At 38.8% G+C, this 72089-nt stretch overlaps 1 protein-coding gene and 1 non-coding gene across 3 annotated transcripts; both read right to left on the minus strand.

Moving 5' to 3' along the window:
• Positions 1-6193: 6193 nt before the first annotated feature.
• Positions 6194-41550, minus strand: Crispld1 (cysteine rich secretory protein LCCL domain containing 1). Of its 2 annotated transcripts, XM_051165844.1 has the most exons (15): positions 41304-41550; positions 40160-40479; positions 23807-23925; positions 23403-23535; positions 22466-22581; positions 21740-21840; positions 19921-20061; positions 19375-19435; positions 19200-19266; positions 18873-19003; positions 16423-16466; positions 16266-16338; positions 11800-11875; positions 8495-8625; positions 6194-6255 (listed from the first exon to the last, which is right to left on the minus strand). In XM_051165844.1, exons 2-15 carry the CDS (start codon positions 40415-40417, stop codon positions 6204-6206), a joined length of 1503 nt encoding a protein of 500 aa, XP_051021801.1. In that variant the 5' UTR covers positions 40418-40479; positions 41304-41550; the 3' UTR covers positions 6194-6203. The 2 variants fall into 2 exon arrangements, with proteins under 2 accessions (XP_051021801.1, XP_051021808.1); XM_051165851.1 differs by lacking the exons at positions 22466-22581; positions 23807-23925; positions 40160-40479; positions 41304-41550 and having other exon boundaries at positions 23403-23470.
• A 24402-nt stretch (positions 41551-65952) lies between these two features.
• LOC127207659 (small nucleolar RNA SNORA48) lies at positions 65953-66096 on the minus strand. The gene has a single exon (XR_007832948.1). It is a non-coding gene; the product is annotated as a small nucleolar RNA SNORA48 (small nucleolar RNA).
• Positions 66097-72089: the final 5993 nt, after the last annotated feature.

Below are 72089 nucleotides of genomic sequence, written 5' to 3' on the forward strand. Positions count from 1 at the left end.
GTGGCTCATGACCATCTGTACTAGGATCTGATGCCCTCATCTGGCATGCAAGAGCACATGAAGATAGAACACTCATACATAAAATAAATAAATAAAATATTAAAAAAAGAATTTCTACAGTGATCAATATAGCCTGTAGAAGATTGGCTAATGCTCAGTGTTTCCTACTGATCAAAACTAGAGTGCTCTAGAAGGCTCTAGAAGGCTCTATTGTTCATTTACTGGTTTTCACTATAATGCTTCTACCCGTGCTGTTCTCATATGAGTCCTTTAAAAATTCTTATTTGATTTAACTTAAGGACTCAGCCTGTGCTTTCTCCCTTTGAATGTTATTTAAATCAATGCATACATTGGAATATGAACTCTTAATTTCTACATCTTTTCTGGACACTCTTTTTGAATTGAGCTTAAGTTTTACATTCATGTGAGTCCTTTACCTTTTATCTTTTTGCCTGTATTTACAAGAATAATTAATAACTAGTATGGTTTCAATTAGTAAAATTAATCACTGTCTTGGGTACTGTGATGGAGTGATGAGAAGAAAGAGAACTGATAGCTCAGCAATAATTGCTGAATGATTAACTGCCCCCACCTGCCTTTTTAAAATCCAATTCAGTTCTCAAAATACTGCACCAACCAAGGACAATACATGCAGTAAATATTGAATCCTTACTCAGATCTAGCCAACAGACAGGACACTATCCACAGTTGTGTGGAGAGTGGGGACTGACTCTGACATGAATGCTGGTGCCCCATATTTGACCACTTCCCCTTGGTGCGGAGGCCTGTAGCACTCAGAGAAAGAATAGGAAGGGTACCAATATGAGACTTGATAGGGTGTGATCATATGTTGGAGGGTGAGGTCCCCTTCTGTCACAGACCTAGGGGACAGAATAGGGTATAAGAGGGCTGGAGGGATGAACAGTGGGAGACAAGCAAGGGGATAAAATTTAGATGTAATCTCAAAAAATTAATAAAAAATCCAATTCAGTCTAATGCTATTTAATGCTAATGAATTAATGAAAATTGATGATCAGACTATTTCACTGTTCCATTTATTTGTCTTCTGAATATTGTGGTGTCAGAGTAAGACTTGCACCTACCTCATGTCACTTCTTTATATCAAACAAACAATAATGGTATTTATTTTTGTAAGAAAAACTATCTTAAACTCCAAATATGAAGTCTGGAAATTCACAAATGATAGAGCATTTCTTGGATTAAATGCTCATATTAGTAAGAAGAGTTGTGGTTTTCTAAACTATTTAACAAACTTTAAAGTATTTAACAAAGAAACAGTAAAGATTTTTAAAATTACATTATTGAATACAGGGTGCAAATCAAGGGTAAGGGAAAAAAGAAATAGAGAATGGGATAACAAAAACTAAGGACACATGAGAAAGCCTTATGAACCTTCACTGTATAAGCTAATTTACATATAAAAATTAATACATAATTTACATGTATATTTATTAAAGGAGTTTAAATGGAGGTATTCTGCATGTCTGAAGAACTCTGCTCCCAGAAGACACGAAAATCTCTGCAGCAGGCGTACATTGACATATTGTTCTGGCATGCCTCAGAGGCACCCAAAATAATTCAGGTTGTTGTTATTGTTCTTTGATTTCCACTATAAACTAGAAGATCCTTTACAGAAGACGCCACACATCTAGGTTTCAGGACACAGAAAAACCAATCTGGAACTGGCCATGAAACTCTCTCAGGACCAGCTAGCTCTCTCAGTGCTGGAAGTGCTATACAGGCTTCTCACTGGAGATAAAAGCATCAGTGGTCTTTCTCAGCACTAGACTTTTCATGATACAATACTGATTTGCCAAGCAAGATATGGCCAGTTATGCAACAGTGGTTAGAATTCCTATGGGACTAACCTGATTGATTTTTGGGACTCAGCGTAGTCCTGCAAACATGGTCATTGTGGCTAGGAAAATTATCAGCCCTATGGGCAAGCGTATTGATATTGATTTCCTATATGTCTTTGCTGTCAATCTGTTTTCCTCTAAATATTTGTGTTTACATTTGTAGATTTGTGCTGCTGTCAACCTTGGCTAGTGAAGCTTCCTATTGTGGAAGGTAGTAGTAACCGTTCCAACTACTGAGAGTAAGTGCCTGTGAATTCTAAGCAGTAGATGAAACCTTGTATATGAATCTCATGCCATATTCCCAAGACTTGGGGAACATTGGAGAAGATGGAAAGAGAAGAATGCAAGAACCAGGAAGCAGAGAGGAGTTCTGACCTCTGGATGTGACTTCCTATGGCACACATGAACTCACCACAGCTGTAGTTACCTGCACAGACCTTCATATGATCAAGTCTAAAATCCCAGCCGGCAGGGGAGAGAGGCTCTGGATTTCTCAGTCCTTTCTGAGAAGCCATTTTAGCTTGCGATGACTGATAATAGAGGGAAAACCACTTTTCTTTGTGGTGGGTGTGGAGGGATTGGTAGACTGTCTATGCCCCAGTGCATGACCCCATATCTAGGCATATATGGGAAGTATTAACTAGATTTTGTGGGTTATGTAAAATAAGCTATGAGATTGGGGAGTAGATGTGTTCAGGAGGTATCCTCAGAGCAGCTGGAGGAGAGACTGGGTTTGGCTACCACCAAAACACATTATGAACATATATGATAATTTCACAGGATAAAATAGTAAGAGAAAAAAAGCCATTGGTTTATGCAAATTGCCTAACCAAATTAGGAGAGTTATTTGCTTCTGTTTAAAATATATGGATTATTTTAACAGACTGAAAACTATAAAGTAAGTGACATGAGGTCTAGATAGGTTTTCAGGCACCGATAGTGATACTAATACTTGTCTGTTAATATTGACTTCTACTTTTATATCTGAATACAGAGCCCCAAGACTGTAATACTTTATCTTTGTGTTGGCTTCTATTATGATGGTGTGAGAAAACATTATTTATGTCTTCAGGAATAAAAAAAAGAACTAGTAATATTCATTCAACAATATTGGCCAGTCACTTGCAGAAAGTAATTTTAATCTGAAAATAAAATCAACCATATAATTACACTCCTTGTCAGAAAAAATGGATAGGAAATCTACCACCCTCAAAGAATTAATTCTTTGAAAAATATTTATTGCAATTTCTCATATATATGCTGGATATATCAACCATTCTTAAACCTCTCCCTTACATCTCCCCATTCCTCCCCAAATCTCTCAAGTTCATGTCTATTTATTTTGTTTTGTGACACACAGAGTAACCGGGCTGTCTCTGTGACAAACGGTTTGCAGCTATATACAGGCTCAGTAGTAGAGACACTAAACTCCTTTCTCCTAGAATCCATCAATGTCCAAATGTTCAGAGCTGTTTTGGTTCGTTTTTTATCAATTTGATACAAAGTAGAATCACCTGGGAGAAGGGAATCTCAGTTGAGTAATTACCTCCATCAAATCGGCTTGTACTTGGGACACTTTCTGAATTAACAATGGACATGGGAGAACCCAGCCCCCTATGTGTGGACTAGGAAGGAGCTTGCCTCCATAGCTGCGGCTTCAGGTTCTCACACTGGCTTTCCACAATAACCTATAAGCCATATACATGCTTTGGATGACCTATGGTGATTCCGGTGGTTGGATGAGACTGAATATTGTCACTTCCTAGTTCTGTACCCCATCTTCCAGCTCCTCAATGTTTCCTGCTTCATCTTCCCCAGTGTTTCCTGAGCCTTACAAGAACAGTATCAGTGACTTGCATAGGATTGGCCCTATATCTGTCCCTTATGCTCTGTATCTTGAGCAGCCAAAAAAACAAATTATGTTTAAAGAACCATACACAAAAGGAGGCGAATTTATAACAATATAGACAAATTAGAAGGTGTTAGAGTAGACAGAATTTAATGCATATGAGAAGACTTGCAAGACTTCACTTCTAGTGAGCCTTCCATTGAAGTATCAGTGAAATACCGGCCGTGAATAAATTACAGTGACAGACGTCTTTTGAAGGAGAATACTTTTAATATGTTTTCAATTTAGTAAGTTCACCAGCTGAAGAAGCAGCACAACAGGCGGGTGAACATTTATCCAAGGAAAATAAAGATGAGTATAATAAAAACTGACATATGTTTATTGCATATTGTGTGTTTAATGCTCTCTCTTGCCACATCATACATAATGCCTCGATTAAATCTCGGCACCATCACTGTATGACATTGTCTGCCTCATTTTATAGGTGAAGTGACTGCAGGACAAGAAGTTAAGTAGGCTTAACCCGAAGACACGCCTTACATAGAGCTTAACCCGAAGACACGCCTTACATAGAAAATAGACTATAGAGAAGTAAGTGCTTTTAAAGTGAGGTTGGCTTTCCTAGGCAATGGAAATTCAAAGAAGGGAACAAGTCTATTGAGGCTTGGGAGATGCACTGAGAAGGAATGGAGCAGGGTACTGGCATGAGGGTAGGAGGAGATACTGTACTAGTGTGGACCATCCATCCTTAGTGAAGCTGTAAACTAGGGGCCGAATCTAAGGAACCTTACTCTTGTCAAAAGTGATGGGCATTCTCCAGGGAAAACAGTGACAGGAACACAAATGAGAGCACACACACACACACACACACACAGAAAGAGAGAGAGAGAGAGAGAGAGAGAGAGAGAGAGAGAGAGAGAGAGAGAGAAGTTATAATTAAACACTTGTAAAAATGTAATCTAGTTTTATGTACAATGAAAACACTCAAGTATGAAAAATTAGCAATTTTTGGGAAAAAAATCCACAAAACTATGCTTTATAACTCGACTATTTTTCTAAAATTATTTCTGTGTTTATTTTTCATTTTCTTTTGTATTATCTAGTTGATTTCCCTGATCACGGCATGCAAATTATCTTCATTTTATCTGCTTCTAAACACCTACTTCTTTAAACATAGTTGAAGTACATTTTATCTATTCAGTTCTTTCATATTAATAATCATTACCTTATTGTCTAATATACTTTACTTCTCTGTTATAAAATTCATAGGGCTCCTCCTACTCTAATTTTCTTTTTATAATGTTTCTAAATGAATGACTATTTTCTACAAAACAAATACCTGCATGATTAGGTGCACTTTGTGAGTTTCTGCTAGTTAGCTCTTATTTATAATGATGTCAGTAGGTCGAATTTAGAAAAATAAGATCAACTTTGCTCATTTATTACACAACGATGCTAAACCAAAGCATGCATGTCGAAGTTAAAACAACCTTTGAAACTGCTTAATTTTAATATGCTTAAGGGAAACAAGTTGGCCAGGAGGGGAAAAGACAGTAATGGTAACATTTTACAGAATTTAGGCATCAAAGCACATTTTTTCACAGAAACAAATAATGTTACTATAGGAGCACAGTCAAGGAAGGTTTACACACAAAGCCATTTGCTATTATGAAAGCCAGTGGTAAAGAAAAAAAAAAACAAAAAATAATTGTAATTTATTAGGTTTCTTTTATTATACTTCCTGGCCTGCAGGAGTACTTGCCAGGACACAAAAGAAAAAATGTGAACTCAGGTCTAAGGATGCTAGCGGGCTCTGGCTGCCATCTTTTCAGGAGTGTTTTCACAGCGCCCCTGAACTTTCCCCACAGACTGTGAGGCTGCTACCTGGAAATTAAAGGATTGTTTTATACAAAAACCAAGTGCAACATCAGGACTTAATAATAGTCTGCACAACACATCTTAACAGAAGAGAAAAACTGCCCAGTCCAAAGGGTAATGCAGTTAGAGAATTAGAGTTGGTAGGAACATAGCACTGGACTCGTGAAAAAGTGACTTGAAAGTTTCTTTCAGTTTTGGGGTTGATTGCTTCTCAATGCACCAGACAGCTCTCTAAGCCCCATTCACATTGACTTTAGATTCACTTTATTAGTGGCATATACAAAGCACCATATAATATAATATATGAAATGTAGAACACCATGACTATGAAATTAACTGTAGAAATAACTGCTAAGAAAATATAGCAATATTTAACACAGGATTTCTAAAACCATTAAATGTTCTTTACTTTCCCCAAAGCTAATGTCCCGTGTTTTACTTATAGACTTTGTCTATCACGAGTGGCATGTGTCTGCGACTCTGGGAGTGGGCTGGCAATACTTGCTTCTTCTGTACAGTAATGTTACAGCTGTATACAAACTTCAGAAACGTGGCATTTGGAGCACTGTTTCCAATCCCCTTCCGAGTGTTCTCTGTCAGACCACAGCGAATACCCGGAATGCCTTTCCTCCTGCAGGGTTCTGTAAACTGCAAGAGCACAAAAAAGACAATGAGGTCATCTGTACTTATAATCCTCCCAATAAGTCATGCTCTCTGAGGACAAGGAAGTAAGTAGCTCCATGAATCCAGACGGCCCAACTGTCTCAGACTGCCATAATTTACTGTTCTGGGGAAGCGCCCGTGACAATGACAGAGTCCTCTAGCTATGCTTGCCTGCTACAGTGAAAGTTCACTAAGGAAACTTGAGAAGCCCACGAGGAAGGCTAGTAGCCTCTCTCTGGTTTCACGGCATCTGGGGCATGTTTTCATGGATTGCCCCGTAGGCTCCAGTACAGCAGAGACAGGCAGCTGCTCTTTCAACCTGCTGCAGCAACACTGATACCTCACTTGGCAATTTGCTAACCCCATTGACAGCTATTTACAACTTAGAAGCTGGGTGATACTCGAGCAGTGTGTAGAACCCTAGCTTATTATCATTTCCTAACTGTGTACACTAGGATACACATTGTATCACTGTCACATGGGCCAAGGCTTAGCATTGTCAGTTCCCAGAAACATGACAGTGAAATTTAATGTTCAAATTTGCAAAGACCTAAAAAACAAAAATTAATAGCACCCCCCCCTCTCTTTGTCTCTCTGTCTCTCTCTCTCTGTCTTTCTCTCTCCCTCCCTTCACCCCCCTCTCTCTTTTTCTCCACCCAATGTCATTTTGGGGGCTATTTTTATTTTAGAGCAGACAGTGAAAGCAATGCAGAAATATATATATTATTCTAAATACACAGCTTACTCGCATTTTACACATAATTTTGTTTTGTAATAATTAAGAAAAACTCAAAGGTTGACCCACTGAGTATTCCTAAGCAAAAAGTGACATTCCTCTCAATATCTATTCTCAATATAATAAGTAGGGAAAGAATTTAGAGGGAGAAAATGATGATAGTTCTATGACACACTCACATGCCGTGGCAGGTGTTCATATACGGAGTAGGGCAATTTGAAGCCACCTTTCCTTTTGCAGGGTACAGACCACAAGCCCCGGGAAGTGTATGTGTTTGGAGTGTTTTTTTGTGCACAGTGATATTCTGGACAAGCTTACAGCTCTGAACTTATGGATGCAATGATGTTAATCCGAGAGATTGTTACATGACCTTAGGCACGTCAATCACTTAGCCACCTAAAAGCTCAGTTAACACATATATAAATCAGGGTCCAGGCACTCAGCAGTGCTCAGCTGTTCCTGAAGACTTGCCCAGCGACGATAGTCCTGGATAGTCACAGTAATTAAAAACTTATTGCCTTACCCAGTTTTGCTAGGCTATCACGTGTCCTTAGAATAGTTTTAAACTAAATCTCAGAAGTGTAAGGTGTCTTGAACTTCATAACTCAGGGACTTACTTTATATGTTCTTCCTGCTAAGGAAGGTCATTAGCCAAAATGCAGAAGTCTCCCTCTCAGCCATGGCCTCCTCCCTCATATCACCCATGTGAAAACAGGCACTCAATGTCTGTGTTTTAACTTGTGATGGCAATCTGCACTTTCCATAGGACAGTCTTTGTGGTCTTCAAGAAGCTACTAGAAACCTGATGCCTCTCTGTTATCATTTTGAAATGGGATTCGGAAGTATCTTAAAACGTAGTCATCTGCACAAACAAATGAAACTTCACAATACCTTTGTCAATGATGTTGATGTTAAAAAATTCACAAAAAGTTCATTTCTTTTCATTTTTATCAGTAGTTTGTAAAGTGAGCAGATAAATTTCTCAAGTCATAAAAATCTGTCCCACTAATGAGCTGACCAGCATAAGATAGCCTGAAAGAGTTCATTTACATTACACTAAGTATCCGGCTTCAGATCCAAAGGAGAGTTTATTTCTAGGGAAAACAAGACTCGTTGTGTTGGTCAAATACTTTGTCAGATAACTGGATTAGAGAAATACTCAGTGCCTTGCACACCTAGAAAGAAGTAAACATAAATACTAATCTAGAAAATCTGAAAGAGGATGAAGGAAATTTCCTTTTTATAAGATCAGTTAACAAAAGAGTGGTTCTCTGGGTAATCCGATTTTCATGTTGTTTTTCCATAAGCCTGCAGGAGACAGCCACGTCTGGTACTACCATTCCTCTCATCCCAGAACGAACAGCAGTCATGCCAGGGATCAAAGCTAACACACTGTTCAGCCACTTAGACACCCTCTGTAAATTGGCAATGAATAAGACAGTGCGCAGACTAAAGCGTAAAATAACGCAATGTTTTGTTTGACTTTACCTTTCTGAGAAGATCCCATTCTGAAAAGAAGCAATGTACATCTTTCTTTTGTCCACAGGCATGACATCCACATAGCCACCATGATTTCGAACCACCCCAGCGTGGACCGCCGCTCGGCAGATACTAGACAGCTGCAGAAGTGAAGGCAATAGTCACCGTTAAGAAGAAATTTCCTGCTGGGCTTGCTTAGCTTATGCTTCTATAGTCTGAGGTCTCGGCATCTGAATGTGAGGGCAGTGAACAGCTGTTTCATGATGGTTCACACATAAAATGGTGTTTATAAAGCAACACGCCAAACCAATTCTCAGCATGTTTGAGTGCAGAGGCTGAAAGCGGCTGGCATAGTGAAACCTCTCCACCACCAACACTGGAAATACTTGTCCTGTCCTGGCAACAGAGGTCTATAACCAAAGGGGTACTGAGCAAACTAATTCCTTTTTGTTCTTCAAAACACTATTTACCACCATTCTTAAGTCTCAGCCTTTGTTAGTGCATATGGGAACATGTGTGACGAAACAGTCACATTACGGAGACTAATATTCAGATTTTACTTATACACGACTCAACCATACCTTGCACATATCTAAGGTCTATTTGCCAGAATGCAGGCATAATGAAATGGAGATTTTTGCTCCCTCATGAAAATAATGTATGCACAGCTATTTTACTGTGCCATGCTCACCCACTCAGCTGCCAAATCCAAACTAAGCAGGGATTCTACCAAAGAAAAGCTTTATTTAATATTTCAGATACAAATGTTCAATGTTTTAAGTCTTCCAAAAGCCAAATCCTTTCTGTTGGATCATGAAAGTCTTCCCCAGATCCCAGCACTGGCTACAATCAAAATGTTTTATGGAAATGAATCAATAGCTGGGCATCGAGCCAGGGTTGCACAGCAAGAACTTGCAGTATTTCATCCCCTCCCCGCCCCCCATCCTCTACAGCTCCCTGCAGCCTTTGCCCAGCTGCAGGGCCAGCTTTGGGTCCTTATCTCAGTTCACAATGGGGACAGTTTCATAAGGATTTTAAAGCTCACACAAGCATGTGTGTCTGGCTTGACCTTGCTTTATCACAGTGCTCTGAACTCTGTGCCATCAGTCAGTATTTATTAGCTCTGAGAGCCTGAAGGCCAGGGCATCTAATCCTTCTATTTTTGCTCCAGTACAAAATGCTGTCTGTCAAACACTGTGTGTCCTTCCCCTGAGGAGGAGGCATCTCACTTGGCAGGTTAAAGGCCAGACTGTGTTGGCCACTGTATCCAGGACAGATGCTGCTCATAATAGATGAAATTCTCCATACATTTCAGTATTCCTCTTATCTTATCAAAATAATCAGCATTTTCTCCTGAAGGCTGTGAAAATGCCTGCATAAGACATTCACTAACCCTGTAGGTGTTTTTAGAGTACTGTTTTGCTTGCAAGCACGCAGTTAGTAGGCTTTCTCAATTGAGTTCAGAGGTCATATTGTTTCCGATCCATACTTTAGAAGAATATATTATTGAAATGATATATTTCATCTGTGAATGTAGTGGAATTTTGAACAAAGGCAGAATTGATATGGTCTGTAATAGGCTACAAAGGAGATGTCCATAGTAGCAGATTACATCACACACATCTTGTTCTATAAGGAGAAAGAACAGTGAGAAGGGGGAGAGAAAGCAAGAGGAGGGAAGCTGGCTGACTGCACCTTATATTTCCACAGGTAATTTAGCTGGAGAGACAACACACCTTGTGGGAGCAAAGAAGACTGGCAGGCTTAGTCTACAGCTCTGCAGTTACTGCGTGGTGGGGACCCTTCACACTGCCAACCCCCACTTCAGCTAACAGCATATATTATCTACACGTTTCAGAAGGGGGCTCTTAAAATCATCTCTGGGCAGAGGTCTGACCACACCCTAACCTGCAAGAGGCGCCTTAAAGGTAGAGTAGTGGCGGGTATTTGAAAGAGAATGACTCTTTTTTTGTGTTCTGCATCCTCACTGAGAATAGGCTGGCAGACAAAAGAGAACCGAACTGCCCAGCTGCCACCTTCACAGAACAGCAACTAACTATAACAATGGTCACAGTGCCTGATAACATAGGCTAAAGAGAAAAGGGTCCGATGAAGGATGGCATCTTAGCTACTATGGACCTCCCAGAGCAAATGGTAGTAATTGAGGAAGTAAGGGCACAATAATGACAGAATATTTTCAAAAAAGATGCATTTCAGGTGCAAGACCATGAGCACAGCTGTGTGGATGAACAAACTCCTGACAGCAACTGAACATATAAGAATGAACCAAACCCAGAGCTGCAGGTTTAGGAAGGAATCAAAAGAGGAGCTGAACTGGGCAGGATGTGGACTTCACTGACTGAGATAAGAAAATGAAGGGAAAGTATATAATCCAGGCCTCCTTATGCAACCAAATTTCTAGGCTATTCCACTGAAAGCATACGACAAGAGGAGACATCCTACATTTGTTTGTGTAACTCCTTAAAGTCTACAATACCGCTTAAAATCTGAATTCATCGCATCATACAAAGACAGAATTTCTATCTCCATGTGATGCCCATATTCTTCCTCCTTCTGCTCCATTTGCCTTTTCCCCTCCCTTCCTCTCCCCTCTCTCTCTTTTCCTCCTGATTCCCCTTTTAGCTGCAGTTCTTCTCAGCCCAGAGCCCAGCAACGCTGTCCCTGGTGCCTGCTGCATCCACACTCACCTACATTTCTCACTAGATTCCATCCCGATCACCAGAACGCTCTTTCTAAAGCCCTGTTGATGAATACTGCAGAAGCCACCTGCAGTGCGTGCATCTATTCCGAAGCGGTCCACACTAGAGCTCCTGTTCTAAGCACCCTCAAGTCCCAGATTACAACATGGCAGTCAGTTCCCTTTTGTATGTATGTTAACACATTATCTGTTTGTGACCCTTTATTACTTGTCAAATGCCTACTTTGGAAGTGAGCATGTGGTGTATATATTTGGCAAATTTTTAAATATGCAGTTCACGTTTCAGACACAGAAGAACGAAAAGAAAGACCGAAGAGAAGCAAATTGCATTTTCCCTCCTAAGGATGCCTCCAGGCTCTCTGATAGTTTGATATGTGGGCAAGACATGCAGTAAAAATAATAAAAATGAATAATTTTACAACCATATTTTATATTAATATTCCTTTATAATTAGCTATTGTAAAATATATGTATACCACTTCAGAAAGCAGTTCAAACCTATGATTACCCTGTGTAGGGCAAAGATGCACATCTAAAGAAATACAAGCATTTATATACTTGATGATACTAGGAGCTGCATAATTAGGATACTTACATCCGAATAAATTCTAGATCCAATTACTCGAGCATAATGTGGATTTGCCTGCATACAGTTTCGGGGACAGTATACTCTGAAAAAAAAAAAGGCACATAAAGTAAGTGGTAAGCTCAGTGCTTCTTATAAATGAAACCTATATTGAAATGAAGTCAGCATCATAGGCCCTGATTACCTCAATCGCTCCTGAAACAGATCAACTGTATGAGCTAGCAGTCAGTCCAATGGCTCCGTTCACTTCCAAGTTATAACAAAGACATGGGTTGTTTGTTTGTTTATGTTTACTGAGAAGCCTTCTGACTTGGGAATTTATAGCAGAAACATAAACGAAGCCTCATGAATTTGGGTGTGGAACTCAGTGTTGGTAGGATTTACTAATCACGTGGCTTGGGAAATCAGAGTGACAGCCTGTCACTGTATTCTTCATAGCATGCTTCTCTTCTCTCATCCGTGACTTTGGTGCCTGATTGAGGGTCATGGCCTTAGTTTCATCTACAAGCAGTTCATTTCCCACTTTACATCCCCAGGTGGGGCATCTCTATTTCCACTCAGGACACCTACTGCTTTCTCAGCACTTCCTCTTACATCTAATAGATATATCAAATTCACCTGGCATGAAATAAAAATGTATCTTCCTTCAAGTTCTGTTCTTCTGTACATGTCCCATGACAACACAATGCAATTCCATTATCACAGCAACCTCAGCCAAAGCTTCCACAGTGCCTTGGTTTCTTACAACCACATTCAGGACGCTCTTCAATGAACTTTTAAACCCTGCTAAATATAGACATGACCAGCCACTGTGTGACTTATAGCAACAGTCTCTCCTCTAATCTTGCCTGATTTGGTCCTCCTCAATCAATTTGCACACATTTAAACTAAAAGTTTAAGTCCTTATATGCCATTTATACCCTCCAAATGTTCCAAAATCTTTCTACCTCATTGAAAATAAATGAGCATATCCTTACGACACGTTCTGCATAGTTGGTAAGTTTATTTTTTTTTACTGAAAATTAAAATTCATATTACATCTCAATTGCTATCCTATCCCGTGCATCCTCCCTCCCTCCCGCTTTCACCCCATTCTCCATCCCTAGGACTGTGACTGCGGGGGCCTCCTCCCCTTGAATATGATGCTAGACTATCAAGTCGCTTCAAGGGGACATGGCCAAATATGGGGCACCAGAGTTTGTGTGAAAGTCAGCCATCACTTTCCACTTAACTGTGGAGAATGTCTTGTCCCTTGGCTAGATCTGATGATGATGTATTGTCCTTGGTTGGTGCCATAGTTTGAGCAGAACCCCTGGGCCCAGATCCTCCCATCATAGTGTTCTTCTTGTAGGTTTCTAGGACCCTGTGGATCCTTCTATTTCCCCACCTCCAATATTTCTCTCACCTAGAGTTTCAGTACCCACTTTCCGGGTAAGTGAAGACTTTCATGGGACATGCCCCTAAAGCTAATGTCCAATTATAAAACCAGAGACACTAAATCGGTTAGAAGAAAAAGTGGGGAAGAGCCTGGAACACATTGGCATAGGAGACAACTTCCTGAACAGCCCAGGCCTTAAGGTCAACAATTAACAAATGGGACCTCATGGGGCCGAGAAACTTCTGTAAGGCAAATGACACTGTCAACAGACAAAGCAACAGCCTACAGACTGGGAAAAGATCTTCACCAACCCTACATCTGACAAAGGTCTAATATCCAAAACATATAAAGAACTCAAGAAATTAAACACCACCAAACCAAATACTCCAATTGAGAGATGGGGCTCAGAATTAAACAGAGAATTCTTAACAGAGGAATATCAAATGGCTGAGAAACAAAGAAATGCTCAATGTCTTTAATCATCAGAGAAATGCAAATCAAAACAACTCTGAGATTCCATCTTACATCCATCAGAATGGCTAAGATCAAAAATTCAAGTGACACCACATGCTGGAGAGGATGTGGAGAAAGAAGAGCACTCCCTCCTTGTTGGAGGGAATGCAGACTAGTGCAGCCACTTTGGAAATCACTCTGGCACTATCTCAGAAAACTGGGAATAGGACTTCCTCAAGACCCAGCTATTCCACTCATTGGAATATACCCAGAAGATGCTCCAGCATACAATAGGGACATATGCTCAACCACATTTATAGCAGCCTTATTCATAATAGCCAGAACATGGAAACAGCCTAAGTGTCCCTCAATAGAAGAATGGATAAAGAAACTGTGATACATTTACACTATGGAATACTACTCAGCTATTAAAAATAGGAATTTCCAAAATTTGTGGGGAAATGGATTGAACTAGAAATGATCATAATGAATGAGCTATCCCAGAAGCAGAGAGACTCAGTTGGTAAGTTTATATGTGGCTCCTCTTCTATCTTGTTTCCATGGACAAGTTAAGGGTGCTTAGTCCTACAAGACACAAAATGTGCTATGTCCTCATGCCCCGGGTCCTTTACGTTTTCTTCTCTTTGTACAGAGTTCTTCTTCTCCAGGTATCTGATTGGCTAGGATAATTTTTTAAATTTTCTATAAGCTTGTTTTTACAATGCAACATCCAGTCCATAGTAATTAAATCCATTCCTAGATTCCAAGAAACTATCAACTGATATTTTTAAGAAAAAAAAACCAGTTACTTCTTCTTAATTTATATTCTGTGTGTGTGTGTGTGTGTGTGTGTGTGTGCATGTGTGTGTGTGTCTATATGTGTATATTCCCTGCACCAACAAATAGCCACTTAAAAAATACAAACTAAAACTATGAAAATATCAATTTACATAGTATAGGAACTCTGAACATGGTAACATGATCACAGTTTTTTATAGTATTAATTTTAAAAAATCTAAGTTGAGTTCACCCTTACCAATTTAAATAGATCTTCCTCAGGTGTCACTTCTAGAATTTGTGTAACACCATACAACACGTTATACTGTGTATACTTGGTAAACTACGTGAGTCAGAATCACTTATTTGTAAATAATAAATGATAATTATTGCAGGGTCGATTATTACAAAAGAACCCACCTGGGGTTCTGAGACCTGGACTATGACTCCACTGACTAGAAATGATGTCACTGAATGTGACAGCTGCTGGGAATTCATCATCCTGCTATGGCTGCCAAACCAGCTCCCTTGCCCTAGACCTGCTGCGTGTGTAGCCTGCACCTTCTTCCTAACTGGTGTTTAGCCTGCAGAAGATGAGCAACAACAGTGACCACATGATCGATCTCCTCAATCAACCTGACATAAGACTGGATGGGACACTTTTTGCACTGTTTTTACTATTATTCCATACATTAGTAAGAAGGGGCGATCTATTGACTAGTCCTTGACTCATATTTGCCTGTGTGCTGTGAATAAAAATTCTTATAACTCACTTAGGCATTCAAGAGGTATTTAAAGTTCAAATTATTGACACATGGGGCATATAAGGTTTCCATTAATACTGGATAATAATTACTTATTATCTATTTAATAGTGATTTATTTCAACATTTACTTCTGGTTGTTCTGCCAGATATGGAATCCCCAAGGACATGAAAATACATCAAGTGCTTCTTCATATTCTCTTTTGAGGTAATTCCTTCTAAAAGATATAGGATAGCAATTCCTATGTGCAAGATCAACTGTTCACATCACATGTGAAAGCGAGAGACCTCCTACAGACAGAAAATGAAGAATCCTTTTCTAATCTTATTGGCATTATTTTCAGTGACCAGAGGCAATTGGGTTCCTCTAATTTAGGAACTGGATAAAAATGTTAAGTGTAAATTAGGTTGATTTCTGTTGAAAAAGAACTTGTTGTCGAATGGGTGTTATTGTCAGTCCCACATGCATATGTTGCAGTCCTAACCCAACACAAGTACTCTTTGGAGACAGGCATGACCTTTATGGAGGTAACTTAGCTAAATGAGGTCATAGGAAAAGAATCTTTATCCAACTGGATTATTGCCCCATCAAAAAAGGTAGACAGGAAAGAACTCTTCCTACTGTGTAAGGACACAGAGTATATGGCTATCAACAAGCTAGAAAGAGAGCCACATCAGTGACCTAGTCAGCAGCACCTTGATGTTGGACTTCTAATCTTCAGCAACGTGAGAAGGAAATGTCTGATGTTTATAGCACCCAGTATGGCATTTTATTATAATAGCTTATGTGAGCTAATACAAATTATTTGTAGCACATATGAGCACATGATAACATGAGTTAATTCTGATACCATGGAAAGGACAACACTTCTAGAAGGTACAGTAGGGGTACATGGGCACACGCAGTGTGTGATGTCTTGTTGCTTCCGCTGAGAAGCAATTCTAGACCATAAGCAATTCTAAACCATAAAAGAATCAGAATTTCAGATAAAAACAGATATTACAAGACCAAAGTCACAGACACTGAATAACTCTGTAGCAGCCTGCGCACAAATGCAAATACCTATTTTTACTGGAAGGATAAGAAACTGTGACAAGCTTTACCTTGGGCAATGAGAAGCCGGTTTATGGAAAGGACAGAGCTCCTCCACTGTAGTTTCACATGTCACAGCTTGAACTGAGAATGAAGGCAGGAAACAAGTGAATTCAGTTGCAAATATACCATGGGAGGTAAGAAAACAAGTAAGGACTGAGCACTAACCTGTTACTTTAGAGACTGTGAAAGAATTAGCGGAATGATATTTGCTGTGGACAAAAAAGAGATGTCAACCATTTGCTGATGGAAATTAGCAACAATGTAACTCCTGGTGCTTCCCAGGGCTTTATTGTCTTTTCAAACAATTTTATTAAAGTGTCTGGACAAATAGTTTAAGTACACATCATCTATTTAATAATGAACCTATACACTAATGCTAAACTCATTAAACAGAACCAGTTTAAGCCTTTACAGTAGTCAGTATAAGACAAAAAATTACAAAATAACCACTGTCTTAAAGGGGGTGTGGTTATTCAATTATTCACTTTTGTTAAAGGGTCTGCAGTAAATGAATGAACCTCTTCTTGTTGTGTGAATCATCCCGAAAAAGGTAGAACATAAGATTAGGTATATTATTAGATATTAAATTTTTAACTTGTTTACATATACACAGGCTTTGAGAAAATAAACTGTTATTGAGTTATGGCTCATTTGCAATTAATATTTCAATACATTTCACCCTTTAAATTCCTTGCTTAGTATAAAGATGTAAAAGCTTAAATTTTTTTGTTTCTACCAGTTTCAAATTCAATGTTTAATATTCTTTATTTACATTATGGTCCTACAAATTAAGAAGTTTTTTCTTCACACAATGTGGAAACTACAACATGTATCACACTTTGTGTTTCAGTAGTATTTCTATACTGGACAATCAAAAGTGAAGCTTAAGATAGAATCACTGTTCCTTAATACATCTTTTACCAGTATCTGCCTAACTAATGGTTATTATTTATTAATGATGATTCATAAATTTTTCTAAGTGAATAAACTAATAGCATTGTACTAAAAAGAGATGTTGCTACTGACTAAAACCACACAGTTGCACACATAGAAATCAGGACACCAATATGGAAGGGACATTCCAAAAAAGTGACTTTTTTATAATTACAAATTCTATTTTTTGTTGACTTTTTCAAGAACAGATCTCACTATGGGCGCTGGGAATCCTGGAACTCACTGTGCAGACCTGGCTGGGCTTGCACTCAGAGAGATTCACTAACTTCTGCTCCCCAAGTTCTGGGATTAAGGAAGTGCACCCCTACACAGAGCAATGAATTCCAATTCAATCAGTGAAACTTCATGCAACTGAACACTGACGAGGGAAGAGTATATACTAAAACTCCTAAGAAGAGCTTTCTCTGTGACGATCCATGTGGTCTTTCACTTAGAAGGAAAAAGGTGCTACAGAAAGATGTTTCAAAAGACTATACCTCTCTTCTCTGAAGCGCATATGAAAGTTCCCAAGTTTTAGAATGAGACAAATTATACTAAACTTGAGAAAAGCTCCAAAAGTGAATCAAAGATTTTCATGTGTTTAAATTACACTTAAAATTTAAAAAATAGGAAAAAGTATATTGCATGCTTAGAAAACTTCTCAAAATCTTTTCTTATTCAGAAACGAAATTTATCATATTAGGCAAGTCACCATTGCATGAAATAAAGCATCATGTCATTGCATAAAAGAACATGCAATAGATTAGCCTCCATTGGGGTATTTTCTGTGATAGCTGACAATTCCACTGTTTAACTTAAGCTACAAGTAAATGAACTTTTTATTTTGTATATATATATATATATATATATATATATATATATATATATAATAGAGTTGCCTGCGTGTATTTAATTTCATGATGGGCATGTCTGGTGCCTGCCAACTCCATAAGTGGGAGTTGGATCCCCTGTGACTGGAGATGCAGAAAGTAGTGATCTTCCACTTGGGTACTGGAAACGAAATCCCATTCTCCTGAAAGAGGAGTCAGTCCTTTTAACCACTGAGCCATACGTCCAGTCCTGAGAACTAACTTTACATTTAGATATACTTATTGAATCTATTGAAAATTCAAAATTTTATCAAAATGATTTAACTTTGAGTTTAGAGATTTTCCCCATGTTTTATACATGGAAAGTGTAAGTTAAAATGAACTTTGAAAATGAGCATTTTCGAGCTGGATGTGGTGGTGCACACCTGTAATCTCAGCACTCAGGGAGGCAGAGGCTGGCAGATCTTTTTGAGTTTGAGGCCAGCATGGTCTACAAAGCAAATCCAGGACAGCCAATACTACACACAGAGAAATCCTGTCTCAAAAGAGAGAGAGAGAGAGAGAGAGAGAGAGAGAGAGAGAGAGAGAGAGAGAGAGAGAGAGAGAGAGAGAGAGAGAGAGAAGAGAGAGAAGAGAAGAAGAAGAGAAGAAGAAGAAGAAGAAGAAGAAGAAGAAGAAGAAGAAGAAGAAGAAGAAGAAGAAGAAGAAGAAGAAGAAGGGAAGAAAGGAAAAAAGGAAGGAAGAAACAAAGAAAATCCTCTCCCATAAATTCTTCTATGATTGATCAAAGACACGTTAATTCGTTATTACAATTTCATTTCATCTGAGATAAAAGAACATTCAGGTTCTTACCCAATTGTCTGAACGCCATTTCTGTTGGATTTGATGAAGTAATGCTTCCTTCCTTGTCTAGTGACGTCTACCCACCCGCCTTCATTGTCTATTATCCCATAGTGGATGGCCGCCCGGCAGATACTGGATTGCTTTTAGAGAAGGAAGAGACAGGAGAGTGTTAAAGAACCCAAGCTCTGCATGAAAAAGCAAATTACTGTTTATACAAATTTAGCCTAAATAAATATTTCTGAGAAAAATATCTACATTTCATATTGCATTTTCCACATTAAAAACAGATACTATATGAAAAGATTATATTGCTAAATAATTTTCATCTCCTCTTACCATTTCATAATGTACACTCCCAATGACTTTAGCTTTACTGTCCAAGCAGCCAGCAGGGCACTCGTACCTAAGTGACAGTCATGGAAAGACACTTTAGTTTCGCTGGACACGAGCACAGAATGCCCACAGTTTTTCCATCTTGTCAGCTGACGTGGAGACTCACAGTGGTGCCTACCTGTTGCAGGTGGTCCCTTTACACTGGTCTCGCAATCTTACTTCACAAGAAACAATCTGAGCTAAAAGGAAAACAAAAATACCCAAGCAGTTTTAATATTCTGGTTCTTTTTTTTTTTTTAAGATTTATTTTATTATTATGTATATAGCGTTGTCTGCTTGTTTACCTGCAGGCCAGAAGAGGGCACCACGTTACATTATAGATGGTTGTGAGCCACCATGTGGTTGCTGGGAATTGAACTCAGGACCTTTGGAAGAGCAGGTGGTGCTCTTAACCACTGAGCCATCTCTCCAGCCCCTCTTTTCTGGTTCTTTGAGAAAGGGTTTCTCTGTGTAGTCCTGGATGTCCAGGAACTCACTCTATAGACCAGGCTGGCCTTGAATTCAGAAACCCAGTGGCTCCTGCCTCCCAACTGCAGGGATTAAAGGAGGCATGTGCAACTGCTGCCCACCTAAAATATGCATTTTATGTTCTGAAAATGGACAAATAAAACTAGGACTGTTATCATGCAGGCAAAGTATATATGCTATGTGATTAAGGTCTTACACATCTGCTGAGTGCTGATGACTTCATTCCTGTTACTCTCATCTGATCTTGTCCGAACATGCGTGTCATGGACCTGAGCCTGCTGCCGCTCAATTTCATTCGTTTCTTCTTCTCGAGGGGTGTAATACCTGTCTGACCCTTCTGTCATGGGGAAAAGATTCAAAAACATGGATTTTATTCACATGAACACAAATTAGAAAATAAATGCTTTTCTCTACTGTTAAGTAATTAAAAACTGAAAATTCAGTGCTCTTTTTGCACAGGTTCTGACACAAAGTCCTGGTACCACACTGAAGTGAAATACACACATCAGCCGTCAAGTCCTTGATTTTTTTTGTGTGTGTGTTGGTGACTAGCTAATATTCAGTGGACTCATCTCTAATCTAGGTCCGATATGGTACCCAATAAAAACATCCCCTAAAGTGTGGGAGTGCCCTTATTATTTGTTATAGCATCAATTCCTGCGGACTTCTTGTGTTTTAGGATAAACTTCAAAATGGAAAGATTTTTAACTTTACATAGAGAATAAGGTTAAGCTTGGAATCTAACTCTTCCATGCCTGGATTGGCCTAAAACAAGAGCTTGTCAGTGTCATGTGAAAAAACGTGCTTATTTTCATTTGTGCCCATCAACTCAGAACCTAGAAGAAAGGTGTGAATGCAAAGGAATGGCAGTTTTAGGAGGAACACAGCAATCACCGGGAAAGGGCAGAAAGGCTGCAGCGTTTGAGGGTGGACAGTACAAAGACCATCACAATAGGAGGGTGTGCTTCAAAGGGGGCTAGGAAATCAGACAAGGACATACAATAGGGGCCAGAAATGGTGCTCATCAATTCAAAGGGGAATTTAGTCACTAATGAATACAATACATGGCTCTCCATGGCATCACGGATGCCAAAGACCATGACCTTTCACAAGTCTTTATCATATACATTATCTCTTCAGGCATTATTAATAAGGCATTACATCTATATTTACAAGTGTCTGAGAGAGGATTTCTGTTATTTGAGGTTGGCCTTGAGCTTGCTGTAGAGCTGAGGATAACATTGTACTCCTGAATTCTCCCACCTCTGCTTTCCTTGTGCTGAGAATGAAGGTCAGTGCTATTACTCCCCATGCTAGGGATGCAGCCCAGGGCTTCTTGCATTCTGCACAAGCATTCTCGCGCTGGGGCTCTATACTCACATGCTTAAGACTTCAGTCGTGTTTGAGAACACCCATATTATAAGCTGAGCAAAATAGTCACACTTTTAATACTGCTTTTGCATAAGAAATACTGTCTATTGTGAGAAGTGGAGGCAGTCAGTCTCACTGTGCATGCATCCATCTGATACGTAGAAACAAACTTTTGTCTAAACTCTCAAAGTAGTAAAAATGAATAGAATCAAATTGCCAAATCCTTAAAAATGGCAGTTAAGGAGAAAAGTCTCTACAATACAAGAAAACGGCTTTTATGATATACACAGTCACTCTAGGGTAGTGATAAAGTGTTAGGAGCAGTTACTAAAACTCTTGCTGCTGGGCTGCAGGCACATGGCCCTGTCATGATGGATTTACTATAATAATCCTTCAAAAACAAGTTGAAGATAATTATTCATATTTAAAATTACTTCCACAAACTACTTGAACTAGTGCTCTGGAAAGTACTCATGTGAGAACTAAATTGGGTTTAGACTTCCTTTTAATTTCTTGGCCCTAGGGATCCCACCTAGGGCCTCACAGACACAAAGCAAACTCGCCTCTTATTGCACTGCCTAAGAACAGGCACAATGACACAAAGCTGTACAAACAAAGTTTGTGTGCAGCCACACAACACTGACCTTTGTAGCACAAGTTTTCTCTACAGCCTCCTCCAAAACTGGGCGGGCAAGCAGAGCAAGGCCTTCCATGCTTGTAAGGTGCGTGGCCCCACCAGTTTCCCCTAAAGAGATGACCCACTCCATTAAGACATTGCAAACACCACAACATAAGCATAAGCACAGCGTAATGACGCAGGCATCCTGCAATAAAGACCTTTATCTCTGTTTACTATGAATTTCCTTTGGTCTAGGCTTACATTCAGTTATATGTCTCATTATTTTTGGAAACTTTCAAAGTCACTTGGCATGAATGCTATTAAAAATATAAGAATCAAACATCATCTATCTCATGTAGGTTTTCACCTATCTCATGTATACTAATAACTTAAATCTGAGGCTTTTTTTTTTAACAGAATCACCATGTCTTCTTTAAACAGGCAAAGTATATATTTCTCAATTAGTATGTAGCTAAAAAAATCTCACGTCAAAACTAATAATATGAACTAGAATAGCATAGTGAGTGAAGCTGAAAACATAAAAATAAGTTTTATGTCTTTAGGTTTCAATTCTCCCATTCCTTTTAGGCACTGACTTACGTATTCAGCAACTATGATCACTGCCATGGTGATAAATTAATTAAAGCAAATACTCTAAGACTATACCTTGGAACTGCAACATATCAGGATTATAAAATTATTTTCACATTACGAAACCTTTCCATGAGAAACTTATGCGTTGTCTACTCACTTGGGAGAATAATTGCACACCAAGTAGACGGCCTTGGGCCATATCTGCCCCCAGATGTTCATGTTGTGGCACAGGTTGATGGCACAGCCTATCCTGCTACTAGTTGCCCACACCACCTGTGGTAGAGAAAAGAGAGGCTGAAAGCAGGTTAAGATGAAATGAGACAGCAGGGTATCCAAGAGAAATGGATAAAAACAGTGTTGCAGAAGCCAAGACTGATCATCCATACTGGAGTGAGAAGTGCCAAATGTGTTTTTTTGCCTGAGATTTGGTTTATGCTTGTTATTCAATCTATAAAAGAAATTTACTGTCAGATTGCTCCCTGTGCAATACAATGTCAGCATTTTCAAAGCACAAACATACTAAATTATTCAAAGTTTCATCTCCATCTTATGCTATGGATATTTCTATAAAGAACCTTACTAACTAAAGTAACAGAAGCCTGTATCTCAAACAAGAAGTAAATGCTCAGAAACTCTCCATTTTAGAAAGCCAGGACAGCAGTGACCTTTGTCTACTTGAGCCTGCCTTCCCTTGTTTGACTTAAATGTGAATGTGAGGTATAAAATTGATAAATATGTTTTTAAAATTCTGCATATATGTAAATAGTGGATGTCAATCATAAATTATATTTTTAGTATCAAATTGATTTCAAAGAGGGCATACTGTTCCTTGACAATATTTATTGAGGTCAAAATAAACTATTTTACATATGAAGTCATTTAAATAACCTTTTAAAGAAAGTTTTTGGACTTCTGTGATAGTACTGTTGCTTGTGGAAATATTTATGTCTATGGCATGGGATTAGTCACAATACATATTTTCTCAAATAATCACATTAAACAAACAAATAAATAAAAGGCACATGTTCCTATGTTCGCCAGTAGTTATAGTAACTGAATTTGGAGGAAGGAACTGTAGATGTCACAAAGCATACCTGAGTGTAGTGCGTACAAACAGGGCCAGAGCATCTGAAAGGACAGTAAGGGTTGCACTCATGTTCATACGGGTAGCTAAAATCTCTCACTTCATCATACCATGCTTGTACATGAAATGTAGGGGGTCGATATCTGTTAAAAGAAAAAAATAAAACCAATTTAGATTGACAAGGCTTGACAGAAAGTTTCTTCTGTGTAAGCTACAAATCTTAAATATACAAATGAGACAAGAATAAGCTCGCAAATCAGTGACTGTTCTTGTAGGATATTTGAGCTTTCCGTTTCGTGACTAGCTCTTGCAATCCTAGGCACCAAACATTACAAAGATTGCAGTGATGTATTAATAGAGATTTCATTCCTGACATTTGCGTTTCCGGAAATAAAAAGCTGTGTTTTCCACTACCTTCCCCAGTGTGCTCCCAAATTCTGTCCAATGGAGGGCAGCAGGCTGGCAGGTCCATGCTCCCAGAGACATGTTTCAGCCCAGGATTCTGCAGATCTTTCCAGCTCCACATCCCACGTCTACAAGACAAACAGAAACAAAATGCAGGCATACAATGTGCACACTGAGCACTCCTTCAAATGTGCATCGCTGCGTTCTTGTTCTCTCCCTGCACTATTAAGTGAACACATGGGTTTGGGATTTCCCTTATCTGTCACCTAGTTTTTTCTTCAGTAGCTTCCTACTCCACTTCCTTGACTACAGCTGTTCCTCTTAGAATGTGCCTACACATTTTAGAAGTGCCAGAGTAATCACAAATGCATTTGCCCGACTCTCCTCCCATAGCTAACAAGATCCCACAGGTAGCTAGAGGAAGGACTCCTTATCATGCAGCATGTTATACCTGCAGGACTTGATCATGGTCTCAGCATCCTTTGGTTATGTGCCAGGCGGAATTCTATTCTTGGCTTGCTATCCTCCATTACATAACATGGTCTCTGGGTTACGTCTCCAACTTTCCCAAAGGTAAACTCCACCCCCTCTGATGCTCTCTGAGCTTGGCTAATTCCTTTGTTTTGGCACTTTTACCAAGCATGGTAATGTTTATTTACATGACAACCTTTCCCAAGATAGGATGAGTTGCCTGGAGATAGTCATTAAACCCCTGTTGGTAGCTTTAGCCTATTTTCTCTGTTCATTTAATAGACCCAGTGACAAACATATTTTGGATACCTGAAAAAATAATGAATCTGACTAGGATAGAGTATAGGATATTCTTATTTATAAAATTCAATGAAGGTAGACTGGCTCATTTAAAATAATTTACAAAGAATCAAATAAAAACTGATAACTTAATGAACTTTTACAAGTTCTGGATTCAGTATTCAAGGTGTTCCTGAGGAAAAACATAGTCTCTGCACTAGAAATAATATTAAAATAACAAAACTCCATAGAATTGAGCTCATTGGCACTTTCAGAAATGGACGCCACATGATAAGATGACAGGAAAACAGTCCCAGAAGTGGAACATTTGAACAATTTAAGGGACAGGGCTGCTAAGAGTAGACAGCACAAAATAATAGAGAGATGTTTAAATACCTCAAAGTTGATGGGTGTCTGATGTTAAACTGTCAGGAAAAAGAAATGGTGGAATAGTACAGTTACCACAAGGGGATAAAGGGAATAAAAAGCATGTGCCTGTGTATTCCTCTGGTGGAATTTCAGAAGGTTACAATGTGTACACCAAGGTGATAGTTATATGCATGGCAAGTAGACTGTAAGAACATACAAAGGCCGTTCTAACGAAAGCTATGTCGTAAAGATATAAAGTTTTCGGTCAACTATGAAGACAATAATGACTTCAGAGCAACAATGTAGAACAATGAGAGTAATGAAAACGAATTAAAACTGGAAGGAAGGAAAACAATGAGGTATGGTGTTTTCTTTAAGCTGAGAAAAATAAATCCTCAAGGCTAAAGAAAAACCAGTGACAAGTTCAACTATAACAACATCAGTGAGATTCCAGGCGTAGATGAGCAATGTTGTCACCAAGAGAACAAGACATGAGGCTGGCCAGGTAAGAATGCACGGATAAGAGCAACTCCAGATCATGGATGGAGAAATTTGGCCAAATAGGTTCGAGAGTGAGAGGAAAGCGATATTGTCCCAATATTTGACTTCAATATTTAAGAGAGATGGCGGAGAAATTAAGAAAGGTAAGATCATGGTCCAAGAAGCCTTGTTTGCTCTGCTTGGCTTTAGAAGCTGAAAGAACCCGAATATGACCACAGGCTGAATGATCTCAAGAGACCCTCAGTCTTCGTGCACATGCACGTACACACACACAGGTGTACATGCACATGCATCTACACACACTCATATATGCACAGGCACACACACTCACACACATGCACAAACACACATAGGTATGGAAACCTTTCTTCCTCATTCATATCATTTTTCATAATGAGTACTTCTTCCATTTCAATTGTGTTTTTAAAATATGGAAAATGAAAGCCGGGCGTGGTGGCACACGCCTTTAATCCTAGCACTCGGGAGGCAGAGGCAGGTGGATCGCTGTGAGTTCGAGGCCAGCCTGGTCCACAAAGTGAGTCCAGGACAGGCAAGGCTACACAGAGAAAGCCTGTCTCGAAAAAATAATAAATAAATAAAATAAAAATGTTTTCACAGAAACAAAGTAAAATTTTACAATAAGTAACTGTATTCTTATTAGAGTATACTTTTATTATTTACCACAAATACCAAAAGCTCTCTATAGTCAAATAAATAGTAAAAAATGATAAACAATATTTGATTTTCACTAAAAGCTCTATTTTCATTTTGGATTAATATCAAATAATCCAAATTAGCATAGACATCAGAAGTATATACTACCAATAAATATTTAGCAGGTAAGTACTTCATTTGATGATATAAATATGCTGTAAATTAATTTCATTATTTGCTTAATTTAAATTACATACTTTAACTTATTATACGAAGTATCATTCACTTCACTGGTTTTATCTCTAACAAAAAAATTACACAAGAAAAATGAATTCGGATTAAGTACCAGAGGATAGGGAAAACACTATCTTCCTTTTGTATCCAGAGCACTGCAAAAATAATCACTTCTCCAAAACAATCAGGCTTCCAGACAGAGTCACCTGGAAAGTAAAGTGTCTTTAAGAGAGAAAAAAGTTTTGCCTCCAATTTTGAAACTCGGGCTTTCCTACAGTGCTTTAAATCACATTGCAATAACCACACTAATCCATTGGTTTTCCCAGCAGGCTAACCTCATGCTAAGGGACATCCAGAAATTAAGGGGAGAAAACACAAATAGAAACTTACATGACTAAAAAACATAGAGAGTCTGTTGTGTTGTTTTTTAAATACTCAGCCTACACAAGGCACTGTACATTTCTTGTCTCTCCCTTTCAATCAGATTCGCAGCGGCTTAGTTCTAACAAATAGAAGAGGTCCTGAGAACCCTGGGGCTAGGCTATGAAATGGAGCTTCTATTTGGTTCTCTTTTCAGATACATCTTGACTAACTTGAGCCAGCACATTATGCAGCCCAACCACAGGGGAAAATTGGCGGGAAGGACACTGTGGAGAGACCACACAGAGGGATCAGCAGCTGTGAGATTTCTTGGCCCACGCTTGAGGCTGGAGAAGACTACAGACCCTCAGGTGATGGTGGCCCAGGTCCAGTAAATAAATGCCTCACACCCACCACCCCCTCCTGAGGACCACCCAGAGGAGTCCACAGAAACGTCCTGGAGATTCTCCTAAAGGCCAGTTTCTTCTCGCTTTGCACTTGACTGCATACTCTGGGCTGAGTGGTTTTCCATAGAAACTGGAACTTTAGAGAGAGAGGATACAAACCTGCTTCTCAACTCACAATTTTGTGTTTTCCAAAACAGTGTTTATATCTGTTATATGGAAAGGGAAATAAAATTTAAAATGTGCTCAAACCTGTTAGGCTAACCTTCCTTAACTATAAATACCTATCAGATGAAATACAAGGTAGCTCAGAAAGCTGATTTACAGACTAAAATCTCTTCATTCAGTACATATTATAGAGAAATCATACATGTACATATACATACATATACATATATATGCATATATATACATATATAATAACAATTAGTGAAAATAAGTGGCCATGATTCTGAAAAAGGATCAAGCACAGGCATATGGGAGGTCTTGGATATAGCGAAGTAAAGGGGTAAATGAAGTAATGGTATTATAATACCAAAAACTACATTTTTAAAAAGTATCAACTATTTTTTTCTTAACCCATTGAAAACAAGAGTCAACAAAATTTATAATTTATCATTTATAATGCATTCATATGAAAATATATTCATAACTCATATTTGAATTGACTACAGCAGAAAATAATGTAACTAAATTTAGTTTTAAATCAATATTCAATAAATATTAATTGTTAATAAGTTTAAAGCTACTGTTTATCAAATTTAATTATACCTAAGTGTCTAGGTGAAAACTAATAATGTAAATTTAAAAAATTTTCCAAATAATATACTGAAAATATAGCTGTCCTGGAAGAATTACTACTAAAGCCTAATGACCGGATGGTACATGTTATATACCATTTTATAGTACATGTGTATTTTCACTCTACAACATGACATTCCAGGCTTTAAGACTGCCAATAATTTATACCCATACTATTTAAACATAGGCTGGACTCTACATATTTCTATTTAACTTATGGTTTGTAAATCAAATCAAGATGGCTTAAGACGCTTTTTTTTTTCTTCCTCTGAACTACTCACCCAGCACTAATTTGAAGTCAACCTATACTAAAATTACCATTTATTCATAAAATGAGTACATGGGGTATGTAAAAAAGAAAACATGGTTATTTCCCCACTACATATATAACACACACAGGCTTATGGGGAGGAGCTGTGATGCATTTCTTCCAATTTGAGGATGACTTAGGTTATAAGTACTGTGCCTCCCTTGTTCCAAAGGACTCTGTAGAGAGATGGAACATGCGGAAGGCTCACAGGCTGGAGAGAAATCAGCATTAAACCGAGGCAGTGGCTGTTACAGCAAGGTGTCCAGCAAATTACAGAGACATGAGGTGTGTTTCTCTTAAAAGCAGCTTTCAAAGAAACCCTCGATGACAGTACAAAAAGCAGCAACCTAACCATTTGGAACAATGTCTTTTCATTTTACCACATTTAATTTCTGAAATGGAAATTTCATATTCAGACAAACTCAAAAGACATTATCAGTGGTCTGCTTTTACACAAATACAATGTTCAACACCAAAGGCATGCGTGAGTCAGGGCAGATTGTCCTCACGGGGCAGAGAAGATAGTAATCTGATACCATCTGTACATTTGTCTGTACAATTTGTACTTGTTAGTCTCCTGTTACTGCAAAGGCCTTTATAAAACAACCTCCCTTGTTGCAGCCCCTCTACTGCTTGTACTATCAGACTTTGAAGGGCTTCTTGTCAAAATGCAAATTATGATTCAGTTGTACAGACGATGTTAGGACATGCCCAACACGTGAGCCAGGACAGTGAGAACACAGAGCAGCAGGGTCCATACCGGCCCATTCACATTTCTTGTATGCTATAGATACATTGGTGCTTCTCCAACAGGACTGTGCATTTTTTTCTTCTTCTCCTGAATTATTCAAAGATTTCCCCCAAAGTACCGTGGCACTTCAACACTGCCTTTGCCACACCATCCTCTCAATCTGCTTAAACACATAATTTACCCATTGTTACGTTTTTCTTCTTTTTCTGCCTCCATTATTCTGGATCTTAATTCCCAAATGAGAATTTTCAAACCACAACCCTGTTGCGTGTGTCCTGTGAGGCTCTGTGATTCATAATATGGAAACTGGCTCAGAGAAGACCTAACTATCCAAGTGAGCTTCCTGCTTCTCATCGCTCCAGATGCCCGAGAGCAGGCAATAACTCGGTCCAGAGACAGGGAGCCCACGTTTTCCTGCCTCAAACATGGTTGAGGGAGTGAAGTGTAAGTGGTAGAGTAACCACAATGCACTGGCGTTACACAAAAATAAAGCCCACCAACTTGAATGTTTTGTGTGAATGCCATTACCTTCTTACAGACTTTCGAGTAAACCAAAGACTATGATGCCTCCATTATTTTAATTGACATTTAAATAAGAGGAGATCAGTTTGGACTACAGAGGTTGCTTGTGGTCAAGAGCATTGTCTACTCTTTCATAGGACCTGGGTTTGATTCCTAGCACCCCTTGGCAACAACTAGCCATCTGCAACTCCAGTTCCAGGGGACTGAAGCCCTCTTCTGGCCTTTGAAGGGAGGCACTCTATGCATGTGGTGCACAGAGATACATGTAAGCAAAACAGCCATATACATACAAATTATCTTTTCGTTTTTAATTTTTTAAGAAAGGAGTCATTTAATCTTTAAAAATGTCTTCTAGCTAATTCAGGAAACCACAGTAATTACAGAAATCTTTTAGTAATTGAAAAACTATAATCCAGGGTAAAACATTTGTTAGGGTGAAGCACTTACTATTTAGCATAAGGACCTTCATTCAGATTTTTGCAATCCACATAAAAATCTGGAATCAGCAAGAATATTTAATCCCAGTTCTGGGAAGGTGGAGACAGGAGATCACTGTAGTTGGCTAGCAAAACAGTCTAAATGAGTCTCAATTTCAAGGGACATTGAGATGTTGTCCCCACAATAAGATGCTTAGTGATAAAGACACCCACTGTTGACCTCCAACCTCCATATACACTTGCCTACACACACATGTGTACACAAATGCAAAGTTATAATCCAAAAACCCAAACAAAACAACAATACTTAACTTATTAGTTCTTAGATCTTGATTTGTGGATATCGGATCAATTTGTGACAATGATTTTATTCAACAGGTTTACTTACAGCCAAATACATTTCAGAAAGTCAAACCTAGGAAATGCATGATTGGTAAATTTCTCACAATAATTTATAATATCTATTTACATATTAGTTTTTAAATTTACATATTATATTAGTTACTTTGCTCATCACTAGGACCAAGACCCATTCTTAACGACCCCTCTCTGCCAGCTGGCCTTCAGGTGACATAACTCTTATAACCTCCACTATACCACCAGCTAATGGCCAGCTCTCAAGCCAACACATGAGATGTGGGTGGCATTTCACAATCAAACAGTAATTATTGATATCTTGAGTATTTGAAAGAGAAGGAAAAATGAATTGTTTCTATTTAGTGTACTTGAAAGGGCCTAGTTTATTTTATAAAGGATTTTAAAAAATTAAAAATCTCTTTCTTGGATAAATTAGTAAAACAGAGCTTATGGAAATAATGAAACCGAAGCCAAAATTTACCAAAACCAAACCAAAACAAAACAAAAAAACCAAACTTCCATTTAAACCAAAGACTGATATTAGAAACATTCAAATGCAAGCTTGCATGTCTCCCACAAAACTGCTCTATTCTACTCTTAGATTTTCCATACTACTATATTTACATTGAATGCTGTCTATATCAATAAGTCTTCCCTAAAGGTAAAATATTTGTATCTTTCCAGCCAGTGACAGCTACATAAATCCTATATTCCCAGTTTTCCTTAACTGCTAGGAGAATTAAATGCAGTTTAAGAAGCAGGATATTTTTTATTAGACTTTTAGGGATTACTGAGAAAGAACTTTCCCTGGACAGCTGAATAATAATTGATAATACTGTACAGGGACTATGATGACTTATTTCTATGAGTATGTATATACATATATATGCACACATACATATGAACACACATATATAAACACATATTTAGTGGATATGAATATAATGGATTTTAGATATTTGTATTTGATCATCTGAGAAAAATTATGGTAAGCAGCCTCCATTTATCTCTATGCTGCCATGTTAGACCCTGATGTGATGTTCTGTGCCTCACATGGCTCTGCTCACATTGAGCTGTTTCTTAATTTAGCTCATTTGCCTTGGATTCTGGCTGTATCTAATCAGTGGAAGACACTGTTAGTCAAAGAGTATATGTGTATGTACACACACACACACACACACACACTCATTCATTCTCTATTCCAAGTCATGTCCTTCCCCAAGAGGACTGTTTCCTCCCATGCAGCTATGCCCAGGACATATTAGGCTATGATACCACATCTAAACCTGAGCCCTGTGAGACAAGTGAACTTACCGTTGCTCAAATCCCACTCACTCTTGACTCCATCAAGATCCTTGCATAGAAGAAGCAAAGACACTGCTTCAAATATTCTCCTGCCACACCCTCTTCATTTCTGTCTCTCAGACTCAGCTGATGGATTTGCTCTAGAGCTCACTATGGAAACCAAAAGAATTTGCATGAAAATAATCCCTGTTTGTTATTAAATGAATCCAGTGGTTTCCACACTGTGTTCTCAGATTTGCAGCTGAAATGAACGAACTGACATTGTGGCGAATTACTTCTCCCTTCTATGCAAGGTCCTTCCCTCGATACACTTCCTCTTCAGCTGAAGAGCAAAGGCTTTCTCAACTTCTCCATTAGGTGCCCTCTTGTTTCTTCTCTGGTACCCATAACAGCATCTCAGGGGTTAAGATGGTTCACAACCTGCCCCACCCACTCTTCTCATCCCTCCAATATGGTGTCTGGGCATTGCTCACTACTGACATTCATTAACATGGATGATGGAATCACTGTTCGTTTGTCGTCTTCACCTTAGGAGCTTTTTAAAAACACTGAAAAGCTGTTGACTTTGTTATCTCTCCTCGTGCCATAAGAGAAAGAAAGCTGTCTCTGCCATCTGTTCCTCAGTGTCTTCGCTTCCCTTTCCTTTTAGTTTAACACCCATCTATCACACTCTGGGCTCAGTCCAAAGCATTTAATCCCTTGGCCACATGATCTTCTCTTTGACTCAGGCTGTTCCCCACTCAGCTGGGGTAACTCCTAACAATGTCTACAACCATAGCACTGTTTTTTATCTCAAGTCCCACCTCTTCACTGAACACAAAATATGATTAAGGATGGTATGTCACATCAAACTCAGTCAACCCTTGAAAGACTCTGTGACTTCATCTTCACTTTCTCCTGTTTTTTGTTCTGCCACAGAAAATGTTTCAATTAATCATCAAAAGGCTGTACATTCTGAACATAAACTCAAATTCTTCCTTAGCCTTTGTCCTTCCATGTAAAGTGAGTCAATGGTATCATCAATGAAACACATTTTGAAACCCCCTGTGTTACCCCATCTTATCAGTCTCATGCTGGCCCAAACCATCTCACCTAGTGTACAGTGCAGTCTTCCTAATTTAACTCTGTTTTCTATCATACCATGTTCTACCAGATAAACAGAGTATTTTTATGACATTTCACAACATTTCAATAAAAACTCATCAGTCACTTAAAAGAAACTGTTCGCTGGTTTTGCATTTATTGTATTACAGAATACAATCATCCTGTTATATTTTTACTTGAGACACATGATTCTAGCCAATGCTTATGTAACCAAACCATTTTTACTACCCTAGTTCTTCAAGGGCATTGAGTCACCTAGGATTGCTTCGGAAAACTCTGATCTTATTCTTGAGTAACAGATTTTGTATATGGTGCTCCTTCTTACTAGTACAATGGCCCCTGCATCTGTGTTTAGCTGATGCATTGTAATCTAGTTGCAAATGAAAAGACTTAACAAGATTTAATAATAATAGCAGGGTAGTTTCATGTCTATTATTTTTTCTCTTATCACTAAGCTTATGTTTGTGAACTTGTTGAATTTTCAAACATTAATACATTTCTTAGACTCAAATACAACATCTGAAGCAAAAAATGTACAGCCAGCATCTACTGGATATGATACATTTTGGAAACACAGATATATTGACACAGATAAGTTGTTTAAGCCATTATCATAGCTTTGTCATATACTCCTAAAATTATAAAGACAAGAGATACTCAGAAAAAGGTTGACAGATAACTGACATCAGTGGTTCTCAACCTGTGGATCACAGCCTATTTTGGGATCATGTGCCAGCTATTCTGCATGTCAGATATCTACATTACAATTCATAACAGTAGCAAAATTACAGATATGAAGTAGCAACCGAGTAATTTTATATGTGGGTGTCATGACAGCCTGAGGAGCAGCAGTAAAGGGTTCAGAACATTACAACGGTTTAAAACCACTGCCTTAGGGAGACTTGTTACAATATCACTACCAATGAAGTCCTGTGCAATGCTATGATCATATAAATCCTAGGAGAAATGAGGAAACATAATTTGGAAAACAGCAAAGAGAGAATAACTCTGAATTAGTGTCATTCATGACTGTAATTACATTTAAATAAATGGATATATAAATTGTGTTATAGAAATTAATATTTTCAATTTCTTCTGAGGGTTCACAATGGGGACAACTGAATATGGAAAGAAATTGCAGTTTCTTATAAACTCACTAAATTTGAGATATGGTCTCTAATTGAAGTTGAAAATTTTTTGGTTTGAAAAGGTGGACCACTGTGACTACTCTCAGCCTATATCAGCTGCTGATTTGGAATGAGAATGAAAAAAACCTGCTAATTTCTTCCACCTAATATTTGAGCCAGCCTTGGGCTATTTCAAGGCTCCAATAGCCTTGTTCTTGTTTCCTTTGAGAGGTTAAAGCACCATTTGCAAGAATTAATTACCCTTCTGCTCTCCTCCATTCTGTGTTCAGTCCAACACATCCTCCCCCTCCCCCCGCTTCCTAACTCCCTTGTCTTCGCAGTTCCTTCCTCTTTATCCACAGCTCCAGTCTTCAAGACCTCACATCTTGACTATCTCTACCTATGAGGACCTTTGCTCTCCTCCTGACTTTACTGTCTGAATGTGCATGAGCCATAACTTCATGCTGCAGACAGGACATCATTATTCCTATGGCTGCATGTCTAACCACATTTAAATAAATTCACTTGGATATCTACAGTGTCGAACAATGCACTCTAGTTTCCTCTGACCCGTCTACACAAACAGTTCCCCAAGCACACGCAAGCCATTTGCCACATATAGAGCATAATCAAACGACTTCAAAAATGACCTTAAATGTTCTGCCCATGACAGCACAACGATGATCTGGATGGAAATTGGTCTCTGTGATGTTCTGCATCTCATGTTAAAGTCTCCATCCTTTATTACAGAAGAAGTAAGAAACAAACTGGTATGTTGAAAGAGGAGGTCAGACAGGGTAAAAAAAAAAAAAGAACAGCTAACCACTCTGTCCTGGTAAAGGAAGAGGCAGAGTGTGCGTTCTGCCTCCTTTAAGCTCTAGGGATTGTACTGAACCGTGTAATCAGTGATTTCTAGAATTTTCACAACATTCTGAAAGTCTTTGCAAGTTTGTAGGATGTATAATGTTTTCCATTCATATCTAAACCAGAGTGGAAACTGCCACTAATCTTCAAAAGTCTACATCAGGCTTGGATAGACAGGTCTTTCACAAGGAGAGAGAATTCTGTCTCCTGGCTGCCTGCTAGCCTGGTCAACTCTATGTATCTTGGAACAAGGCTTCTTTTTATTTTTCAGGATGAATTAACTGCAAAGAGGTAATATTCATATTCCTGCCACTTCTCATCACCTTCACACTGAAACCCACTCCTGGTCACTATCAACTTAATAACCGCTGCCACACCTAAATATATTGTTGTATACCGTTGTGTTTCAGCCACCTAAAATCCATTGCAAGTGAAGCCTGGAACAATCCTAAAATCTATTCCTCCCACATGTAAAGGCTTTTAGTACTAATGAAAAGGAGCCAATATCATCCCTCCCAACTGAATCTGTATTTGGATTTTTTATACCATTTCCTAGGCACAGTCAGCTACACAGAGCAGCATGCTGAATTTACAGAGGCAAGAGTTTCACACAGGGTTTAAAACTTGTATTGGCTACCAAGTTTATTGTATTATATTTATTTTTTGTATTGGCTACCTGGTTTATAGGCACCTCTCAAGGCATGCTGAATGGAGGAATGGATGGCAGCACAATGCTCAGCCCCTGCACTCTTCTCTCAAAAGCCTAGGCAAGTAGCTTATATTTGAGAGAGAACCTGTGAGAGTATCCTGAACTACAGTGTGTTACTCTGTGAACTAAAACTTTCGCTGTTGTGTTCTTTCTTTCTCCAGTGTTACTATCAGAGTGGCAAAACTTCCAAAAAGAAAATTACATTAATTTTAAAGTACTAATTTCTTTACAAAAATGTGGGTCCCATGAACTTTAGATTTTTGTAGCTAAAGATACTTTTATAAATATGACTATTTTTTCTAAGCAATACTATTAAAGAAAAATTAAAACAATGTTGAGAAATGAAATAAGCTATCATGTTTATTATTTTAATTTCTATCTGATGCCTGTTCTCCACAACTATCTCAGATATTATCTTTCTTAGTCTTCTTTCTATGCCTATGTTTAACACATATATTTTAGAATTTAATAATATCCAGAAACAACCATTTACTGGATAGATAATCCTTTTATTGCAGCTGGCAATGGTTACAAAGATAAATATGGTATAATCCTTACCCTTCTAGAAATTCAAAGTCTTAGAAAGTATATAATACATGCATGTATCTCACTAAAATTTAAATAATATAAGTAGGGTGTCAAAAAGTATTTTAGAATGGGGCAGAGGAGGGGGCCCACCAGAAAATGCTTTAGAAGGATGACACATGAGCTCAATTTTGAGGAATTCATGGGAGTCCGATAGGAAGAGGTGGAATGCAGGCATTTGAATGTGGAAAATACCAAATAGGCAAAGAAGCTGTGGAAATATGTCCCTCATTGAGAATAGCAAGTGTGTCAGTGTGGACACATGGAGCTGACGTCCGTGGCGAAGACTACACATGTGTCCTTGCCTGAGTTAACTGTAGAGACTTTAACTTCTGAACCATGGAGGAGTTAAAAGAACTTTTGTCAACTGAGTGACCATCACGGGCCACTCTGAGCAGCCATGAAGAGGGTGAACTAAGCCGTAAAAGAGGAATGAATTAGTGTGGGCTGATAAATGGGACGATGTGATGCCGATGAAGATTTGAGTCAAGGAAAAAGGCTGAGAATGAAGTAGAAAAGATGGGCTCAAAGACATCGATGGGACAAATGGTATGAACTGGATTAGCAGACGTGTGTGTGTGTGTGTGTGTGTGTGTGTGTGTGTGTGTGTGTGTGTGTAAATCGGGTTTCTGGACTCCAACAAAATGATTTGTCCATTTCTTGGAGAGGACTGAACAGACATCATAAAGCCCTCGGCTTTCTTTTGATTTTACTGTGGACTGAGTAGACATGGAAGCCATGCCAAGCTTACTAAGAAATACATGAAGACTATGCAGAGAGGCTTGCTGGATGGATATATGGAAGGCAGAGCCAAGGAATCCCGATGACATTGTAATTGAATCGATAATGAGGAAATATTTTTAAATGGTGATGAAAAGAATATAGATGACCACAGTATCCCCCAGAGTCATAAACCCACAGGAAGGCAGGCTGGAAGAAAGCACATCAGTTCGACAGAGGCAGCCCTCTCACTTGAATGCAACATCTGGGCTGTGTATTTTCCCAGCAGCTTTATCACTGAAGTAGCCTGGGCCCAGAAGGACAGCAATCTATCACAGGTCACATTCCAGTAAGCAACAGGGGCAAGATGTGAGCCTGCTGCTGTACACAGGCAAAGCCACTGGTTTTCCTCCATAATCCCTGGTCTCTTCATTTCATGCCCTAAGGCTCATTCCTCAACTCACCCTAAACCAAATGCAGATAACCGCTCTCCCTGAGGGTTTCTGGCTTCTCTCATCATTTCTTCGGTTCCAGATTCTGCCCCAACTCCGGGCTTGCACCTACTTAGTCTGATTCTCCCAAAGCCAATCCCTGGCATCTGTCTGTCTTACCTATGAGTTCTCCTCTTTCCTTTAATTAGTGGTGCAGGGCACCGTTCCGAAACAGTGCCCAACTCACAGTTAGCCTTGAAAAGCTCGTACAAAGGCCATTCCACTACTCTCAGATAAAAGAATTCTGTTCCCATGTATTTGGAGGGCTTAAGCATATTTATTCTTTTCCCCCATTTAAATTAAAGGCCTGGCTTTCTACAGTAAGATTTAAGTCTACAAGGTAAGTGAGGATAAGGGTAGGAGTGGAGACATGACATTACTAAGTCGTGTGGCTTGGCTAAACTAAGCACCAATTACAAGCGAAGAGATTGGCTATTTCAAAAGTTAATCTGAAAAAGACATACAGAGTATAATGGACACTGATGATTACACAGAAAAAGGGTTCTTTAGGCAGCTTTTAGATTTAAGCTTTATTTCTTAACACAAACTCATTTTATTTAACTGAGCTAAGTGTATTTTATAAGACTAATTAGTGTCTATGCTTTCATTTCTGTGAAATTCATAAAATCAATAATATTCTCAAAAACTAAATGTTAAATACCCCTTCAGTGTGTATTCTAACATTAATGTCTCCCAGTATTACAGTGCTGCACAGAGCTCAGGAGCCTGGTTAAAGCCAGCACCCAGTTCCAATGTTAATAGTATCTAAGGGCAACCCAACACAAACCCTGGCTGGTTTCTGATTCTGCATTTCAAGCATAGAAAGAAACCATGAAACAAAATCAAAACCGATGTAAACATCCCAAACTAGGCATCATACATACTCTTTGCAGTTATTGTTGTTGTTGTTGTTTTTCTGTAAGTAGAGATGAGAATCTAAGAACTTATTTTTCATAATTTGGATATTAAATCACACAGAGACCATCCCAATCCTTTTTGTAGGACTGAAAAGCCAATGGAGTGTCAAACACTAAGACCTGGGCTTAGGTCTTTAGCCGCATCATAAGTAAGACACTCTCCTAAGCCAAGCAAGGTGGCTTAAATCTGTAATGCTAACACTGGGGAAGCATAACCCAGAGGACCCATGGATCTCATTGGCCACCGAGTATTGCTGACTCAGCAAATTCAAGGTTCCGTGAGACCCTATCTCAAAACTAAGGTGGCCAGTGATATCTGAAGACATCTATTATCAACAGCTGACTCCCACATGCATGCATGCATGTGTGCATGTATACCCACAAACACACATGTGCACACACACACACATATGAACATCTACACAGAAGCATATTCATACACACAAGCACACTCACACAGGAAGCCACCAAAGGCCTACCATCATTGAATAAACTTACATAGGTCAACTTAGAGAGACCCCATAATTTGCTCGTATTAAAGGCTCACTGTTGAAGGAAGTTAGAAAATTTTTTGTCTTAAACAAACATTGCAAAATAAACATAATATTGAATGTAAAATAAATATGAGACATTGTAGATGTCACATCCTTCATGGAATTTTGAGAATAAAGCAATCTTCTCAGACACCAAGTGTAAACAGTATGAAGAAGCATGACAACGCATTACGTATTTCTTCATGATATATTGTCACCTGGTAATATGTATATTAAAGAATTAAGCATCTAACTGCCTCAATTAATCATCACACCCCTCTCAGCACAGCCTTGAAGAATAAGAAGCAAAGAAACATTAGTAAATGGCATTCACAGTCAGTGAGTGAGGATGCCAGAGTTTCCACCTGCTGTGTGGGCCCTGACTCCCAATTCCTGATGGGGTGACTTGAATACTACCCTGCTTTCTTTAGGGTAAAACAATGTTTAAGTAAATGTTAAAATAATGTAATGCATTATTTTGCAAAGGGTAATAGACAGTCAGAACAGCCATGTTCCTATGACTGTCTCTAAAGGGAAACCACCAGCACTAATGTAAATACAGGGGGAGGGGACAGCTAGAGTGCACTGAAAGGAACTGCACCACACAACCTGTATGAAGGAGTAGGCTTCTGAGTGTTTCCTTAAGTGATCTGTGGGGCCATTGAAGTACTAGCTATCCACTTCCCTAGCACAGTGCATTCGGAGCTCGGGGGAGGGGGTAATGTAACAGTGTGAAAGCCTGTCTAAATATGTAAGGTATGCAAATAATTTTAAAGAACTAGTTTTGTGTCCCAAACCTGTGCTTTCATATGAGGTGATTCAGGACAAATGATTCTTTAAAGTTTAATTCCTTGCCTAGGGTTCCATTTATACTTGAAGCTTTTAAGCAATAAATTGACTCAAGGAGTCTAACATAAGACAACTATAAAGTGGCTTGCTTATTTGAAAGGCACCAAAGTCTACTTGAGGACACACATATATATGTACCAACAACTCAGAACTCTTCACCAGGTCTCGGGCTGAGCTGTCTGGCTCCACTATTTACAGAAAGGTTCTAAGAGGTGTTAAGGCATACTCTTTTGACTAAGTAAAGAGAGAGTCAATATGGGGGCTGGCCAGATGGTTCAACCAATAAATGCAAGCCTGCAGCTCTGAGTTTGGTGACCTAGAATCACATGACCTCTGACTGTCACCAAATTATCATGGAATGTGGGCCTCCTACACAAAATAAGCAAATGTAAAAAAAAAAAAAAAAGTTAAAGTCAATACAGCAGCTATTTAGGAAAGGGGGTTACCTTCTTTTTGGTCAGAACAGAGTTTAGAATTCTTAGTAGGAACAGTGGATCTGAAGGTACCTAATTTTATGCTGAAATTGAAAGAGCTCTTAGCAACAGGAATATGAAGAGTGTGGAGACAAAGATATATTCGAAAAAAAACTTTAGAAATTAAAACAGAACTAGTGGTAAAAGATTAAAGAACAGCATGAAAGAATTGACCTATGATGCTCAACGCACCAATAACATTTCTTTGATGTACACCACGTGAAAAATACCTTACCATATACTCCATATTAGAAGCCGTTGGGTACACCTGACTTCTCAGTTTATTATGGAGATCCAAGATGCTCTGCATGTCATTGTCTGTGATGGCTCTTTTCCCTCTCTGCTTAGCTGTCCACCATTCACCATCCTCATCCATGTACTTTTCCAAAAGTTTCTCCAACAAAGTGGCATTAGGAACCACCATAGCTGGAACAGCTCTAGCCACGAATAGCAGGGCGGTCACTCTGAGCCACTCCCGTGCTGTACACATCATAATGAATGGCCTCAGGGTTTCCCCGGGAAAATCTCCAAGACAGGCTCTTCCACTCCTTTTGCCTATAAGACATGTCACGTGATTAAGATGATCTTACTTTCTAACTGCAAACTCCAACACGTAAGCACTTAGGTTTTGAAAATCCCTTTTCTATTGCCCCCACTTTCCCACTAAGAGCTTTCACAATGCACTGTTTGCACACAGTACTTCCAAGCTACCCAGGAAAAGAGTACCCAGGAAAAGTCAAGGGCAAAAGCAGCCACTGGAGCTTAAAGCTTAAAGAATTTCTGAATTACAGGGTTTTAAATGGCATAGATTGCATTTAGTCTTCAAACAGTACAATCCATATACAGTTTTAGTTTTGTCTAGAGGTCTGTATTTTCTGTAGAAACTGCTGTTTGTTTGTTTGTTTTTGTTTTGGCACATTTCCCCAGCACTTCACTTGATTCATTGCTTTTCGTACACTCTTCATGCCTGTGTTCCTGGGTGCCTGGAGCGGACCTGGTGAATCACTGCAAATAAGTGGCTCAGGTCCCTGGAGCAACTTTCTTTCACCCACAGGCAGATGGAAAGATCAACCATGTTTCATGCAAAGTCTGTGCCCACCTTAGGAGCCATGCCCTACCAAGAGCACTGGAGAACTTCGGAGTGTGTCTAGCACACACAACAGAAGCCTGCGCCCAAGACAAGGTGAAACCAACACTTGCAAGAACTCACCTGGCTAATCTTGGTAGCTGGGGGTTTCTGCCCAGCAACCCGCCTACTCTGTCTGGGCTAGACCTTTCTTTACAACTTGGTTGTTTTTCCTAGAACGTGTTTCCAAAAGGGGAGCAAAGAAAATCTGGCAGCTGGACTATTTCGGATGCAGCTTGTGAATCGCCCTTACCTCTCCAGTGTGATGTTCCCCTGAAAGCGGACCCCAGCAGGATGGCGGATCTCTGCAGCTGCCTCCAGCCTCTACAGCACTGCACAGAGCCAAGGAGGGAAAAAGACCGGGCCAACGCGGGAGCTCGGAACAAGGAGTTGGCTGACTACTGGGGACGCAAGCAAGCCCCTAACTCCGTAACTCCTCACAGACCTGGGAGGAGCAGCAGGCGCGGGCTCCAAAATTAGCCAAGTGGCCGGGCAAAGCAGCTCAGCTCAGTCGGCAGTGTGGGCTTCAGAGTTCGGTGCTGGAGGATGGGGTGGGGTAAGGGGAAAGCTCCGCAGCAATCTGGCGCTTTAACCCGGTGTGGTCTCGGCGTTAGGAGCCAGGCGCAAGGCTCTTCCTCAGCTCCCCAGCTCTCAGGGGCATTTATTGAGGTCCCTGCGCAAGCACGTGACTCCAGAGCCCTCTGTGCCCACCCCCACCTCCACCTCCACCTCCACCCAGTCCTGGCCCTAGGCCCACGGGAGTCGACTAGTAGCAAGCCAGGAGCTTTAGTGGGCGTGCTCTGGGCCTCTGCGACTTGGAGCAGGAAAGGTCTGGACCCAGTGGGAAGAAAGCCCCTAGCTTCTCCCGCCCCTCTTAGCTCCACTCCTGTCAGACCCCCTCCCCCTAGCTCTGCTCTGACCCGGACACTAGAATTCCTTAGCAGCTAGGGTGCAGTGGAGCTGGCTCCAGAACTTAAGGTGGGTGGGCAGGGAGGTGCATCCAGAACTTCAGTCTCGTGCACACAAAAGGAGATCTAGGGAGAGAGATGAAGAGAGAAATGCTTTTTATTTTCTCTAATGGGTCCCCATTGGTCTCTAGGCTCTAGTTTCTAGAAGGGAGAAGTCTTTCTTTGTCTTCTAAGCCTTAATGAGGACCAGATGGAGAAGGGGTTTCAGAAGACCATTGAGGTGGATATTGCCTGACAGCTGAGACCTACACTTCAGCCATAAAAGATGCTACAGGCGCTTCTCAAAAGGGATCACAGCACTTGGCACTCGTAAAAATAAGAGAATTATTCTTTAAATAATATATCAATGATAGGTTGACAAGAGCTCAAATCTCTGGCCCAAAACGGACAGTTAAGAAGGAGTTCCCTCGTTGCCCATGACGCAACCTAAAGAAAGAATTAACTAATTTTCCATTCATAACATGTTGCCCTACTGAGTGCAGTGCTGTTTGTACATGCAGGGTTTTGTGTGTGTGTGTGTGTGTGTGTGTGTGTTTTGTTTTTTGTTTGTTTGTTTGTTTGGAGTGGCTTGTTTAATTCTCCCGCCCTTGCATCTGTTTCTTTGTGAGGCCTCATTTCTGATTTCTGTTTGTCTGTCTGGAGTACCCCACAACACCGCTCATTCCAACCACTACCTGCCTCTTTGTACCATCCAGGTGCCCTTCTGTAGCCAGATTCCCAAAGTCTCCGATGACATGAGTCCTTGCTGCCTGAAACAGGGAAGAAGGGGACCAGACGTGTCAGAAAGAGTAAGTCGTAGGCTACACCGAGTCTTTTTTCGTGTAGATTCACAGCTTTTCTCTTCAGGATCTCACACACAAAGTAGCTGTAAATTTGTAGTTTGATATAATACTTCATAATTCTTATGCCTGGCATTCAGAAAACTGGCTTTTGCATTGAAAACTGATAGCTGAGTTTACAGTAAAGGAACGGTGCTATTTTTGAAGATGGAGACCATGTCTATATAGCACACTTTATGTGTCATTGAAAATCATATAGGGAATTGAGTTAAACTTGTTAAAAGTAATTTCATAAATTTGAAATATTTGAAAAAGAACTTAATTGGGATTAAATAAATTAAAATGATAAAAAAAAAGTCGGCAAAGGAATTAGTAGGTTTTAAGAAAAATGATTTAAATATTCGTCATGTTAAGCATTAAACTTTCAATGATCTTGTCATTCACAATTCAATATATAAGCTGTTTTGATACAGTCTATGTTTTTATTTATTATTGCAAGGTCAATTTGTCAACAGAAGAAACCATCTTGTCCACACTAAATTCATGGCAAAGCAGCACTTTGCTTTATGGCTAATGCAGTCTCTTGTAAAGCCACAGTGCGTGGTAGCATTTCCATTTTCTTGTGGCAGACATTGTTGGGAATTTGGTCAGCAGTGGGTCTCCCAACTCTTCATCCCTTCCAAGTCCAGAACCTCTGCTCTTACCAGGGGTGCCCACCTTCTCATGGCAATAGCAACCTTAGGAGATATCTATTGCTCATTCTAAGCCGGTCTTCAAACCTGGTCACTGCGCAGTGAGTAGCTCGAGCAGTACTTACTCACACGGCAAGGAAGGCAGGGTTGGAGTTAGAGCTGAGGAAAGGGGGTTGGAAAGGTTTCTTTTGTGATAAAAAAGAAAACATATCTTTGCGTGCTAATCTGTGAGGTTTGAACATACAGATGTCATTGTGCAAAGAGGTACAGACTAAAGAACAACTTCTTAACCTGTTGTGCAAAAGGACAAGGAGTGTGTTTCTCTCCCTACTATTGACCGATCATTAACAAGGCTACCCTCCATTTTCTTGTTATGTCACATAAGAAACGCATGTTTAAGCTGCAACGTCTTGGTTTGAGTATTTAGCTACTTGCAGTCCAAAGCATTGTTAGCCACACCTTGCCACAGAGAACATTCATCCTTTGCCAGTGTCATGCTGTCCACACTGTAATTTTCTGTATGTGTTCAGAGTAAGGAATTACCTTAAAGTGTGTTCTAGTTTATCCCTGAGTTCCCAAAAGGGAGTGTATGGTAAAGATGGCTGTGGCTCTATATGGTCATAACCCATATAGACCAGATAAAATAGACCATAATGTCTCATCTATCAGAACAGTGTTCCATTTCTTCTCCCTGGGATAGGTTTCCTGTGTATTTTAAGAAATAGAGTTGGTATGAAAGTTTTTTTAAATTTTATTTTAAAGACTAATTTTTTTCTCTTTCATGTATGTGTAAGTGCTTGCGTGTATGTGTGTATGTACACCACATGATCCATGGAGCTCATCTGTGTACATATATGTGTCTGGATGCTTGTTTGTAAAAGATCCTGCATGCATGTGTGTACATGTGTAAGAGCCTATATGTTTGTGTGTTTATGTACCTCATGACGCCTAGTGCAGAAGGAGGTCTTCCATGTATGTATAAGTGCCTGCATGTTCTGTGTATGTGTAAGTGCCTGCATGTTGTGTGCATTTATAAGTGCTTATATGTTTGTATTTGTGAACCCCATGGTGCCTCATACTATGGGGGCCTTCCATGTATGTATAAGTACCTATATGTTCATGTGTATGTATAAGTGCCTGCATGCTTTTGTGTATGTATACAAGCCTGCATTCCTGTGTATGTGTAAGTGTCTGCATGTGTGTGTGTATAAAACCTTACATACATGTATGTATGCATAAGAGTCGGCGTGTTTGTGTGCATGTGTGTCTGCATGTCTGTGTGTCTGTGTATGCACCTGCATGTTTGTGTGTGTGTGTGCACCACCTGATACTTATGTCCACGGAAGCCAGAGAAGGCATCAAATGCTCTTGAGCAGCAATTACAGGAGGTTTTGAGTCACCATTTCAGAGCTGCGAACCAAACCCAGGACCTCTCCAACAGCAGTACCCTGAGCCATAGCACCAGCTCTGGACCCCGCAGGAGAAATACTTGCCTATCTCAAGTCGTGAAGAAAATGCTATTTTATTGTTTAATTGTATTCTTTTTTAAATGTTATTAATTTATTCAGATTACATCTCAGTTGTTATCCCATCACTTGGATCCTCCCGTTCCTCCCTCCCTTAATTGTATTCTTGCCATTTTCCAGTCATATCGTTGTTTCACATGGGGCAGGTTTCTGTTATAGGGTGAGTAAGGAACAGTTTATAATGGAAGCAATTTTAAAAAGAGCTATTTGCCATCATCGCCGTGAAACTGTCACAAATTGTTGAGCATAAAGTTCAAATTTCAAAACTCAGATACAGAAATAAATGTCATCGCTGTGGCCAGCCTTACTATGATGCTTCAGTTAGACTTTCAGAAACTGTAGCTGCTGGGACCCAGATTCATGGTAAAAGTTGGAAAGTCTCTGAAGTGTGCCCTGATGTCTGTTTTTATCATTCTTTTGTAGGCTGCTGCTCTGCACTCACTCCCTTCATTGGGTTGCCTTTAAGTTCTCTTTGCTCACATCTGTGGCACTCTATGCATTTAAAAACCTTCAGTGATTTGTATGTGCTTTTCTGCCTTTCTTGATACTGCTGTCTGTGCACTAAATCTTTAACTTTCAGTCTGATAATCTATACCCAAACCACCCCTGCCTCACAGGTTTTCATGGTTTAGCCATTCTTCCCAGCACTTCAACGCCCTCTTTCTTTTCTTTTCTTTTTTGATTTATTTATTTATTATGTATACAGTGTTCTGCCTGCATGTACACCTGCACACCAGAAGAGGACACCAGATCTCATTATAGATGGTTGTGAGCCACCATGTAGTTGCTGGAAATTGAACTCAGTACCTTTGGAAGAGTAGCCTCTTAACCTCTGAGTCATCTCTCCAGCCCCCACTACCCTCTATTTATTATTAAAATGATAGCTATTTGTATACTTGCTCTATATTCCAGCCATGGTAAAGTTTTCTTAGCAGAGTAAATTGTGTATATGTGTTGGTTTTGGTTATTTCCGATGTGTATTAAATATACAGACAAATGGATCTCTTTGGAAATACACAACATGATCTTGCATAGCTGCTTTCCCATTGCCTTAATAAAATACCAGTGAGAAGCACTCAAGGAGGAAAGGGTTTATTTGGGTTTACAATACAGGATGCATACAGTCTTTAATTGCTGACTGTATGGCTAAAGAACAGTTTAAACATGAGATGGATGCTCATAGATAGGAGGTTTTTAAGGAAGCACACAGCTCTGGCCACAAGAAAAGTCAGGCAATGACTCTTAAGGCCCAACTCCAAGGCCTCCGTGTGCCAGCTAAGCCTCCCAAAGGCTCTATGACCTCTAAATCCAACAAGCCAAGGACCAAGTGTGTAAACACACTCAAGCTTAACAGTGTTCCTACTCCAGGATGCGCATGACAGACAAACTGGAATCTACAAGATAAACAAAGCTTATCATGCTTGAGATGAGTGTCACCTAAAATATTTCCATCTATGACTGAAATAGTGTGTGAGAGACAACTATGGCACAGAGCAGAGGGGCAATTCAGATTATTTTTAAAGTAGAAATTGGACAGGACACTAGTAACTCAAGGAATGATCTCCAGACCAAACAGCATTAACAAAGTTTCAGTGCTTTCTAGTTAATGAGTACTGCCCTAAGCTACTCATTTAAATTAGAATTTGTGGATATAAACAGTCCCATAAACAAATAAATGCAGTGCATATCAAAACCATTTATTATTTTCAATATAGACTTCTTAACAATCTATAGAAAATGTTTTCTAAAGGGAGAAAGGTCACATTATATTTCAGGAGGGTGCTGTATTTGTCTTAGGGATGTTGTTGCAATTAGTGGATTGTATTTCTTCGTATCATTTTATATCCTCTATGCATAATTATAGCATCAGCAGAATTTTAATCTATAGCACACCCAAGAGATGATAATATGCACCCATCAACATGAAAACATTCATCTGGTTTGATCAGTGCATTTTCACTTCTTTAAAGTGAAGTGTACAGAAATGCAAAACTATTTTTAATTTAAAGAAGTTTCTGAGGTACATTCAGGGGTGGCCACTCCCCATGTAGGCCTGCAGATGTGCTCTACAGGTGGTTTTGAGTAGAGATCTTCCAGACTTATTGGGAGAAGCTGTTGAAAGGGGATCATTGTTACAGGGAAAGCCTCCACCCTTTCATCAGCAGAATTAATGGCTGAGGCAAGATTTTCATTCCAGCCTAAAGGGATGATGAAAGCTTCCTTGGCTGTCATTAGCTAGCCATTGAGGAAATAGTCGACTAAAGCCCATACTCCATTTTAAATGACAATTTTACAGACTCATACTTAAATAAAGCGAGTAAAAAAATCTCAGTGTCTGACATATAGATACACTCTACATTTGTGAGAGAGAGGGAGAGAGAGAAAGAGAGAGACAGAGACAGAGACAGAGAGATAGAGAGACAGAGGTGCCTAAGGATTAAACCTTCATTAACTACACATCAAAGGAGGTATTGAAAAGATTTAACCGTAACTAGGCACATTGTACAGAAAACACTGGAAATAGGGAAGATATCAGCAACTTTTTCATTTGTAGTCTATAGCCTCCAACTATTCTCCTGAAAATAAGCACCAGAATTTGCATGGACTTTATCAGCGCTTTCAGTCTAAAACTAGTCATTGAGAAGATGGCTCAGCCAACAACGTGTTTGTAATGTAAGCACGAGGACATGAATTTGGGTTAGAGCCCTCGTGCTGGGCAAAGCAGCACAAGAATTGGGTAGGCAGAGACAGGAGCATCCTTGAAACTCAGTTGCCACACAGCTTAGTTAATTCAATGAGCTCCAGATTCTGTGAGAGACCCTGTCTCAAAAAAACAAAACAAAACAAACAAAAAACCCAAAGTGGAGAATATACGAGGAAGATAGGTGACATCAACCCATAGCATGCACTCACATAAATGCATACATACTGAATGAACACACAACACACACATGGAGAAGGGGAAAGAAAGAAGGAGAGGGAGAGGGGAAGGGATGGAGAGAAAAAGAAAGAGAGAGTGAAAAGAAAAAGAGACAGAGACAGGGAAAGAAACAGAGACAGAGACATAATTACTATAAAATAAAAACCCAGGTGACCAATGATTATGAATAATAAATAAGCAAAGCATATGGGCAAAAAGGAAACTATGCATAAATATCCAGCTTTTGCCAACACACCTGAAACATCCATCAGTCAGTATTAAAAACTGCATCATTGGCAAGAGACACCTGTTTCTGCATCTCCCTTGCTTCAGTCAATGGCCTTAATTTCAATACCAATTTTTGGTGTCTTACTGGTTCTAAGTATTTCTTTCCTGTGCCATATGTACAAATATTTGACCAAAATATAATATATATTAATTACTACATGTATTTCTTTTCCTTTCCTTTTTTTCTCAAATCTCAATTCTTCCAAAAAATCATTCATCGTTATCCAACTTTAAATATATTCTACCTAGAGTCTAAAATCTGCATATAGCCTAAAATGCTTAATAAAAGCTGAGATAAGTAGTAAACTATAATTTCTTTTAGACCTAGAGAGACTGTTAAGATTTAACTACAATGAGGATGTGGATTTCACGATCTTTAAAGTATTTCTTGTACATGAATGTGAATGCATTTCCGCATGCATCCGTACATTTGTGTATAGAAGCTAGGGGCAGACATCAGTGTAATTCTCACTTGCCTCCAACCTTATTTTTATAAGTTTTGTTTTAACTATTTTTAAAAATCATTTGTTTGTGTAATGAGTCCATGTATCTGCAGAGGCCAGTGCTCTCAGACTTCCCTATAGCTGGAGTTACAGGCAGTTATGAACCTCTAAACATTAGTTTAGGGAACCAAATACAGGTCTGCAAGAGCAGCATGCACTCTCAATCACTAAGAATTCTCTTCCTTCCAAATCACCGTATAGTTCAGAGAAATCTGGAATTCATCAGTTCAGCTAGACTGTTTGGGCAGCTTGATCCTCCAGGGATCCACCTGACTCCTCCCATCCAGTGCTGCAAGTAAGGGCACATGCCACAATACATAGCCTTAATTCTGGTGCAGCAATACCTTACTAACTGATCCACCTCTCCAGCCCCAAATATGATCTATTGTTATATGAAATAAATGCATAGCAACCTATTCTCATAGTAAATGCAATTAAGTTTGATTGCTGTGATTTGGATTTTAAAAGGGTATCCTTGTATGGAAAGGTTTCTTCTGACTTTCTCTGAGTATCCATTGTAAACTAAGCATCCCAGCTGTAGAGATAGGTTGAATTTTTTTGTCCACAAATCTTTCTATTGCATTGACTTTGGATTTGACCCTTTTGCCTTCATTGCCTGGTTGAGTGTTAGTAGAAGTGACAGAGTATTTATGTCAAACTAACACTGTGGAGACATAGCACCTTGTACCCGCCATTTTGGAATTTCCTTCCATTGTCCTGAAACACCACGCCATGGTCACAGTTGCTCTTTTAAAATGGGCTTACATTAGACAATAAACCATAGAATTTAGCCTATTCTCCTAGAGGCTGTCCAAGACCACACCTACTAGACCCATGAGTGCCCAAGGAATGCTGATCTAAGCTCCTGAAATGTTACTGTTGTGTACCGCACAAGAACCATCAGAGAAAAAGACGTGATAATCAGTAAACAGTATACATAATGAACGAGCCATGGAGAATAAATATTACTAAGGTTCAGAGAGATTAAGTAAATGAAATTTAATGACCCGTCTTTTCCTCAAAATTAATGACCTTGTCAAAGCACTCCCATAACCAAAGCTTCTTCCACCCATTGCTCCTTTCTTAGAAGTGCAAGTAAAATCTTTGTACAATGCAAAAGTTGCATTGGAGGTAGGAGGCAGTAGCAAGCTAACAAAGAACATTGACATTAACCATTGTGTGTGTGTGTGTGTGTGTGTGTGTGTGTGTGTGTGTGTGATTCTAATAGTACTTTAATAATACTTAGTGCAAGTATAATAACTTCCAAAGGAGCAGTAAATCCTCCCATTTGTCTTAATTTCACATTTAAAAGACAATATGTGGGGAGGTGTGTGGATGTGAGAGAAAGAGAGAGAGACAGAGACAGAGACAGAGACAGAGACAGAGACAGACAGACAGACAGACACAGACACAGAGAGATACAGAGACTGAGACCGACAGGAGTCTGTACATGTATACTAACCATTTTAATTTGAAATTTCTAAACTTCACTTCTCACTTCACTAGTGGCTTGCCATTTAAAAAGTTGGAGGATTTTTGTTTTGTTTTTATTTTTCTATGAATCTTGTCAATATTCTAGTTTGTGCCTCCTACATGACACTAAATAAATAACAGAATAATTATACCTTGGTGATTCAACTTTAAAGAAAAGCAGGAAAACAATGGATAAAATGATGTACCAAGCTGTGCTTCATAGCTATCCATTCTAAGTGATTGTTCACTTGGAAGAATTGAATTGATTTTCTAAAGAATTTATAGATTTAAAAGTGTTTGCTTTAGCCAATCATACTCTATTGTGACATAATATCTTAATAAATGAGATACTTATGAAAAATATTACCTTTATAGAAAGAATGCATCAAACCAAAGAGTATTTTTTTTTACTTTATAAACAGCTAGTTGTGCAAAAAGGACCACTCATTTTACTGAAAAAAAAAAAAAATGAATGACAGGAAGCAAGCAGGGTCAAATCCGAGTTGAGACACATTTCTTGATATGGAAAAATAAAAATGAAGTACAAAGACTTTCCGCCCTCAAAATTATTATATAAAGGAAGCAGTGTTCTGCAAAGTCAGGTTAAGCTTCTGCCAGGAAGGAAGTAGTAGGTGTGCGTTTTGAGACATGAACTGTGGCTGGGATCCAGATGGCCAACGGAATGGCTGAGCGAGGAATCAGAAAAATTCAAGACACGTTTCTCCACTTGCCAAGGCAGCAGTCTATCCAAGTTCATTCAAGATTTCATAGACTAAATTGAGGTGAAACTATAATTTTAATTATATATTTCGAATATGTAAAAATTAAGGTTGCCTGCAGTTATAAAAATATTATTTGGAAAGGAGTATGTAAGAAAAGTCGTTCACTTCTGGAGATCCCAAAAGATGGATCTGATTTCTACTTTAAATTAATAGCTTTTCTGTCCCTAACAATTCAGCTCACAGACCATCTATTAGCAAGCCGAACATTGCTCCCACATGTTGAGCAAATTGCCTTGCTCTATCTAACCAGATTTCCTGTTCTACTTCTGGTTTCTCAAGATTTGTTTAAAGCAGACCCTTGGCTCAGTTTTCTAATTCAAGGGACAGGGATAGAATTAAAGGAATGCAAACCAAGAGAAAAATCATCTAAAGACATGCAGACCCATTTTCTCTCTCTTCGCCTTTTTACTGTTTTATCCATGATTTTCCTTTTTGTCCTATGTATTTTTCAAAAGACAACTTTTTGTTTGGGACACTCTGGGCTACTTTGAGCATTAGCAACTTTATGTGTCTTTAAACACGCACTCGGCTATGAACTGTTTTCTAAACCTCTCTGAAGCTATTTAATTTGGTAAAACATACCTTGCAATTGATCTTCAGTCTGTGGCATAAGCCTGGCATCATCCTGTTTCTGTAGCCATCCAAGGCGAATATAATTTCCTCAGACAGAAGTGGCTCTGTCTTGGCATTTCATGAATAGTCAGTGATCATGGCTTCCTGCTTAAGTTCTGGGACTGGTTGCTTTCCACTGGTAGTCAACACCACAAAAATATCTACCAAGGGTTTCAGCAACCCTTGGGAAATCTATTTTCCTCATCACATAGCTTTCACTTAGTCATTCATTTTATAACAACACGGTAAATACCTCTAGCTGATTATAAAACTGAGCTTCCCCTATCATTATTGTCATAATCATAGTTCATGAAGTGTGTGAAAAAGAAATCTTCATTTAATTTTGTTGTTTACTAAAAAGTAAGTTCAGGTCAAAGAAATGGCCACTCCCTGTGCTGTTGTGTATATCTATTTACTCTAAGACAAATTACCATTTAATTAAAAAGTTGAAACTACAATGGTGGTGGGTGGGGAGACAGCAGTAAATGTCTGTAAAATGTCTGCTGTATCTAAACATTAAAACCCAAGCTCAGATATCCAACACCCATGGAGAAAGCCAGGCATGGCAGACTATGCCCATATTTGAGTACTAGACAGACAGAAACAGGAGGTCCCTCGGTTCCCTGGACAGCCACCTTGGCAAGATGGAGGTTCATTGAGACATCCAGTTTTAAAAAATAATAGAGTGGTTTAGAAAAACATCTGAAATCAAACTTCGTTCTCCACATCCACATGCACACTTCACAAAAATCTAATCTAATGTTCAAAATTTCCTACCAAGAAAATGTCAAACTTTGGTTTGACTTGGTTTGTTGTGAAATGCAAGAATCATGTTTTTCAAGACTATGAGAAAATAGAGAAAGCCAAAGGTCAATCTACTTTTGAAGTTTAACCAACAAAGATATTATCTCAAAACCAAAAATGTGTTCAAGGTACTAAATTCATTATGATGTTGCCTTAATTAAATGGTACATGCAAAGGCCATAGTATCTCCTAGGGACACAGCCTTCATTCCATAGTCTGAGAAAATATTTCCACCTAGTTTTCCAATATCAGCAACACTATTTTCTTTTAGTTCATGCCATTTCCAGATTTCCAATACAAGAAATCACCTTTGCTTTTAGAGTCAAGTCTGCTAGAATTATACTTCAGTCATTAAAACTTGAATTCAAAAGATTGAATATACCTGGTTATTTTCTGTGGTATTTATTGCATTTTGGAACTTTTCTGAAGCTACTATAAATTATTCCTTTTATAAATAGAAGAGAAGTTTACAAATAAAACCGAACGTAGGTCCCATATGTGTCTGGGACAAATCATCTTCCACTTGACAGAGCTTTCAATAAAGCTGACTGCTTTGGGTGAAATCTGAGGTAAGTCCTTGAGGCTATACCAGATGAAGGTACAAGTCATGTCCTGACAGTGTGGCAGCATTTTATCTTCCATCAAGAACAGATGGCTTACCTACCACAGATGCTCACAAAAAAAAAAAAGAAAAAAAGAAGAATAAGAATAAGAATAAGAATAAGAAGAAGAAGAAGAAGAAGAAGAAGAAGAAGAAGAAGAAGAAGAAGAAGAAGAAGAAGAATCAGCAGCAGCTAGGGAGGAAACAGTACATGGAAAAACACATTTTTTGATGGAGTGAATGGGTGAGAATTCAGATTATAAAACTAGAACCAATGGGTCTCACTCTACTATTCCATGTAGGTACAAGGTTTTCAGCTATACTGTAATTATGTTTTATAGTTTGAGAAAGTAAATTTGCCATAATGTTTAATATTTTATTTTTTTCAAATATAAAAATTATACTTTTTGTAGTAAGAGGCCCAAACAAATAAAAGTCCATCTACATACACAAAGTCCGTCTACACATCAATCCTTTGCTTGGATTGATCAAGACAAACCTCAAAGAGAACAAATGATCCCAGACGAAAGTACAGAAGATTTCATAATTTCAATTTTGAAAAGAGTAGAAACAAGCCAAGTCATAAGCAAAGGTTGTTCATTCCTAGAGATTAAGAAAACCTGTTTCTTGATACCATGTTCCTTGAACTATGGCTGGCAACATTTGACAGGTAGCTTCTCCTGAGAAATTCCACTGGATTCTCCACGGTTATGATTCCTCCAATTTGACCTTTTCTCACATGTCCCATCTGTACAGAGCTCCATGTTGATAAGATGGTAGGTCACCCAAATTTATATCATGTGCTGAGTTTTATTATGTGCCAAAATTACCAGGTAACTTCTAAGGTGATTACTGAGGTCTTCTCTGTAGAGAGAATCGTTTGGTAATCAAAGTGAAGCAACCAAAATCCTTCAGTGTGGGGAGAAGCAATAACCAAGGCTGTCTGTGTGTACTGCCATAGAACATGTTTAATTACTTTCTATTACCTTCTTCTCTGGTTGCCATTAAAAAGTTATTTCAAGCTTAAGGATTGAAAGCCAGGGAACAACAAACATGCCCCCTTTCTCTCCCTGTCAATGTGTGTGTATGTTGTGTGTGTGTTTGCATGTATGTGCATGTGTTGTGTGTGTGTGCGTGTGTGTTTGAAAGTTTAGTATAGAACAAGTCTGAGATTTTGTATTAAAAAACCTACATTAGACCATTCAAAAATTATTATCAATATAGAAAGATGAAGTTGTCTCCATAAATAAATACGGTATTGATTAAAGATTCTTAAAGTGAGATTACATAAAAGAAAATCATTTGCCTTGTCTTTTTAAAGACATGGTTCTACTGGTTAACCACACTGACTTTAAACTTAAAATCATTCTTTCTCAATCACCACAATGTTGAGATTATAGGCATGTGCCATCACACCCTACTAAGAGGAATATATTTATATTGTAAAATAAAGAGATAATTTTTCATATAAGATAGAACAATCATAAAACATATATCTGACTATGATAAATAAGTCATAAACTGGAGAGGAATATGTGTATGTGGGACTAGGGGTGACAGAAGAACAAAGTGTTCAAAATAAACAAGCAACCTCTAAAATCACTCACAAAAATACAAATGACTCAATATCAAAAATACTAAGATAAACAGAAGGAAAATGCTAGTTTTAAGACAGGAGATTATACACTATCTTGTTATTAATTATGTTAGCTCAGGTTAAAAAAATACCATCCTACTCAGAATATACTTGAGTCCTTAGTATGAGAATCAACTTTTCTGTGCTTTCTATTGAAATTTGTTATTAAGTTATTGATCTAATTTTTGTGCATAAATAGAGAACAGATAGAGGAAGGAAACAACAACATACAAAGAAGTTACGCTGTTTCTACACTGACAGAGCAACAGAAGGATGTATTGGCAAGCTATTTCCATCTACTAATATTTTTAAAAAATAGAAAAGGGAAGAGTGGAGGGAGGGAGGGGGAGAGAGAGAGAGAGAAAAATGGCCCTCATAGAACTTTTGAGATGTCTTGATAGTATGTCTAAAAATATTTACAGTAACTTTAAGAAAGTATGGTTTCCCATCTGAAAATGCAATGAAACAAACACCGCAAGACTCTCATTGACTTGCTCAAAGCTGGCAATTGATGGAGTTAACCAACCAGACTGTTGTGCTCCAAGAATGTTTTCTAGCAAAGCCTCCTACTGGTTGTATCTGGACACAGGAGTGTAAGGTGTGGATGGAGGTCTAATCCAAGCTCTGTCATTTGTCAGCATTCTAAACTCAGGGAAGTCATAAAACACTTTGTGCTCTCTGCATCTTATTTTATTCACCTCTACAAAAGGGTGGTAACAGTCTCACCAGAAACTTGCTGTACTCCATCAATGTAAGGTTACAGGAATTTATTTTAAAAGAGGAAGCAATCTTTTACATTAGTACTGAAACCTTCATTTCTCTCCTAATAATGATGTCGTTGCCCAGATAGGTAGCCAGGAGTCAATGGAGTTCTTTACCAAAGTCTTCAACATTTACAGTAAGATGTTTCAGATACACTCTAACCTCCAAAAAGTTCATGTGTAAAATTGTTGGTCCAGAGGGTAGTGCTGTGGGAGTTTCAGAACCTTAAGAGATGGGGCCCAGTGAGAATTCCTAGGTCCTACAGGCTATGGCTTCACAATGTAGTTCTCACATGAGCATTTGAGTTCTCTTGGGAAAGTGAATCAGCAGACATCAGCCTTGCCCATTCTGTTCTCTTTTGTACTCTGCTCCCTGGCTGAAGGTAGAACCACCTGCCCTGAGCTGTATTCCTGCCATTGTCTGCATCTCATCTGCCATGGGTCCTCACCACATCTGACCTGACCACATGCCATGTTCTTGAATCTTCCAAACTATGAGATAGATAATACCCCTTCTTCATAAGAAGCATGTGCCAGGATTTATTTACAGGGATGACAAGCTGACGAACACACTCTGCAAGGAGGGTCCTAAGCTAATTTTAGGAAATGAAAAAATATATTTCAACTTATCTGTTACTATACGAAACAATTCCATATTAATTGATAATTTATTCCTTGAATGAGTAACCTTTCTTCCTTCTTTATATGCTAATAATTTGTACTTTTTCTAAAATATAATAGAAAGATATTTATATTTCCTCTAGTATAGCTGATCAAATAAACTATTTCTTATATAAACAGCTAAGAATAATTTCTACATAGAACAAACATAAATGATATAAACCCATCCTTTCCATTCTAAATAATGGATGGCAGCCTAACTCACCTCCAAGGACTCAGAAATCTCTGGGTGCTTCCACATCACTGGACAAGAGACGTGTCATGGAGAGAAAACAAAATGAACAAATGGGAGTCTTCAAGGTTCTCAATCCAAATACAGTGTCTTTAAATTTTTCCTTAAAAACATAAGAAGTTCACAGGTATGTGTTGTTAGTACTTTCCCTGGGGTCCTGGGTGGGGTCCAGACAAATAATTGTTCCTGAATATTGCTTTCAGTCACTTTATGGTTGATAGCCCCTTGTTGTCCACTCTGCACAGTCTACTTTTCAACATGTCTCTCACTAGCCCAGAAGTATGGAATGAAAGGCAAAGTCAGTTACCTGAAAGTTACCTAGGTGTGGAGAAACAGTAGTCCTCCCAGTCAGCCTATCCATTTCTCTTGGCCTTGGCACACTCTTAGTTGTCAAGCCAAGTTGAAAGCTGGAAGAAAACTGGGGAATTTCAAGTCATTCGCCAGTGGAAACTGCTGAAGAGAACATCACCTTCTTGCCAAAGCTAATACTCTCACTGTTAAAGAAATTAAAATCCCAGTGGCGCTTCATTGATGTTTATAATCATATACGCTGAGGAAAAAAGCATTTGTTCACATTGGGAAGACCTTGCTTGCATTAGGTATTTAGGAAAATGGTTCAACACTGATGCTAAGAATATCTGGTTGGCATTGCTAGAACCATACTGAAGGAGAGAAGTAAATGTGATACATGAAATAATATTGTCTCTCATATCAGTATGAAGAGTATTAACAGATAGCTCTATGTGCTGCATGGAACCCTAGCAGCATTCTTGCTTACTATAATGGGCAAACTCATCATGTATGTTACCATAGCTAGGCACTCCATCTGCTACAGAGGAAAGTACAGCTCAGTGTGAAATGATGCTCTCTTTGCCCTTCCCATTTAGGCCACAAAGAAAAAGGAACTGGAAGTTCAAACAGGGACAGCTTCACAGAGAAGGCGACTACACACACACACACACACACACACACACACACACACACACACACACACGCCCTGAAAACCACACCATAACCATCTTCACAGTGACCTGGGCCTGTGGTGCCCTAATTCCAGTAACAGCCTTGGCTTATGTCCACTCAGCCCAAGCCTCTCTCCCTAGACTGAGTGATCTGAGAAGTATGTGTGTCTTAAAAGAGACACAAGGAAAGACTATTTAACAACATAGCAGAGCCTTCAGCTATGTGGGTTTTGAAGAGATGAGCCAGGCTACAAAAAGAAAATAGTTCTTCCCAATTCACAGGTAGCATGTTAGGAGGGTTCCCATGTTACAGATTTACCAAACTTTCCCTCACCATAACCCTGGCAAAAATATTAGTTCTGCATTTACTATTTATAGGTGTACCACATGTCCACTTGTGTGTCCAGTTTCTTAGTTCATGTATGCACAAGAACTAATACTTAATATGGACAAGTTTTTACTTAAAAGACATGGATAATGTAATAATCTCAATGTGTGGAATGTTATACTCTAGACATTGTCCCTGACCTCTTGAGTTGTAAGCAGCTGTAATTGCCCGAAGGAGACATATACAGAACTGGGCACACTACTTTTTGCCAGCCATTAGTTGCTCATGCCACTGTAATTAATCTAAATGAAACTCATTGGTTGAGCAAACTTCACTTGGGTGAACTGGTTTTTGTTTGTTTGTTTGTTTGTTTCTGTTTCTGTCATGGATGTCCTATCTTGAGTAAGGAGACATTTGTTCATGTCTCCTCAGCAAAGGGTCCTACAACACCCACTCAGTCTAGTATTACCCATAGACACAGTCTAATCAGGACCCAAACTAGATTGAAATAAATAGTTACCTTACTGTTTAGGCTGTAAAATAAATGCCACCACATTTTTGAGGAGATCAGTCAAGGTAATACATTATATACTGTAATTGATAGAAAAAAAAAATGGATGTCTACTCAATCTCTAAGTGACCACATCAGAATAAGTTGACATCATCCATGGCCAACCTATACACTCTATTTATTAAAATAGTGTAAAAGCAAGAGATACAACATGAAAATAATCACCCAATACCACTGGATCTTTTCATGTGTAAGTGGTCAAAACAGCTTCAATGAAATGGAGGAAAGCAGTTGGTAACCCCTATTATGCTTATGTCACACCTCTTAATTCTGTTTCTGTTTCTTCCAGGATTCTACTCTGACTATACCAAGGGCTCATTGAATTTCTTCAGGAAAAATAATTAAAAATAGTTCGTTCCATAAACACTCATTGCCATTACCATAGTGTAAGCTAGAGGTATTACTTTCCTTTATGTTTTATTTTGATACGCACAAAATGAAACTTGAAGATGCCAAAAGTACACTCATATAAAACTGTAGCTAGTGTTCAAAGGGGTGAAGTAAGGCGGCCATATGAAGCGCCCACAGACTGGGTGGGCTGCTCCCTCTTCTGGTAGCTATATATTAAAAAGAAAAGGCAATGTGACTCTTTGGTGAACACAGGTTTAATCAGTCAAAAACATAACTGTCTTGCTAATTATTGGCAATAGAACAACATTAAGAAACCACACCTCCAAACTGAGACGTTAGGATAGATTTAAAGGTAGGTCTGTGGTAACTGGACACATATTTTCTTTGTTTTAGTGAGAGGTGAGATTTTTCTAGGCTGGGAACACTTGAGAGGATCGCTTGACCACCAGCCGCTCTTGCAGATAATTACAATTCAGATAGTATTTAAGATGGCTGGAAGCACTGTATGTTTTGAGGGAATCTGCTTAAATACGACGATGATTTTTTTTTTCTAAATCTTTATGAAAAGTGAAGCTCATTTCTTCCTGAGGTTCTGTGTGTTCAATTTTATTTATTGCTGAACAGGGCTGAAGAGAAGTCAGGACAGTGGCTTATGGCTAAAATGAATTCTTAAACCCCCTATTTGAAATTTTACTTTTTTTTTTTTTTTTTTTTTTTTTTTTTTTAAGAGAACTGAGCTGTGAGACTGTGTTAGTTTCCTGACAGATAGACGAACATAGAATGTGGCAGAAGGGAGATAGGCATGTTCCTATGGATGCAGGCATCCTGCGGAGGAAATTAGTGGTGAATATTCTGATGTCTGTCTCAGCTGGACGTGTGCTGTATGCTAGACCTGTGGGAACTAGAGGAGAACGTCCTAAAATATCGAAGAGCAGAAGGAAGGCAAGCTAACTCGCAGCCCTTAGCTTGGTGAGTGAAGAACTTGTCAGAATGCTGTCCAACTCTTCGAAAACTCCTTTGTCTTCCGACCCACTGCAGCCATGTAAAATAGTGAGCACGCCGGTGCCCTCTAGAGGCTCCTGTTTGAAATTGTTGAGGTTGGAGGCTTGGGAGTATTTCATTACATGCTTTAGTTACAGGAGGTGGGGAAAATACTCCCCCTGGCATGGTCGGTGACCAGAGGTGCTAGACAACAATGCACCTTATTCAAAGTTGGCCTGCATAGCATTTCTCTAAACAAATCAAGTCCTTCTTTCCACGTGTGAAGATATCTGTGCTGGTTAGTTGACTTACTAGTTCTGCACTGCTTGGTCATGGGAGGCTAGTTTATAAGACATCTAATACACTTCCTGGTCTTGTTTCCCAAACCGAATAGGATAAACAAGAAAAGCATAAACGCAAAATAATATGACTTTTTGTACTTTAATACAAGCATTATTTTCAAATGTCACGTATAGAAATGAAATTAAACAAAACATACAATGGAATGCTAGGGACAGATTTTAGAGCACTGTCCACGAAGGAACAGGTCACAGGGTTTGTCTGCAGTGTATAAATATTCCTGTCTGTGAACCAAGGCAGCCTGCCAAGATGAAAGGACAGCAAATCGTAGGAAGAATATGATATGAGAGTATGTCCTACGTCTAGGACGTTAAGGGAGGACTGGGAAATTATAAGTTTACTAAGGCATTCTACAGATCTCTCATTAATATGATAAAGTTTCAGATGACACTTAAAAAGTAGGACAGTTTGTAAAGTATAGTGAACTACATGTTAATGAAGAAAATAGAAATCATGGCAATAAGAGCAGTCACTAAAGCCATTTCAAAAATGTTAATGATGTCTTCAATCACGTTGACAACATTTCATTGAATATGTGATATTGCATTAGAATTTGATTTGGTAAAAAGTAACATAAAAATTAAAATTGCGATAACATGTATAAAAATATTGGCATGAAAAACTCCATTTATTTTAGAATTGTAATGATATGCTTTTGATTTATTTTATTTTATTTGTTTATTTTTGCAGTCTTTCTACAAAGGGTTTCTCTGTGTAGTCTTCAGTGTCCTGCACTCACTTTGTGGGCCATCCTGGCCTTGAACTTACAGAGATGTGCCTGCCTCTGCCTCCCCAAATGTTAGGATACAGGCGTGCATCACCACACCCAGATGCATTTCATTTCTGTATAGAGAAAATATATCATCAATTTATCAACAGTTTCTCAAATATACTTTTGCTGGCCGACATTTTTCAGTAAATTATTTTAAGCAAATATGATAAGCTCATAAGTATTGACTAATAAGTATGTTTCTTTTTAGAGACTTTTAAAAAGTATCATGTTCAAAAATTTTAATAAACTAAATATACTAAATTGATATCAGAGAGATGAAACATGATAAAAATTAATAGGAATAATACCTTTCACACAATGTTGAATTGCTATACATTCAGTAATCCAGTCAAAGCTTCCATAGATAGGGTTTTGATAAATGGCAACTTTTTGTTAATATTTTAGTTCTGTTGTATCTGGAAGTCTATACTGGAAATGGAGCTGATGAAGCAACAATTGAGGATTTCCGTCTATGTGGATGAAATATTAAGTTGTCAGAGGAAAAATATGGGAATTTCACAGAAGTTTATTAATGAAGCCACCAGATGAAACAGCTCACATTATTGCCAATTAAATATCGAACAGTATGGAAACTAGCCTATTCTGTTAAACCTCATATTTAAAGTGTGTACTTACTTTTATCATCATTAATAAATTTTTATCTGACATGAACCCCAGATTTCCAATTTCACTTCAGATAGAGTTTTTCTTTGTTTGTTTGTTATTTGTTTGTTTTGCCTTCTGTTAGTTGTGACAGGGTTGTCATGTAGTCCAGGCTGACTTTGTAGCTATGGCTGGCTTTAAACGTCTGATTCTCTCGCCTCTACCTCCCATGTTCTGGAGTTAAAGGTATCAACCAACAGTGCCAGAATGGAAACATAATTGTAATATTTTGTTGTTATTTCCACTTTTCTTGGCTTGGATGACTCATCCCCAGTGCTTCTTGGAGTCATTAAAAAGTGATTCTAACTTCACAAGGGCATAGCAGGAGGCTTCCAGTCACTGGGGCTGGCCTGATGTGGAATTTTTGAAACCACTGATGATCTTATCTTTATTTGGCTTTCTTACCATGAGATGAGTAGGCCTTTTTCTCCCCAAACCATGGACTTTCAACCTTCAAACTTTAAACCAAAATTAGTTTTTTTCTTAATAAATTGACAATTTTAATTATTATAATAGATAGCTAACACCTAATTTTTTAAATGCATATAAAATTATGTTAATTTCTCTTCAATGTTATAAAGAGGGTCCCAGGTTAATTTTTTATCATTATTATTGTGAGATATTAATCATCAATAAAAACACATAAACAGTATTCAGTTGGTTAGTTCTCTTGAAATATCCCCTACCTTCCTCATTCCTCAGCATGAGGCAATAATAAAACTTGAATTTTTTGTCTAATACTGTTGGAGCAAAAACCAACTAATCGTACATGTGATTTGAATACAAGAGAGCAAATGTCACCATGGCAGAACAAAATCTGGGTATAAAAGGGCCCAACTTATTCAGAAGCATAATTAAAAATAAATGCTTTTATTAATTTCTGACTATAATTTGTTCCAGTTAATTGTTTTTCTTTTTTTTTAATTTTTTATTAATTTATTCTCGTTACATCTCAATGATTATCCCATCCCTTGTATCCTCCCATTCTTCCCTCCCTCCCATTTTCCCCTTATTCCCCTCCCCTATGACTGTTCCTGAGAGGGATTTCCTCCCCCTGTATATGCTCATAGGGTATCAAGTCTATTCTTGGTAACCTGCTATCCTTCCTCTGAGTGCCACCAGGTCTCCCCCTCCAGGGGACATGATCAAATATGAGGCACCAGAGTTCATGTGAAAGTCATACCCCACTCTCCACTCAACTGTGGAGAATGTTCTGTCCATTGGCTAGATCTGGGTAGAGGTTTAAAGTTCACTGCCACCTATATTGTCCTTGGCTGGTGCCTTAGTTTGAGTGGGACCCCTGGGCCCAAATCTGCCTATCATAATGTTCTACTTGTAGGTTTCTAGGACCCTCTGGATCCTTCTACTTTGCTATTCTCCCATGCTTCTCTCATCTAGAGTCCCAATAGGATGTCCTTCCCTCTGTCCCAGTTTCCTGGTAAGTGGAGGCATTCATGGGCCATGCCCCTTGGGCTAGTATGCAGATATAAGTGAGTATATACTGTTTGAGTCTTTCTGCTTCTGGGTTAACTCACTCATTATGATCATTTCTAGCTCAATCCATTTGTCCACAAATTTCGGAACTTCTTGTTTTTAATAGCTGAGTAGCAATCCATAGTGTATATATACCACAGTTTCTTTATCCATTCTTCTACTGAGGGAGACTTAGGCTGTTTCCATGTTATGGCTATTATGAATAAGGCTGCTATGAACATGGTTGAGCAAATTTTCTTGTTGTGTGCTAGAGCATCTTCTGGGTATATGCCAAGGAGTGGAATAGCTGGGTCTTGAGGAAGCCCTATTCCAATTTTTCTGAGATAGCACCAGATAGATTTCCAAAGTGGCTGTACTAGTTTGCATTCCCACCAGCAATGAAGGAGTGTTCCTCTCTTCCCACATCCTCACCAGCATGTGGTGTGGCTTGAATTTTTGATCTTAGCCATTCTGAAGGGTGTAAGATGGAATCTCAGAGTTGTTTTGATTTGCATTTCCCTGATGACTAAGGAGGTTGAATAGTAATTAAAAGAGTACTGGCACAGCAACAGGCTGGTTGATCAGTGGAATCGAATCAAAGACCCAGATATGAATCCATACACATATGGTCACTTGATTTTTGACAAAGAAGCCAAATCCATTCAATGGAAAAAGTATAGCATCTTCAACAAATGGTGCTGGTCTAACTGGAGGTCTATGTGTAAAAAAATGCAACTAGACCCATATTTGTCACCTTGCACAAAACTCAAATCCAAGTGGATTAAAGACCTCAACATAAAACCAGAGACACTAAGTCAGTTAGAACAAAAAGTGGGGAAGAGCCTGGAACACATTGGCACAGGAGACAACTTCCTGAACTGAACACCAACAGCCCAGTCCTTAATGTCAACCATTAATAAATGGGACCTCATGAGGCTGAGAAGCTTCTGTAAGGCAGGAGACACTGTCAAGAGAACAAAGCGACAGCCTACAGACTGGGAAAAGATCTTCACCAACCCTACATCTGACAGAGGTCTAATATCCAAAATATATAAAGAACTCAAAAAATTAAACACTACCAAACCAAATAACCCAACTGAGAAATGGGGCTTGGAACTAAACAGAGAATTCTCAACAGAGGAATATCAAATGACTGAGAAACACTTAAAGAAATGCTCAACCTCTATAATTTTTTTCTTATTTTACATAGTAATTGTATGTTGAAAATACCTACATAAATAAGAGCCATACAAAACTGTTTCACTTTTGGAAAAAAGAAGGATCTAAGCCATATTATTATAGATTTTCACCAATGGAAAATGTGTAACAAAGTACTTGAAAGATATATATGTCTTTATTTTTTTTAGGCTGTGATCTGTGTCCCCCCAATTGGGATGGTAACTATTAGTTATATAAAAATTAAGTTTCTTTTAGTTTAATTTGCATCTCTATAGTATTTAAATGTCAAAGCCTTATACTTGCTGTAGATAACCATGACACAGCAATTTATATTTATAAGTCTTTAGTTACCAATGCCAACACTAAAATCTATAAGTATTAACAAATCATTGATGTACAAATCATCAACTGTTACTTTGGCTTTATGTGAAGAAAATTTTAACATCAAATGAAATTTGTTTTTTTAATTTTTATTTATTCTTCTCTCATATACTACAACCCTGCTGGAGTTTTCCTTCCCGCCTCTCCTCCAAGTCTCTCCCACCAAAGCCCCCACCTCCTCCAGATCTACTCTGCCTCAATTTTACTTCAGAAAAAAGAAAATCTCCCAGAGATATCAAGAAAATAGCGTAACAAGTTACAATAATAGTAGACACAAACTCTCATATCAAAGCTGGATGACCCAACCCATAGGAGCAAAAGAGTTCTAAGGACAGTAAAAAGAGTCAGATGCACCCCTCACTCCCACTGTTAGGAGTCACACAAAAACACCAAGCTACACAGCCATAACATATATGCAATACTGCGTCCTCTCTGCTGCTTTGTTCCTCCTTTTCTTTCCATTCCCTCTCTCTCTCTCTCTCTCTCCCTCTACGCTCTGCCTCTCTCTCTCTCTCCCCCCTTTTTCCTTCCCCACTTCCCACTTTGAAAGGATCCAAGTCACTGTGAACAGCCTCCTCGACCATGCGCAGAGGAAGGTTGGCTTTAATCCAGAGCAATCAAGAAAAGTCCGTCTTGGTTCTCTCTGCTCATACAGGGCACATCCTGCTGCTGTAGGCAGAGGAATAAGGAGAGCACTTGGAATGGAGCCACACGACGGTGAGCCAACCAGTATGCTTTCACCACTGCTACCCTAATCAGAGTCATTACATCCCTTTGATGTACTACAAAGGCACGCCGTTGGCAAGAAACCCTGGCATATCTTTTTATGCTATGAATACTATACTTTCTTACATAAAATTGTTACCATCTGCTTACCTTACTGGTGTTAAGTGATATAATCGTGTGAATGAAAGACCTGCTTTTAAAAAGCTTTGAAATCTGCACTACATTTTTCGAGTTGTTATCTCTACCCAGTAAGCACATGAAGCTGTGTTCCAATATTTTGCTTTTTAAAATTAAATCAAAGGATAACTTGCTTCAAATTTAGGGGATTTTCTTCTTAGGCTAGTAAAAAAAAGTTTGCAACTTTTAATAATAATAATAATATGTCTGTATATATGCGTAATGTATGTGTGTGCTACAATGTATAGGGAGAATTGTGTGAAGTCAGTTTTTTTTCTTCTATTTTTATTCAAATTCTGGGATCCTAACTCAGGTTGCCAAGCTTAAGCAGAGAGCTTTACCCATCTAGCAATCTTGCCAGCCCCTCCTAACAGTAGCTACTCAACAGGCTACTCCTCTCCACCCTGGAGTCTCCAGTTCCATCTTCAAAATGCTCGAGCTTCTCCACTTTTCTTTCTCTCCCATCTGAACACCACATGGCCACATACTCCTACATTATGCTGGTCCCTGCTGCAGGCTGGCCAAGCAGCTGGTGTGGGGAGGTGGTGCTGGGTGACATCCTCCATCAGTGTTGCTTGGCAAGGGAGTATCTATGGCCCACTTGTGCCATACGCTGGAAGGCAGGTCTGTGGGGGCGTGGAGGTCCACAGATCTCTGTCTTCCTTCTCCTGTGCTGCACTGCTTAGATTTGATTTGATTTGATTTGATTTGATTTCACTTTTATGAGTCCCAGGCATAAGACAGCTTTGGCCATCAAGATAAGCATTAAGCTAGGATGAACAAAGGACTGCCATGTGCTCTGGCCCTAGCTGACATAAGAACCATACCACTAACAAGGTATCTCTTTGTTCACTACCAGGGGTGGAAATATATTAAGTTTAGGTAAATATGCTAACTAAAAAACAATTTTCAGAGAAGTCAGAGAGTTTGAATTTGAATGAAGAGGTAGAATGTTAGAAAGCAGCCATGGGAAAAACTGAGATAGTCACCCTAAATCTCCCACAGTCCCATAGAAAACACCAACTGATTTTAAATGATCTCAAAGCCAACATATGGTGCATGCCTTTAATCCCAGCACTTGGGGAGGCAGAGACAAGTGGAACTCTGTGAGTTCAAGGCCAGCCTGGTGCACAAAGTGAGACCAGCACAGCCAAGGCTACACAGACCAATCCTGTTTTGAAAAATAAAAACAAAAAAACCCCAAAATTAATAAAATGGCCTTGAAATGAATAAAATGAATATTAAAATAATAAACATTTTTATCTCATTTTAAAGGTGCATGGAAAAATAAGGAAAATGTTTCTCTGAAAGACTAGACAAAGAAAATATAAATGAAAGTATGCAAAGGAAAAATGAAAAAATTACAAATAATAAGTAAAAAATATTCATAATTTGAGACTCAAATTTTAACAAGTTAATTTCAATAATACATTAAATTAATTGTCTAGAATAGCCAAGAAAACTATATTTTAAGTATGCAATAGGATCAAACACTAGGTCATCTTTGTCATTTAGGAAATAAAAATTAAAGGATAGATTAAGAAATAATATTTTTTAAAAGAGAAATAATATTTCAAAAGGTCAAGATTGTTTTTCAGAATTTTGGTGTGATAATCAGGATATCATAATTGCTGTGATAACCACCCCACTCTCCCTTATGAATCAAGAAATTTAGAGTTATATTACTGCTCCTGTCTGATTCTTTTTTTTTTTTTTTCTGAGTTGCCACCAGAATCAACTATTAAATTCTTCTCCCAGTACTCTAGGCTTTTCCTCGCCACATACTAAACTCTCCCAAATTCCTTTCCACACCAGTGCCAAAGGGCTCAAAACTACTAAGCCAAGTCTTACATACACTGTCCAGCATCTCTGGTACAACTTCTCTGTTCTGTTATCTCCTCTCGCTATTGTGAGAAATACCTAACAGACACAACACAAAGGAAGAGGATTCTAGTTGCTTTATGGTTTCAGAGGTGTAGTTCATCATAGGGGGTGGAGGGGGGCGGGTTACAGTGGAGTAGAGCATTTCATAGCATGGACACCAGGATGTGGAAAAGGGGAATACAGAATAGGGTCAGAACAAAACAAATTCTCTAAATACCTGTTCCTCTCTCCCTTCCTCTTTCATTCTATTCCCATCTCTTAAACCTGTGACAGAAGGGGACCTCCTCCCCTACCATATGATCACAGCCTATCAAGGATCATCATCCTGTTAACCTGCTTCCCCTTCCTCTGAGCGTCACCAGGACTCTCGAACAAGGACAAATGGTCAAATAGGGGGAACCCAACTGTTAGAGGCAGTCCCCATTGCTTTTTACACAACTGAGGAGAATGCTCTGTCCATTGGCTAGATCTTAATGGGGGAGTCTAGGTTTACTGTATGCATTGTCCTTGGTTGGTACAGCAGTTTGTGCAGGACCCCTGGGTCCAGATCTGCCAGTCTTGATGGTCTTCTTGTAGGGTTTCTGGGCCCACCGGGTCCTTCTATCTCCCCATTCTCCCATACCACTCTCATCTGGAGTCCCAGTAGCAAGTTCCAGAATCTATCCCAACCCCCTGCTGAGTGAAGACTCTCAGAGGACATCCCTGTTGGGCTAATATCCAATTATGAATGATTATATACAATGTGTATCTTTCTGGGTCTAGGTTACCGCACTAAAAAGGGTCATTTCTAGTTCCATCCATTTGCCTGCAAATTTCAAGATTCCCTTGTTTTTAATAGCTGAGTAGTATTCCATGGTACAAATGAACCACAGTTTCATTACCATTCTTTGAGAACATGTAGGTTTTTTTCAGATTCTGGCTATTACGAATAAGGCTGCTATGAATATAGTTGAGCAAATGTTCTTGTTGTGTGGTTGAGTATCTTTTGGGTATATTCCAAGGAGTGGAATAGCTTGGTCTTGAGGTAGCCCTATTCCGAATTTTCTGAGAAAATGCCAGATTGATTTCCAGAGTGGTTGTACTAGTTTGCACTCCCTCCACCAAAGAAGGAGTGTTTCTCTTTCTCTACATCCTCGCCACCATGTGCCTAGAAGCCAGAACTGAAACAGATCCTGGAGGAAAGCTGCTCACTTCGCTCAGTGTGCTCAATCTGCTTCCTTATACAACTTAGGAACACCTGCCAGGAGTAGCACCACTGACAATGGACTGTGTCCTCTCACATCAATACTTTTAAAAAATGTACCTGGGCTTGCTCACAGGCCAACCTTAAGAAACATTTTCTCAATTGATAGTCTCTTTTCCTTAGCATTCATCAGGTCACTATAAAACATTCTAGCACAGGATATAATTTTTTAAAAGTTTTTTGGGGGCCAGGTAGAAATGGTTTCTCAAATTATGTTCACCTATAAATGGATAATATAATTCCTGAATGTTATTTAGTTAGTGTTCTATTGCTTTGCAGCATTCAATATTAAGTTCATTTATGATTATTTCCCATTAATGAATATTATTACTGAGGCATCAGGATTAAGAGAAATAATGGAAACATGACATAATATTTACTCTATAATAAGCCTCAGTGGAAAGATTCATTCATTCATTTATTCATTTTCATTTATTCTAGAAGGTCTGACAGAGAAGTATTTTATAATAAAATATTAGGTTATGTAGCATTTTCAATAATCGACAACATAAATCAAGAAAGAGTACATCTACTGATTAGGCAACAACTAGTAAGAGGAAACAACATGAGTATAGTAGATGTCATTGAGACATTGAGATAAGATTCTTGCAAAGGAAGCCAGTGATTAACATAAAAATTTTTGTAGAAAATGAACTTCAGGCATTATCTACCCTAAGGAAAGTTCCCAACTATGCATGGAGAAACTTTGGAAGAACTAAGGAATAAATAAGAGAAGAGAGGCCAGACCATGGATAACCTGTGGGCATTTTTAAGAACTTGAATTTTTCTTTGAATTAAATGAAGGAATGTTGCAGCATTTTGAAAGGACATGATGGCCTTCGATGTTGAAAAGAGATACTCAGTTATTTCATCAGTGAGAACCATAAATAGACACTGGTAGCAGCTCATGGGTGGGGAAGGAAGTAATTGCAGTAAAACCATGCCATGGCTGATGGTAGCCTGGACAAGGTTAGCAAGGGCAGTGATGATGAGAGACGGTGGGTTTAGGGTATATTACAATGATGGTGCCAGCAGGTTTCCCCAGCAGTTTGGATATGAGATTTGAAAGCAAGGGGAATTAAAAAGAACTCTCTGATTTGTGCCCTGAGCAACTTCCATAGTGGAGATCACTGAGATTGGGAAAGTGAAAAACAAATCAGTTTGTGGGGCAGGTTTTTCTGTGTTAGAGTAGTTCTAAACATCAGATAAAACTTGAAAAGAAAAAAAAGGTTGCATAAATAAGTTCCAAGGAAAGTAAGGAACTGTAGAGTGGGTAAATAAACTTTGAGTTTGTTTGAGATGACAGTTAAAACCATACAGATTTGATGAGACCACCACAGCTGAAGTAGGCCAGAGTCTGCACAAACACCGAGTTCTCTGAACACACTGTAGTAAGTGATTCTACAGCATTTGGTGCCACCTAGATCATGGCTTGGTAAAATTTTTGTGTAAGCAATATTTTTTTCACCGGGGAAATGTTTACATGACTCTAGGTATATGAGCGTATAAAGTAGGCATACAAGTTAAACATTTGGTGGTCATAAGTTATTTAAAAACAATTCTTTGGTACGCATATGGTTTTACTGTCCATTAGAGAGAAAGAAACTTTGTACATTAGTAAAATTGGTGTCCTTTTTTTATTTAAATAATTAGACTTAGCTGAAGATTTGATAGTGAAGGACATTGAGCATCTTCAAAGTTTTTCAGAGTTGATCCAAATATTGATTTTATAATTCTCATTGTAGAGAATGAAGTTCCTCAAAAATTGAGAAATTTTCTTTCTGGCCCCATCAACACTGTTTCCATTTTTCATTTCTCTGAAATTCCACAATTCTGGCAAGGAACCGCAAATGTATGACTTTTTGTTTATTTGTTTCTGAGATTGTAATTTAAGTATATTTTTATCTAATCTTTCTTACCTTCAAACCTTTCGAAACCCTTCCATAGATCCCCTCCCTGGTCTCCTTCAAATTCATGGCCTCTTCATTGATTAACTGTTTTTTTTTTAATTTTTTATTAATTTATTCTTGTTACATCTCAATGGTTATCCCATCCCTTGTATCCTCCCATTCTTCCCTCCCTCCCATTTTCCCCTTTTTCCCCTCCCCTATGACTGTTCCTGAGGGGGATTTCCTCCGCCTGTATATGCTCATAGGGTATCAAGTCTATGCTTGGTAACCTGCTATCCTTCCTCTGAGTGCCACCAGGTCTCCCCCTCCAGGGGACATGGTCAAATATGAGGCACCAGAGTTCATGTGAAAGTCATACCCCACTCTCCACTCAACTGTGGAGAATGTTCTGTCCATTGTCTAGATCTGGGTAGGGGTTTAAAGTTTACTCCCACCTGTATTGTCCTTGGCTGGTGCCTTAGTTTGAGCGGTACCCCTGGGCCCAAATCTGCCTATCATAATGTTCTACTTGTAGGTTTCTAGGACCCTCTGGATCCTTCTACTTTGCCATTCTCCCATGCGTCTCTCATTTAGAGTCCCAACAGGATGTCCTCCCCTCTGTCGCAGTTTCCTGGTAAGTGAAGGCTTTCGTGGGACATGCCCCTTGGGCTAGTATGCAGATATAAGTGAGTATATACCATTTGAGTCTTTCTGCTTCTGGGTTAACTCACTCATTTTGATCATTACCTTCAGCAGAATGGATAAAGAAACTGTGGTACATATACACTATGGAATACTATTCAGCTATTAAAAACAAGGAATTCCCAAAATTTGTGGACAAATGGATTGATTAACTGTTATTGCATGCATACGGATACTTGTGCATGCATATCCATGTTTCTGAATACAGTACCTGTTGAGCCCATATGGTGGTACTTTTTATGTATGTTTATAGGACCAACCATCTGGCACTGAGTAGCTGTGCTCTTCCCTGGGGAAGACCACATCTCACATTCCTGGTTTGCCCAGTTCCATGTTCCTCTTTGGGTACGGTTGAGACTTTTTCATTTATATCTTACAGTGTTGTCAGTGCTGTGCAGGTGGTATTGTTGCATCACAGAAAAAAATCTGTTTGCATGGTCCTGTACTGCACATATCTTTCAGCAAGAAGCTCTGCTCAGATACTGTATTTGGCAACTTTCCATGCTGGAGTAGCTGTGCTAGTACCTGTACACACATATGTTTAAGACACACGGATGGAGTGCTTTTCTGGGCTCTGAACAAATCCTGGACTTCCTCTCACATGTCTTTTAGTAATGGCTGATATATGCAAATATCCCTGGATTTACTTCTTTTACACATGTTACATGTAATAAAAAGTGTTTATCGCCTCCCTGGCCCTGGCTTCTTTTACTTGAGAGAATGAATGTTCAAGGTTCATTTGCAATGTACACTGTTTCAAACTTTGTTTCTGTTAATAATTCTATCATAATGTTCCTGTATGGATTATAAACCACCACCAGACAAGGGCGCACCGTGGAGACTAGTTTGGTATTAAACTTACAGATCTACCTGCCTCAGCTTAAATGTCCTTATGCAAAATGTTTTGGAAAATGCAGTTTAATTGTGCTAGGGTTAATATTGTGTGGTAAAATTCTAGGCATTTGAGATATTACTTCAGGCTTATATTTACCCACCAAATATTTCGAAAGTAGTTTTATTTTGTTATACCAACAACAGTGATGAGAGTCCAGTAGCTCTAAAGCACTGTGCCTGTGTTTAGCTGCACTGCTTTTTGTAATCTCACCCTCTAGTTGAGGTGCAATGCCATCCACTATGGC

The sequence above is a fragment of the Acomys russatus genome, chromosome 2 (assembly GCF_903995435.1).
Source record: "Acomys russatus chromosome 2, mAcoRus1.1, whole genome shotgun sequence".
Classification (NCBI taxonomy): domain Eukaryota; kingdom Metazoa; phylum Chordata; class Mammalia; order Rodentia; family Muridae; genus Acomys; species Acomys russatus.

Bases quoted from the DNA above. Each gene is read 5' to 3' on its own strand.
- Crispld1 (XM_051165844.1), bottom strand. From the start codon at position 40,417: ATGATGTGTACAGCACGGGAGTGGCTCAGAGTGACCGCCCTGCTATTC. The intron at 23,536-23,806 runs GTAGTGGAAAAC...TTCTTTTAACAG, and splicing joins TTGGGAGCACACTGGGGAAG to ATATCGACCCCCTACATTTC. The intron at 20,062-21,739 runs GTCAGTGTTGTG...TCCCCATGACAG, and splicing joins AGAAAACTTGTGCTACAAAG to AAGGGTCAGACAGGTATTAC.